Source organism: Lactuca saligna, chromosome 9 (assembly GCF_052625555.1).
Source record: "Lactuca saligna cultivar CGN05327 chromosome 9, ASM5262555v1, whole genome shotgun sequence".
NCBI lineage: Eukaryota > Viridiplantae > Streptophyta > Magnoliopsida > Asterales > Asteraceae > Lactuca > Lactuca saligna.
The window spans coordinates 102,529,158-102,601,246 of NC_136425.1; the positions used below are offsets into that span (position 1 = coordinate 102,529,158).

The 72,089-nt window shown below is 36.5% G+C and overlaps 4 protein-coding genes, 1 long non-coding RNA gene, 2 other non-coding genes and 2 pseudogenes across 9 annotated transcripts; all 9 read left to right on the forward strand.

Annotated features, from left to right (window-relative positions):
- The first annotated feature begins 16,088 nt into the window (after positions 1-16,088).
- LOC145016620 (uncharacterized) lies at positions 16,089-16,532 on the forward strand. The gene has a single exon (XM_078974876.1). It carries the CDS (start codon positions 16,089-16,091, stop codon positions 16,530-16,532), a length of 444 nt encoding a protein of 147 aa, XP_078831002.1.
- Positions 16,533-16,544: 12 nt separating this feature from the next.
- On the forward strand, positions 16,545-17,924 carry LOC145016621 (uncharacterized). Its single transcript, XM_078974877.1, has 2 exons — positions 16,545-16,627; positions 17,426-17,924. Exons 1-2 carry the CDS (start codon positions 16,545-16,547, stop codon positions 17,922-17,924), a joined length of 582 nt encoding a protein of 193 aa, XP_078831003.1.
- Positions 17,925-20,238: 2,314 nt separating this feature from the next.
- On the forward strand, positions 20,239-21,627 carry LOC145015351 (delta(12) fatty acid desaturase DES8.11 pseudogene; annotated as a pseudogene). The gene is made up of 2 exons (XR_013665847.1): positions 20,239-20,257; positions 20,361-21,627. The product of XR_013665847.1 is annotated as a delta(12) fatty acid desaturase DES8.11 pseudogene (transcript).
- A 3,767-nt stretch (positions 21,628-25,394) lies between these two features.
- LOC145019103 (small nucleolar RNA R71) lies at positions 25,395-25,501 on the forward strand. Its single transcript, XR_013667421.1, has one exon. It is a non-coding gene; the product is annotated as a small nucleolar RNA R71 (small nucleolar RNA).
- A 3,056-nt stretch (positions 25,502-28,557) lies between these two features.
- Positions 28,558-29,994, forward strand: LOC145015409 (delta(12) fatty acid desaturase DES8.11). The gene is made up of 2 exons (XM_078973878.1): positions 28,558-28,611; positions 28,707-29,994. The coding sequence occupies exon 2, from the start codon at positions 28,729-28,731 to the stop codon at positions 29,863-29,865; it is 1,137 nt and encodes a 378-aa protein (XP_078830004.1). The 5' UTR covers positions 28,558-28,611; positions 28,707-28,728; the 3' UTR covers positions 29,866-29,994.
- A 21,775-nt stretch (positions 29,995-51,769) lies between these two features.
- On the forward strand, positions 51,770-51,875 carry LOC145018860 (small nucleolar RNA R71). The gene has a single exon (XR_013667220.1). It is a non-coding gene; the product is annotated as a small nucleolar RNA R71 (small nucleolar RNA).
- Positions 51,876-55,037: 3,162 nt separating this feature from the next.
- LOC145014818 (delta(12) fatty acid desaturase DES8.11 pseudogene) lies at positions 55,038-56,384 on the forward strand (annotated as a pseudogene). Its single transcript, XR_013665623.1, has 2 exons — positions 55,038-55,078; positions 55,170-56,384. The product of XR_013665623.1 is annotated as a delta(12) fatty acid desaturase DES8.11 pseudogene (transcript).
- A 9,172-nt stretch (positions 56,385-65,556) lies between these two features.
- LOC145013942 (E3 ubiquitin-protein ligase PRT6-like) lies at positions 65,557-66,340 on the forward strand. Its single transcript, XM_078972297.1, has 2 exons — positions 65,557-66,175; positions 66,258-66,340. Exons 1-2 carry the CDS (start codon positions 65,662-65,664, stop codon positions 66,311-66,313), a joined length of 570 nt encoding a protein of 189 aa, XP_078828423.1. The 5' UTR covers positions 65,557-65,661; the 3' UTR covers positions 66,314-66,340.
- An 820-nt stretch (positions 66,341-67,160) lies between these two features.
- Positions 67,161-68,459, forward strand: LOC145018736 (uncharacterized). The gene is made up of 3 exons (XR_013667141.1): positions 67,161-67,267; positions 67,983-68,058; positions 68,158-68,459. It is a non-coding gene; the product is annotated as an uncharacterized LOC145018736 (long non-coding RNA).
- Positions 68,460-72,089: the final 3,630 nt, after the last annotated feature.

Below are 72,089 nucleotides of genomic sequence, written 5' to 3' on the forward strand. Positions count from 1 at the left end.
AAACTTACCGGTGTTATTCGATAGAATCTCGAAGAACGCAAAAGGAATGGTAATAAGGGAAAAGAGAAAGCCACTAGAGAATCTTCAAAAGGAGAGGTGAAACGTCCCTCGTTCGAAGATTTCAAGAGTAGTGGTGCTACAAAGTTTTCCAGTGTTCTCAATCCGATTATTTTTCTTACTTGGATCCAGAACACAGAAAAAGTTTTTCGTATTTCTCATGTGGATAATGAAGAAAAAGCTAATTATGCTTTCGCAATGCTCATCGGAGAAGCCTTGGTCTGGTGGGAAGCAACATATGAAGCTCTCAACGGGTTTGACCAGGAGAATTTAGCTAAGGAAATGTTTAAAACTCATTTGCTAGAGAAGTATTGTCCTCTAGACATAAGGAGGAGATTGGAAAAGGAAGTCCTCGAGCTTAAACAAGGAGGAATGACTGTGAATGAGTATGAAACTCAGTTTAATCAAAGATCAAGGTTTTCTACGAAGTATATTCCAACTGAAAACGAGAAAATTCAGTTATTCATGGAGGGACTATGATACGAAATCCACGATTTCGTTGCCAATCGATAAGTTCTGTCATTCGATAAAGCCGTTGAATATGCTCGAAGACGTGAGCATGACTTAGAAATACGTGGTGCCACTGTTACTACTCCGAAGCATCCACGTACTGAAAGAACTGTTACTATTCCTTCTTTTCTACCAGCTCAATCCGTTCAGACTAAACCTGGTAATCAATTTCAAACTCAAAATGCCTCTCGTGGATGCGGATGATCACAATCTTTTTCTATGCTATCGCCTTCATGTCGTATTTGTGGAAGGAATCATCTGGGCCAATGCAAAATAGACAAGGAATCCATTGTCTGTTATGGATGTGGAGAAAAGGTTCATATAAATCCAGCTTGCCCAAGAAAGGATGTTACTTGCTATGCATGTGGTATTACTAGCCACAAGAAGCCTTTTTGCCCTACTCTTACTAGTCAGATGATGGGAAGTCAAGCTTCTGTTCTAAAACCGGCGAGAAGCCAAGTCCCTTTTCAACAATCAAAGGGTACTCCAACTAAAAAGGAGGAGGTGCCAAAAGCTAAGGGTCGTGCATTCCAGATTACCTCAGAGGAGGCACGCGAGGACTCGAATGTTGTGACGGGTACATTTCTTGTCAACTCTAGACCTTCTTACATCTTACTTGATTCTGGTGCCTCAGATTCTTTTGTGTCTTACGAATTTGCGCATTCCTTTCAAACTGCTTTCTTTGTACTTGCGCAACCATTTCACGTAGATACTACGGGAAGTATATCATTACTTGCTGATAAAGTCTATAGGGATTGTGTTATAGAAATTGAAGGATATACTTTTCTTACTAACCTAATCCCTATCTCCTTGCCCAACTTTGATATTATTCTCGGCATGGATTGGTTATTACAGAACCACACAGAACTCTTGTGCTATGAAAAGATAGTACGCATTCCTATTGAATGGGAGAATCCTATCTATGGTCTAGTTGTTAACAAATATCCTGATGTTTTCCCCGATGACTTGCCTGGCCTTCCTCCGGATAGGAAAGTAGAATTCCGAATTCACCTTGTACCTGGTGCTGCTCCGATTGCAAAGACTCCTTATCGTCTTGCGTCAGCTGAGATGAAAGAAATGATGATCCAACTGCAGGAACTACTTGACAAGGGTTTCATTTGACCGAGTACCTCTCCTTGGGGTTCTCCGGTACTGTTTGTCAAGAAGAAAAATGGATCGATGCAGATGTGCATTGATTATCGTGAGCTGAATAAGGTGACTATTAAGAACAAGTACCCACTACCTCGCATCGACGATTTATTCGATCAACTTCAGGGTGTTAGCTATTTCTCAAAGATTGATTTAAGATCTGGCTATTATCAGTTGAAAGTTCACGAGCAGGATGTACCGAAGACTGCTTTTCATACTTGATATAGGAATTATGAATTCCTTGTTATGCCGTTTGGTTTAACAAACGCTCCTGCTGTATTCATGGATATGATGAATCGGGTATGCCGCCCAATGCTCAATAAATCAGTCATTGTATTCATTGATGATATTCTAATCTATTCCAAGTGTGAAGTTGATCATGCCATTCATATTCGTGCGGTATTGGAAATTTTTCGAAAGGAGAAACTATATGCTAAATTCTCGAAATGTGAATTTTGGCTTTGCCAAGTTCAATTTCTCGGCCATGTTATTTCTAGTGATGGTGTATCCGTAGATCCTATCAAAATCGAAGCCATTCAAAATTGGGAAGTGCCCCGTAATGCTTCCAAAATTCGCAGTTTCTTGGGTCTCGTAGGATATTACCGGAGATTCATTAAAGACTTTTCTCGTGTAGCCGTACCTCTCACGAGTCTTACACGGAAGGAAGTGAAGTGTGAATGGGGGGAAGCCCAAGAAAGAACTTTCTCAACTCTAAAAGATCTTTGGACTCATGCTCCAATCTTATCACTCCCAGAAGGTGATGATGATTTCTCCGTATATAACGATGCTTCAAGATTGGGACTCGGTTGTGTGTTGATGCAACGTGGCAAAGTGATAGCCTATGCCTCAATATAACTGAAAGATTATGAAAAGAATTATCCAACTCATGATCTCGAACTCGCTGCATTGGTATTTGCCCTAAAACTTTGGAGGCATTATCTTTTTGGTACAAAGTGCCAATTATTTACCGACCACAAAAGTCTCAAGTACATATTCAAACAACAAACTTTGAATATGAGACAACAACGAGCGATGGAGCTGATCAAAGATTATGATTGTGAAATCCTATATCATCTTGGAAAAGCTAATGTGGTTTCTGATGCACTTAGCAGAAAGGTTTATCGCAATAGTATGTGTTATGCTATTATTCATACTACAGTAAAATTCACTATTTTAGATGAATTAGAGAAATGGCAAGAAGATGCCCTAAAGACAGAAAATGTGAAGAAAGAAGGGATGATACATTATAATGATGCTTTACTTGATGATCCGCGAGGATTAAAAGCATTCAAGAATCGGCTGTGGATTCCAAAGATTTGTGGATTGAGATAGAAGATTTTAGATGACGCCCATAAATCTAAATTGTCAATCCATTCTGGTACAAGTAAAATGTACTATGATGTAGGAGCTGATTATAGGTGGCCTGGATTAAAGAAAGACATTGGAAGATATGAACAAGAATGCTTAGTATACTTACAAGTCAAAGCAGAGCACCAAAAGCCTTATGAAAACCTAGAAAGTCTTAGTGTTCCATTATGGAAATGGGAAGAATTGTCCATGGATTTCATTACCAAATTGCCAAAGACTGCTAGACAGCATGATAGCATTTGGGTAATCGTCGACCGTATAACTAAAAGCGCTCGTTTTCTTGCCATGCGTGAAACGACTCCAATGGAGAATTACGCACAAGTATACTTGGATGAAATTGTGGCAAGACATGGTGTGCCACTAAAGATCATTTCCGATCGTGATACTCGGTTCACTTCTCACTTTTGGGAGAGTATGCAACGTGAATTAGGATCTCGAGTTGCTCCCAACACAACTTATCATCCCCAGACAGATGGTCAAACGGAGAGAACAATCCAACCGGTAGAAGATATGCTTCGTGCATGTGTCTTGGAGTTCGGTGGTAACTAGGATAAATAATTACCCTTGTTGAATTCCCATATAATAATAGTTACCACGCTTCAATCAAAATGCCACCATATGAAGCATTATATGGTCGCAAGTGTCGTACTCCATTATGTTGGCGAGACGTAGGACAGAAGATCCTTGGAGGCCCTGAAATGATTCAATACACCACCGACAAAATTCAAATCGTACGAGAAAGAATGAAAGCGGCCCAGGATCGATAGAAGTCCTATTCAGAAAAGTGAATACGACCCATAGAATTCCAAGTGGGTGATTTCGTGATGCTGAAGGTATCCCTATGGAAAGGCCTTATGAGATTTGGGAAGAAAGGAAAGTTAAGTCCTAGATTTGTTGGTCCTTTCAAAATCATCCAGTGAATTGGAAAGCAAGCATACCACTTATAATTTCCTGAAGATTTGGCAGGTATTCATGATGTGTCTCATGTGAGCTATGTGCGCAAATGCTTGAGCATCAATGATGAGACAGTTCCATTATCCGAGGTAAAATTGGATAATAAGTTAAGATATGTAGAAGAGCCGGAAGAGATTGTCAATGAAAGAAAAACTAATCTACGTAATAAAGAAGTGGAGTTGGTGATTGTCAAGTGGAAACACCATCGAGGCCCAAATTATACTTCGGAAAATAAGAATGAGATAAGAGCAAAATATCCCCATTTATTTTAATCGATGTAATTTCGGGGACAAAATCCTCAAAAGGAGGAGGTATTTGTAACATACAAGTTTTTAAATCGTGTTTTAAGTAAATAATATTATGAAATATTATGTGAGTTAGAATTTTGAGTTCTAACAGATAGTTTTTAGTAGAAATGAAGTAAAACTATGTTTAGAATCACTAATAAAATATTGGAAGTCTTATGAGATTCCAATTAAAAGCCAAATAGTGAAATATAGCAAAAATATAAAATTTTAAATCAGTAAAATTTTATTATTGAAAGTAGTAGATAATCTTGTTAGAAACATTTAGGCGAAAACCTCATCGAAATCCGAGTTATAACGAAGAAGTTATGACCAATCAAAGATCCGCGATAAAACCAGCACAGCGCCGAATGATGTAAAAAGTGAGTTTTTGATAAACTACTTTTTAGCCTTAGTAATCTAAATGAAAGTCATAGTATTCGTTAAACCGAAAAGTTCGATAAAAAAGAACGCAAAAATTTGACTTCGTATGAGGAAGTTATGATTTTTCGAAGTTTCAGCTTAGCAGTAGACAACTAAAAACTCGAATTTTAGATCAAGTGATTTTTAGCCAAAACAACCTAAACGAGAATTGAAGGTCTCATCATTTGTAATACAACGGTAAAAAGTTTGACGAAAACAGACATCGGATGAAGAAGTTATGAATTTTTAACGGATTTTCTTGTCCCGGTCTGTTAAAAATAATAATATTAAAATTAAATTCAAAATTAGCCAACAAAGTCAAACGAAAGTTATAGAGCATAATTTTAGCTACACGTGCATATAAAGAACGTCAAAAATGGAGCTCGTATGCAAAAGTTATGAATTTTACAAGATTTGGCACATTTTTGAGAAAATTCGCATGAATAGTATTGCCACATCATCCCTCGCATACAACATCCACATTTCGCCTTCTGATAGGACCGAGGTTGTTGTGTCGCCTTCTGATTGGACCAAGTCTGAGGTCCACTAAGCTTCGGACAACTTCTCATGAGACACCCTCAGATCACCCTCGCACCAATGTGGAGCCTGCCGTCAGCGAGCCTGCTGTTCCGACCCGTGCCATCCGACCGATGCGAGGCGAGAACCTGTCCGTCCGAGCCTCACCCTGCTATCAGCTGGTCTGAGCCTCGCAACCACCTACCTCCCTCGCATGCGCACCATCTGGAGTCCCTCTCTGTTGCCACATGTTTCTCTTGGCTTCGGATCCGAGCTTCTCCTCCCCTATAAATAGAGGGTCTGCGAGACTTCTCGGGTAGTTTGAGAAATTTGGCAATTTTACCCCTCTTTTTGATATTTTTACTATTCTGACTTCCCCCGAAGCCCCAGTACTGATTCCAAAGCCCGAAACACACCCCAAGACTCCCGAGAAGCCCAAAAATTTTATATTCTCGGTTTTGAAGCTCTACCTTCGCAGAGCTCGGTTTTCAAGAAAACTCTCAGTTTTCAATGATGAAAGTCATATTTAGAGCCAAAGTACTATCCAAATTAATATTTTAGCCCCCGGTTATTTCACAATGAGTTTAATATGTGTAAATAATTGTATATTATGTGTTATATGTGCTATGTGCTTTTCAGTGTTATTATTCCGGGTTATTTTCCCATGTTAATTTTATTCACTATTTTTAATAGCAAAGCAATACCTTTGACCATGTGATCAGTGAAAGGAATTAGATTCACGTTGGTACTGATATGTAGCCTCTGGCCATATAGAACATGTCTTCGTAAGAGAATGATTTCTATTTATTGGCAGAAGGTTAGACAAGGCTATAAGCCTGAAATCTACCAAAATGTTAATCCGAAGTTGTATGTCTTCTACGCCGTTTGGGCGAAAGCTTTATTGATGTATATCAAGCATGGAAATTGTTATGTCTCATTGATTGTATATCTTTAAATCAAATCAATGATTGATATGGAATGTTTGTCACATGATTCACATATGTCCTTGTTGTTCCTTGTTCCTCTTTGCTTCTGCCATATTAAAGTATATATATGGCATAATGTTATATTGTATCTACTATTGAACTCACTAAGCGTCACCGCTTACCCTATCAATGTTTAACAAATTGCAGGAGATAAGTATCCAATATAATTATATACTAGTAGAAGATTTTTGAATAGTTTGAAACTATTGTATCGATAGAAGCTTATGAATAGTTTGAAAATGTTGTATTTTGCACTCCCATATGTATAAAACTATAGAATCCTGGGAAGTTATGTAATATATAACACTTTAAAATAGTCGGTTTGTATCCAGTAGTTTGTAACCTCTTTATCAATGTAAAATATTGTTTTTATGAATATGCAAGTAGCATGTTTTGGAGTAACTATATTGCCGAGTATGAAAGTTTGGGTCTTTCATAAATACGAAAGTTAGGGTCTTTCATATAACTTATAATATATTAATAAATTGTAAGTATACAACTCTCATAAAATTATCCATAAATAGTTTGGGGGAAGTGTAACCCAAACTGACCATGTTGGGTTGGGTCAAGTATATATACCAAATAAGTTATGGACTTAGACACCTTATCCAACAATTTTATGTGGAATTAAGGTAGCGTCTATTATTCAGAAGTCTATTAGATCGTGTTCTGTGTATAATTTGCATGCATAAGGTAGCCGGCAGCAAGGGTGGATGTAGATAACATGGGTTGTGGTATATGGGCCGAATGTTTTATGATAGTTTGTGGGTCCGAGACTTCCTTAGAGTAAGCCTAGGATGAGGTTAGCGATAGGTGTTACCCGCTTGCGGGATGCATGTGTGGTTAGATTTTCCTTTTGTCTAAATTCTACTTGCTTTGTGCTTTGTGGGATTCTGAGTGATAGGAGTTACCCATTAGGTGAATGCATCAAGTCACATGTGACCAGGGTTGAATAATCTCAGAGTGTTGCATGTGGCCCTATTGTGAAACTCTTGTCTGAGTCTAACTATTGTAGGGATGAGTCCTTTACTCAAAGGATTATCTGAGCCTCGTCACATGTGATGGTATTCAGGTAGTGGCTAATTGGAATTATAAAGATACCTACAGTAACTGAGGACTCGATGCGGGTTGGAGGTTACCCTAGGGAAAGCCTAGGATGAGAGTAGTGTTGGGAACAATAGTAGTAGAAAAGGACTTAGTGGAGTCAAGGCCATCCTCGAGGAAAGTACGGATAGACGTGGAAGGTAGTAGGGACCCATACTACTGAAAGTAAAGGATTTGTACTTGATTCAAGAAGGGTTGAGATAAAACCAAGGAACTTGTAGTGTGTGTGATCCCTCGGTAGTGATGCTTATTCTGATGATTTTCATGTTATCTTTTCAGCATGGTGAGATTGTGCGAGAGACTAGTGGGCGGATCAGGCGCCGGGGAGGGATCAGGCTCAGGATCAAGAGCCGAGCAGCTCGAGGAGTGGATGAGGGAGTTGATATTAGCTGAGGTTACGTGCAATATTCTAGACCAGAATCCTATGATCTTCGGGTTGGTCAAGGAGGGTATTTTAGATCTTCTAGATGAGAAGCTGGGGGCTTTCCACACTGAGATGATTGCTTTGGTGGGGGGACATACACTAACATTCAGAGAGTTCCGAGCTTATAGAGCTCCATATTACCATGGGGCCAGGGACCCTATTGCTAGCAGTAGGTGGTTGGTTGATATTGCCAATACTTTTCGTACAAGCCGGTGTCCCGATGGGGACAAGGTCCGACTGGCCTCCTATCTTCTGAAGGACAGAGCACAGGACTGGTAGGAGGAGTTTGGACATACTATTGGAGATGATGCCTCGTTGGACGCGATGACATGGGCTGATTTCTCGGCTAGATTCAGGGCCGAGTTTGCACAAGTTATTGATTTGCAGCAGTTAGCACGAGAGTTTCATGATCTGCAGCAGGCTACAGAGACAGTGGCGGAAATCACTGCCAAGTTCAAGGAGAGGGATCTTCTCGTTCTGCAGTATCTTTCGGACAAAGAAATGAAGAAGGCCCGATATCACGAGATGCTTAGGAGTGACATCAGGGAGTTTGTTAGCAGGTCCAACTGCAAGATGCTGGAGGATATGATTGCTCGGGCCAGGGAAAGGAAGATCAATCTGCAGCACATCAGAAAGAGGAAGGCGGGGGAGGTGCAGGTAGCCGCAGGTACAGGAAAGAGACCCAAGGGGTTGGATGTGAGATCGAGGGATTATCAGGGTTGTAGTCGTTGTGGCAAGTGTGGTAGGACGAACAAGGGTGTGTGCAAGAGTGGTAGTGGGGTGATTATGGCTGCTTCAAGTGCGGCCGGACTGGTCATTTCAACAGGGATTGTACTGCTGCTACCATTCAGATATTAGACCTTATATGTTTTCATTGCAGTCAGAGGGGCCACAAGAAGGCCCAGTGTCCGAGTTTGTTTCCAGTAGGACAGGTGATGGCGCCTGCCCCTGCGACCATGAGGAACACCAACGGTCGCCAGGGCCGAGCGGAGGCACCTACAGTGGGGTGCAGGGCTTTTCAGTTGTCTACGGTGGAGGCTCAAGAACCAACGGATGTGTTAGATATCTATCTTTTCCTTTCCTGTTAGTTTTATTTATGATCTTATTGGTATGGTACTGTATCTATGTTAGCAAATGTATGTTAGAAATCTATTTATGTATGCATTCGGATCATATGCCATTTGCATACCATGGGTTTTCGGGCAGTAGTTGATAGCAATACCCCCTTTCTTCTTGGGCTGGTTTCCGGGATGTAGTCGACGTACCGGGTGAGAGTGGGACTCTAGGAGTGTCTTGTTTTTCTGCATGAGTGGTTCGGGTTGGGTATTGTTTAGTTTGGAGCTACAGCGATGGTAAGCGTGGCTGGCAGCAGATCAACTTTGGGATGGAGAAAAGGATTGTGAATCCTTTCCAAGCCGAAACTGGTAGGTATCTTGTAGCACCTAGTTCCTGGTACGTATGACCTCTCTAAGTAATTTACATTTTTAGCCTTGGACTCGGCGAGTTGTAGGCCCGACTCGCCGAGTAGAGTTGGGATTTTGAGCACATTTAAATTGGCGACTCGGCGAGTCCACATTCTAGACTCGGAAAGTCCCCCCTGTCTGAATGAAACCCTAGTTTCAAGGGTTTTCACTCTATTTAAATCAACCTTATGCGCCCCAAGCACGACTCCTTCACCCTCAGAGCTCCTTATATCGGCCTAACCCCCTTTTCTTGTGAGATTGAAGTGTTTTGGTGTGATTTCTTGAAGATTTTGAGAGAAGAAGGAGAGTAGATCAAGAGGAGAAGAAGGAGGCCAAATATCTTGGTGTTATTTCAGAGATTCATTGAGGTATAACTTAGTTTCCTTCTGTTTTTATGTTTAAAGTCCCTTAGAACACCATTAAAGTCCTTCTTGAACCATTTTCCAAGCTTGATTATGGATTAGGGATTGTAATGAGTTGATTAACCTCTAGATTTAGACTTGTTTGAGCTCCAGAAGCTCAGATCCATGGCCTTTATGGGAGTAAATCGCATTAATGTCCTAGATCTACCATTTTAGCCTTTATTAAGCCTTAAATCCCCATCCTATGCATGTATACACGTAAACTTGGAAACCTTACGTGTAAAACCTACCCTAAGAGCCCAGATCTATGTATGGTATGAGCTAGATTCAAGCAGAATCGAGTATATAGTAATTGCATGTGAACGACTCGGCGAGTTGTTCATCGGACTCAGCGAGTCGAGTCGTGAGTCCCCGAGTTTTCCCCTTTTTCATCTTTGCTGAGTGGAGTTGTGATTCATGGGTGGACTCAGTGAGTTGGAAGCCAGACTCATCCATGGAGGGACTCGGCGAGTCAATTCCTTGACTCGGCGAGTCCAAGGCAATCTTCTTACCTTAAGAACAGACTTTGCGAGTTGTTCATACAACTCGGCGAGTCGCAGCTTAGAGTGTTCATCAGACAAAGATGAACTCGACGAGTTGTTCATGCAACTCGGCAAGTAGGATGAAGGACTTTTGGGCTTCAGTTTAGAAGGAGAACTCGTCGAGTCAATGCCTAACTCAACGAGTAGAGACAGGATTAAGGAGAATTGAATGGGTAGGGACTCAACGAGTTGGCAAGCCAAATTGGTGAGTCGGGTCAACTGGAAGTTGACTTTGACTTGGACTTTGACCTGGTCAAGGGTAAAATGGTCATTTTACCCTAAGTACAGCTAGCAGTGTTTGACTGATCGTTTTGTGGGAATTATAGCTGGAGGACTTCCGGAACAGCAGCAACAACAGTAGTCAGTCACTTCCTACCCAAATCAGTAGCTACTTTGAGGTGAGTTACCTTCCAGTAGCGGTGGGTCTATGGCCATAATGCCAACCCACTAGTAGGATACGTATGATAGATGATTGTCTTTATGATATCATCTAGGTTTGCTACTACCTGATATGTTATATGCTAGCATGATATGTTGTATGTGATCGTAGTAGAGTTCGGTTGTTAGGACCGAAGGGTAGTCAGACACCCCAGATACGTCTGATAGTATGTGATGATATGTTTGCATGATGGCTTTTTATGTTATATGCGATAGAGGTAGTAGGAGGGGACCAGTCCCCGAGTTAGGTTGTTAGGATTGAAGGGTAGTTCAGGCACACCAGATATGTCTGATATTATGTTTGTGTTATGTTATATGTGATAGTAGTAGTAGGGGTGAAATAGTCCCCGAGGTTTAGTTGTTAGGACCGAAGGGTAGTCAGCATCCCATAATAGCTCGACATGGGTAGGTCAGCGCCCCAAAATGGCTTGACACGGGAAGGACGACACCCTAGAATGGCTGCATGGGTAGGTCGGCACCCCAGAATGCCCGTACCGGGTAGGTCAGGCACCCCAGATATGCCTGGCAGTATGTGTGTGATATAATTGTATGGTATGTGGTACGATAGGGGACTCACTAAGCATCGTGCTTACAGTTTTCAGTTTTGGTTTCAGGTACCTCTTCAGCGAAGGGGAAGGAGCTGGCGTGGTAGCGGCACATCATACACACACGTTGGTTTTCCATATTATAAGATGTTCTAGGATTGTACTCTAACATTATTATTATTATCATGTTTTGGGTTTTCAGACACGAGATATGTTTTATGAAATCATATGATCAGATGATGTTTTACTACAAATGTTTTACAAACCACTTATTTTAAATGAAATTTTTGGGCGTGAAAATTGGGTCGTTACAGATCTAGTTGAACCGAAGTGGGGGAGAACCCTCCAAGTATTCAGGAGAAATGGCATTCAAAACCTGGAGGAGTTAGTGACCTTCGAGAAGAAAAAAGGAGAGCAGTCTGAGGGGCTGCGTAGGTAAGGGAGTGCATGGATTGGGAGTTTGAGCAACCTCCCATTGATGAGTTTGTATATATTTCTTTGCTGAAGGCTGGTTTGAGAAACCAGGTTGGGGGGATCGATCGCATGACTCGAGTAAGTCGGGATGTAGATCATGTGAATGACCGACACGGGATGCTTTCGGATTTTAGTTAGTGGTAGACTCAGCATTGAGAGTGCGGTAGGACTGAGGGATAGGTGCAACATTCGTTAGTAACCAGTTAGAGGAGTGTGGGAGTTGGCTCATATCTCCTAATTAGCGGAGTTTGGGCGAGGCCTTTATCTTCTAGTTAATATGCCGGAGATCGATAAAGGGTAGTTGTTGAGTTTCAGGAAGGTTTTATACCGCGTAGTTCTAGATGGGTGAGACCCGAGGGCGTGGTCGCTCAGTAGTATGGATTGGGTGGGAGTTGTGGGTGAGGCCTGTATGTTAGTAGTGATACAGGTGGGACCTGGTAGAGACCTTAGGGTCAAGATAAGGGATCGAGAATCCCAGGACTAGTAGAGCCAGTATGGCAGGTTAGATAGAGCAGTTTCCTTCGGAAATCGCTGGGAGCGACTGAGTGTTTGAGCTTAGGTGAAGTAACCGGTGGGAGTCCGATAACCCAGATTATGACAGATTAGTTGGGATAGGGTAGTCTCGATTCGTCTGGAAAGCGGACAGGATATAGTAGGACCTTCGGACGGGGAGCACCAAATGGGGATTGTCGGTAGGGTAAGAGTCGTGTTCTATGGATTTTTTGTGATTAGAAGTGCTTTTGAGGTACATATCTTTTTGGATTATTTTTGGGAGGTCAAGGGAAGAGGTGCTTTGGGGATCGGACCCGACAGGTGATGTGTGCATAGGACAGGAATGCTGTAAGCAGATTGAAGGATAGTTGGTCATAGCAGACTTCGAGGATAAAGTCTAGTTTAAGTGGGGAGAGTTGTAACACTCTGTTATGAAAGTATTCATTTATGGATTTCAAAGGCCAAGGCTAGGGGAATTTTGTACTTTCAAGAGTTCGGAGTTTCATTCGAGAAGTTTTGGGTCGGGGTGTGTCGCTAGAAGCGTAGGGCATCTCGCCACCTTTTCGTGGATATAAAGTTTGTTAGAACGAACTCAGAATGAAGGAGTTATAGCACTTTAAAGTTGTTGATAGAAATGGCCCCTAATGGAAATAAATTACTAGAGGAACCATGCATGCAAGGTGGTAAACACACGTGTACGCCCAACGTAAGGCTGGGGTACGCCCAACATTTAAGGGTAAAAGGATCGCGGGTGCTTAAGGCATACACCCAGCATACAGGAAGTACGCCCACTGTCCAGAAACCCTAATTTTAGGGCCAAGCCACTATATAAAGAACATAACACCCAGGTTGATAGCCTCCATCTCATTTTTAGGCAGTCTCCACGAAACCCTCACCCTTCTTGAGTGTTTTTGAAGCTTTGGTGGCCGTTAAGTGAGTATTTGGGTGTTGTAAAGCCATTCCAAAACAAGAGAAGAGATTAGCAAGGTGGTGGATTGAAAGGGAAGCTGTGGATATGAGATTCTGGTTCCATTTCGGACCATTGTGAGGTATAAAGTCTGAAACTTTCCTTAAGTATGCTTAGATCAATGTTAATGGAAGTTTTGGGTCTTTTTGGTTCCAAAATTTGACCTTTATGTCACAACTCGCCTTCTAGGTCCAGGGTTTCCACCCTTAGTGTCATATGAGTCCCATAAGTAGTAAAGTTTCAACCTTTAGGAATCATTGTGTCCTAGCATGAGATCTAGCCCTTGGAATGAAAGCATGTTATCACCTTTTGAGTTTGGGCTTGTTTGGAGGATTGCAAGTCACCAAGTTAGTGAATTTATGGTTTAAGACATCAGTAAGGACATGGATCTGAGTTGGTAGCCTTTAGAGTGGAGTATCAAGCACTTAATGAAAAAGTGTCTTAACAGGAGGATTACGATGAGCGTACGAGCAGGTACGCCTAGTGTACTTACTATCAGGCTAGTACACTTAGAATACATTGGAGTATGCCCAGCGTACTCCGCAGAGTTGGGCTTTATGCATATTGGGCCTTGGTGTGGGTTGTGTTTTGGATTTTGGTCCTTTGTGCCATGGTGGGTCATCAGGAATCAGTTATATGCGCCAAGGAATATATAATTAGGCTTAGGGTAAGGCTCATTAAGGGATTGGGCCCAATGTAGCAAATTGGGCCATTAGTGGGTCACTAGTGGGCTTGGGAAGCTTACCTAGTGTTGGACTTTGAATATGTATCAAGTTGAACTAGGAGGGGTAGAATGGTCATTCTACCCTATGAAGAATTATTGTATTGGGCTAAGTATTATTGTGGTGTTTATAGTTAGGGGAGCTACAGGAGCAGCATTGCGGGGATTGGCAGATAGCAGCTTGAGGGATATCAACAAGGTTTCAGCAGTGCAAGGTGAGTTTCCTCACTGTGTGAATAGGTCTACAGCCACAATGCCAACCCATGTAGTCTATAAGTAGGAAGACTCGTGGGTTAGCCTTAGGCACTGTATGCTAGAATATGATTCCAAATCAAGGTCCGATGTCGGGCGGGTGCCTGAGGAATGTTTGCATGATAGTTTATACTTGTTGTATGTGTGATACTTATATGTGCCTGGTAGGGAGGTGAGTGTGGGCGAGGTCTCGTATCTCACCATTAGCCGAGCATGGACGGGGTTCCGTTTCTCCTTAGTAGTAGAGCATGGGCATGAACCGAGATAGAAGAGAGGTGAGTGTGGGCGGGGGCCCTTATCTCACTAACAGTACGAGTGTGGACGGGGTTCCATGAATCGTTAGTAGCAGGCCAGGGGTGAGGCCTTAGTTAGACGATGCCTTAGATCAGGAGTATTGTAGAGTGTGATAGTTTCTGGTTGTGTGTTATTTTATATTTTGTATGTATTCAGTGGGCGAGGCCCAGAGACAGGCGGGGCCTAAGAGAAACGGATCTGTGTACCGAGCGGGGATCGACGCCGGGCGGGGATGTCTACTCTGATAAAATAAAATAATGTCTACTCTGATAAAATAAAATAATGTTTTAGACATGATACTCTGATGTGATATGTTTTGAATGAATGATTGACACTTGCAGTTTATTTATTAAATTAAAAACAAAATTTTTGGTCATGATTTTTTGGTCGTTACAGATTCACTAGTGTTTGGTTCGAGTTAAATTAGATTTACAACTGATTGATTAATTTGGTTTATTAAATAAATCCAATATATGATTGCAGGGGCGAAGTATATAAAGGGCCAAGAGGGATTGTTCCCCCCCTCCCCCCTCCCTGATTTTTTTATTAGAAGTGCAAATAGCCCATATATGTTTTATCCATATTAGGCCTAGAAATTAAAAAATTGGTCTTTGACCCCTCCTATGCTTTCGAATTGTCCAAATCAAACAAAAAAACTGATCGTCATTCACATTCATTCGTCCTTACCCTCTTCTGAAGTCTGAACCCTGCATTCACTGCTGTTGTTGCTTGCTGTCACGTTGTTGTTGTCTTGTTGATCAGAAGATCAGTGATAATTAAATAAAACCGATCACGACTGCCTTGTTCAGTAATTCTCCATGTATGAAGTTCTAAAATCTTGCTGGAAGCCTGGAAATCAATTGATGATCACGTTTGTTTTTTTTTTTTTTTTTTTTTTTTTTTTTTTTTTTTTTTTTTTTCAGAATGCAAAAATAAAAATCTCAGTTATCCATTTTTCTTAGAAATCAGAATTAGAAACTCATTCAATGCTTAACTATTTACAATGGTTATTCATTATTTTTTTAGTTAATTGATTAAGATTTCTGGTTGTTATTAGTATTGTTAGAGTATTAGTTGAATGATTTCTTAGATATAAGATTTGTAGAATTTGGAGAATTGTTAATTAACTGATTTTAGAATTTTGCAAAATTTTGCAGAAACAATATTTTTTTGCAGAATTTGGGCTGTTGGTTTATGAGCTTATGATTTCAATTTTTATTATTACAGATACAATCATACAAATCTTACAATTTCATAGGAAAGATGAAAACCATTGATTCTTTTTTTAAAATAAAGAATGATGATGGAGAATCTCATAATGGAAATCAACAAAGTAAACGCCACGAAGCTTCAACAAGTGAGATGCAACCGCATTAACATGAAAACCAACAAGAGAATGATACTGCTGAAGCTATACAATCAAATCCTAATGAAGTGGATCTAAAGCATTTAGAAAGAGATCCCGCTAAGCGAAAACAAATATTGGAATATTCGGTTAATTTAAGGTAACAAGTAAGACGAGCTTATATGACTTTAGGACCTTTCCAAATATGTCTTCAAGAATATCAAGCTAATGGTTCAAGGAAATGTCCTCGTAGATTCCAATGTTCTTGGTTCAACATTTTCCCTAATTGGTTAGAGTATTCTCCAACAACACATGCTTCTAATTGTTTTATTTGTTATATATTTAATGATAAACCAATTGTGTGTCATGGTTATTTATGATGCGAACTTGGAAAAAAGTTAATGATGGGAAAAAATGTGCATTCTTGAAGCACATTGGTTGTTCACAACATAGAAATGGTATTACATTTGAAGAAAACTTGATAAACCAAGCAAGACACATTGAAAATATCATATTGAAGCAAAATAAAGCACAAATATTAAAGAACCATTTGCAATTACAAGCTTCAATTGACACAGTCCGTTGGTTGACATTTCAAGCTTGTGCTTTACAAGGACATGATGAAACGCCTAACTCCAAAAATCGAGGTAATTTTCTTCAACTACTTAAACTTCTAGCATCTTATAATGATGAAGATGCAAATGTTATATTAGAGAATGCTCTTTATAATTCAAAGTATACTTCTGGAGATATTCAAAAAGAAATTCTTAGTATTATTGCAAATAAAGTTAGGAAGCATATTCGTAGTGAAGTCGGGGATTGATACTTCTGTGTCATGGTTGATGAGTCACGAGATGAGTCTAAAAAAGAGCAAATGGCCATAGTTTTGAGATTTTTTGATGCAGAAGGGATCATACGGTAAAGGTTTTGGGATTTGGTTCATGTTAGGGATACGTTATCATTAACCTTGAAAACAAATATGTGGAGACAACTTGTGCACTATCAATTTGATGTTAGTAAAATTCGTGGCCAAGGTTATGATGGTGCTAGCAATATGAGAGGGGAATGGAATGAATTACAGACACTTGTTATTAAGGATTGTCCTTATGCGTAGGGGTGAGAATTATTTGGTCCATAACCAAAAAGCCTGAAAACCAAATCGAACTGAAATCGATTTCAGACCGAACCATATTCAAATTTGGTTTTCGGTTTGGTTTGAGACCAAACCGAAGTGTGAATTTGGTTTTTGGTTCAATTTTCAATCTCATGAAGTTTAAACCAAACCGAACTGAAAAAACTGAATTTAATAAATAATTTAATTAAAAAAAAATTATATTTTATATTTTATATTAAATAAAAACATTAATTATAAAGTAAAAATCATTTTAACTCACTTACTCTTTGGATCATTTTGTATGAAACTTTAGATATTTCTCTTTGTAATTTCCGGTTTCTATGGTAAACACATTTTAATTTATGTTTGAATTTTTTTTAAGTTTATATTTGGTTTCCTCGGTTTTCAAATTGAACCAAACCGAATTAGAATTCGGTTTTCAGTTTGGTCTAGAGAATTTTAATTCGATTTGGTTCGGTTTTCGAATTGGACCACAAAAATTTTCAAACCGAGGAAACCGATTCGAGGAAACCGAAAAACCAAAACAACGAACCGATTTTCACCCCTACTTATGCATATTATGTTCATTGCTTTGCTCATAGATTACAACCAGCACTGGTGGCTGCTTCAATAAATGTAGTTTGTGCTTCTAGTAAGCGTCATGATGAGTTACAAAAAGCAAAGACAATTGAGATTGAACATTTATTGGAACTTAGTGAAATCGAATCAGGTAAAGGATTGAATCAAGTTGGGACCTTAAGAAGAGCTGGTGATACACGTTGGAGTTCTCATTTTCATTTTGTTTGCAGTTTGCTTAACATGTTTGATTGTAATCGTGTTGTTCTCCAAGGAATAAATGATAATGTATCTGCTACTTATTCTCAATGCGGAGATGCTGATGCAGCTTACTGTTACCTGAAATTATTTGAGTTTGTGTTAATTCTTCACTTGATGAAAGAAGTAATGAGAAAAATTGATATACTTTCTCAAGCTCTACAAAAGAAATCCCAAGATATTCTTAATGTCATGGAGTTAGTTTCAGCAACAAAGGAGAGTCTAAATGATTTCAGGAACAACATATGGGATTCTTTACTTGAATAGTTAAAAAAAATTGTGATAAACATCAAGTAGATACGCCGGATATGAAAGCTCCATATACTTCTTCTCGATATCGGCCTCGAAAAAACGATAATCAGTTTACTTTTGAACATTTTTATCGAGTAGATTTGTTTACATCCACATTGGACAAATAGTTACATATGTTAAATAGTAGATTCAATGATCATACGATTGAGTTGTTAAGTCTTAGTTCTAGTTTAGTTTCTAAAGAACACCCTAAAGTGATTAACGCTGATCAGATTTGTCTTCTTGTTGAGAAGTATTATCTTGAAGATTTTATGGAGCAAGAGAGAACTCAATTACGTTATCAGTTGGATATTTTTAATATGGATATGACAAAGAATCCTAGGCTAAGTCGTGTATTAACTATTGCTGACCTATGAAAGGGTCTTGTGGAAACTTATAACATGAGACATATTATTTGCTTGATAGGGTGGTTCGGTTAATCTTGACACTTCTAGTTTCTACTGCAACAACAGAGAGGGGATTTTCAGCAATGAAAATATTCAAGAACCGCATTCGCAATAAGATGTCAGATGACTTTCTCGCAAACAACTTGGTGGTTTACATAGAAAGAGAAATTGTTGAAAATATTGATACGAAGTCGGTAATTGATGAATTTAAAGACCTTAAAGGTCGTCAGGATGAATTGTAATTCTTCTTCTAGGTATTTTTGGTGTATAATTGTTGAAAAAAATGGTTTCTTTTTATGTGTAAGAACAGAAATTTTAGGTATTTTTGGGAAGTAATTTTAGGTATTTTTGGTTTTTAATTGCTAATTTTTCTTTTGGTTTTTTCATGTATAAAAACGTAAATTTTAGTTTCTAATACTTTCGGCCCCCCAAAATCAATTGTTCAAGCTCCGCCCCTATATTCTTGGTTGTAATATATTTGCTCCTACAATTATTTTTTCACTTTTCTGTTTAACCCTAGTTTTTTTTGTCAAAACTATAGTCCTATTCACAAAGATAATAAGATTCAAGTTCAATAAGAATGATGGTCATGCAAACTCAATTAAACTCAACAATAAACAGAAAAGTAGTTCTCATAAGCATAGAAGGTTCTTTAAGAAGCTAATGTAACAAATAAACAACTAGACATCATCCAAACTATAAATCAAACCATAAAAAGTCAAGTAATCTAAAATAAATGAAAGTCATAGGTTTTTAGCCCATGATTTAAGCAAGTAAACAAAGAAAAACAAAATTCAGCTTAGCCTTCATTATTAAACTAAAGAAGAAAAACGAAATCGGAAGTTGTATAGCTTCAAATCTCACGAATCAAAGATATGATCGACCTTCTGCAACTCCAAGCTTCAAAGGTTGTTTTTGGCCTTCAAAGGACGATAATAGCTCCAAAAAAATTGAGTTTTCGGAGAGTAATGACTTCTATATATAGTTTCCTGAATCTTGATCACCACGACGTGGTAAGTCCACCACGCCGTGGCCTTTGTGTTTATCATGTATTCAACAAGTCATCTAGATCCATCCGGGAAATCCAAAACACCACGTCGTGGTAAGTACATAGGTTTTCAGAAGATCACAAAAAAAATCACCGTTCCTGCTGAATCTGTCGCGATGAATATTCATGTCGTCGGCACAAATTTTCAAGTCAAACAATCATAGTCAATGTTGGCAAAAGTTATGACGACGACATGTCGTCGGCATAGCCTTTCCTTAAGCGATGACAATAGTAATGAGGATAGGTGTCTCCGCCATAGATTTTTATTGTTGTTTTCAAACTAAACGGTCAAGACCCAAAAAAAAAAAAAAATCATATATATGAATATTGTTTTGAAAAGGTTATTTTTACGATCCAAAAAGAATTAACACTGATCTATATAAAACATTTATGTTTTAATTCAAAAGCGCGATACATTTTATTTACCTAGATGCATGTTACTTATATTCTTTGCATTCAAGTCTATATGAATGCTTTTCGACGGTATAAAATTAAATAGTTAATATTTCTTCAACTAACAATCTTTTGGATTATCTATAAATAAATAATAATTTGTTTTGGATATATAAGTTTTTACACATGCATAATGCGTGTGGTATATACATGTACTGTCACATAACCTCTAAGAATCTACATATTTAAATATTTACACATTAATGCGTCTAGTATTTAAAGCCGCCAAATTGGAATGGTCGTCTCCTAAACCGTAAAAGTTACTAAAACCTTAAAATAATGGTAAATAGACAGTAGGTCAAGTGAGGTGATAATTTTTTTTAATTAATCCTGACTATAAATAAGTAGCAGCCCGACCCCAAGACAGTATCAGTGTATTACCAGGTGAAGAGATCTCAAACGTAAGATATAGGTTTTTTTTTTTCCCACGAGCTTTAGGTTTTTGTAATTAACTCTTTCTATGTTTAGCTTACATAAATCTCACAATACTCTTTACATTTGCAGGTTAATCATATCTATCAACAGTATGGGTGCAGGTGGTAGGATGTCAAACGATCCATTTGATGGTAAAAAGATTCTGGAACGTGTGCCGGTTGATCCGCTGTTTTCATTAAGTGATTTAAAGAAAGCGATCCCTGCCCATTGCTTCAAGCGATCCGTCATCCGTTCATCTTACTATGTTGTTCACGATCTGATAGTTGCCTACGTTTTCTACTTCCTTGCGAATACATATATTCCTTTTCTTCCAGCTCCTTTGGCTTACTTAGCTTGGCCGGTCTATTGGTTCTGTCAAGCAAGCATCCTCACGGGCTTATGGGTCATCGGCCATGAATGCGGTCACCATGCCTTTAGCGAATACCAATGGATTGATGACACTGTCGGCTTCATCCTCCACTCAACTCTCATGACACCCTATTTCTCATGGAAATATAGCCATCGAAATCACCATGCCAACACAAATTCTCTTGATAATGATGAAGTTTACATTCCTAAACGCAAGTCTAAAGTCAGGTGGTACTCAAAACTTCTTAACAACCCACCTGGTCGAGTGTTCACTTTGGTTTTTAGGTTCACCCTAGGATTTCCTTTATACCTCTTAACTAATATTTCTGGCAAGAAATATGGAAGGTTTGCCAACCACTTTGATCCCATGAGTCCAATTTTCACTGAGCGTGAGCGAATCCAGGTGCTGTTATCAGATCTTGGTCTTCTTGCGGTCTTTTATGCAATCAAGATTGCTGTAACAACAAAAGGAGTTGCTTGGGTAACTTGCATGTATGGAGTTCCGGTGGTAGGAGTGCATGTATTTTTCGTTATCATAACGTATTTGCACCACACCCATCTATCGCTGCCTCATTATGATTCAACGGAATGGAACTGGATCAAAGGGGCCCTATCAACAATTGACAGGGACTTTGGATTCCTTAATAGGGTTTTCCATGACGTTACACACACTCACGTATTGCATCATTTGATTTCATACATTCCACATTATCATGCAAAGGAGGCAAGGGATGCAATCATTCCAGTTTTGGGTGAGTATTATAAGATCGATAGGACTCCAATATTTAAAGCAATGTGGAGAGAGGCTAAAGAATGCATCTATATCGAGCCTGATGAAGATAGCCACCACAAAGGTGTATTTTGGTACCATAAAATGTGATCATTTGCTATATCATTTCCCTTTTAAATTATTATATTTAGCGTATGATTTTGGACCATTATAAAAAAATGTAATAAAATAATTCAGAGGTTTTCTAAATGAGAAATTAATATTGTTATCCAGATGATAAGTTTTATCTTGTGTATCATTTTATTTAATTGAAATGCGTATCCAATTAAATGAGAAATTGTTTTATGTGACCATTAATTATCAATATGCTCTTGTTTCAAAGTCATTATTTATCAATTTATACAATTGGTTCATGTTTAAGAACGGTGATTCTATTTTTTTTTTTCTATCCTATCTGAATGCAATGTTCTTGATCAAGTGGTTGAAATCATGTTTTTGGTTATATAGAAAACTGTATTATATAATTAATAATTTTTTTTGAACGACAAATCTAATCTATTCCTACACTACTCCTAATTCTCCACCTATACCCTTCATGGGACTTGAACCCTCAACTTCAAGAAGGGAGGGCAATATCGGATACCGCTGAACCAGAAACCCTTTGGTATATAAACAATAAATACAACTCATTTACTCATTAAAAGCACTTTATTATCATTACTCTATTAATAGCACTTTATTATATATCAGGCATTGTGTATTTGTTTATTGGTTTCGATAGCAATTTTGTTCTTGCTTCAGTTAGGTGGGAATGAAGTAATTAACCCGCTATTTTCAATTCTTTTCATCTTACCAATTTCTAGGTCATCTACTGCTATTTCCATATCGTCTTCCCAACACATTCATGCGAGCAACACATGAAAATCAATTACTCTATCGGCGACACTTCATTTTCCCAAAGTCACGATTTGCTTAGATCCTAACGACAACACTAACTTCATCCCTTCAAACGAATCGAGTTTCTCTGTTTTATCATTTCTCTGATTTGTTACTCCTTTGATGATTAGCAAATGTTTGAAACGTCACAAACGCCTTTTGTGCTTGAAACGGTAACTTTCACTTGTTCATCAGCACTTTACTTATATTCATAACATATTCATATTAGTGCTAGATACAGAGAAATCTATGAATTTTTTGTAAGATTGATCACAGATTGGTTAAAATTGAACTTATGCATTTTATTAACCTAATGTTTCAACATATACACGAACTAATTGTACTGATAATCCTTTATATTCCTTAGTTGGTAGTTGCTACTGAGGGACGATATATTTCGATCAATAGAGTTCTAGGGATTGAGGACTCTTTTTATCGTCTATGTCGACTGATCTATGGATTTGAAACTTCAGGATTAAATCGTCACATATGTGGTCATTTGAAAGCTTGCTATTTTATGCATATTTCTTGTATGTTTGTGTGTGTATATGCATCATTAACTTATATTTGTGGTTGTGTTTGCATATCTGTATCTTCATTGAACTCTTTCATCTTTTGGAAACTAAATATTGCTAGTAGATGGAGGAGTATTCCTTTTATGCAAGAGCTTTTTGCTAATCATGATCCCCTTTCAAGTCAATCTAGATCAGTTAATTACGCCTTTGATGTTGCATTAACATCCCTACTCTTGGTATATTTTGTTTAATGGTATTATATGTAGGGCTTACTACATGTAAATAATGATATAGATTCTAAGATATGTGGTATAGACCATAATGCTACTTAGAAAAATTTAATTTTCGGAAACTACCATAATAGTATTAGTAATATATTATAAGGTCTTGTGCTCTTGATAGAAATTTTAGACAATCTAAGATAACAATGGAAATTTAACAAGTTTTGTCACTATCTTTCTTAGGATTACTAAGAAATGGTGTCACTATCACAATATCAACATCAATCTCGACTGTGAAGACTCTCAATATAAGGATTATGGTTTGATATCACTTGTCAGGTACTCTTTTATAAACTTAAAGAAAGAGTTCATATTTAGTTCATCTATTTGCAGTCTGATTGTCCTTCACACGATGAAATCAGACAACTCCAAATTTACACATTTCTTTAACCTTTAACCATATATATATATATATATATATATATATATATATATATATATATATATATATATATATATATATATATATTTGATTCAAAAGAATATTTTCAAGTTATCTTTTGTATTTGTTACATTTTATTTATTTTGTTATAATTACAACTAATGCTGGGAGTTCACAATAATAACGAAGGCATCAACATATAATTTTGTGAGTACCATAATTTGTAGCCTTCTATAATGCCAAGTAAATTTGTAAAAAATTAAACTTTGAGGTTCATCAGTGCAAAATGAGTGCATATTAAGTCTGGAATGGGGAAACTGAAGTTTTTGTTCTATCTACACTACAACAAATCGAGCCTGTTGCAGGTCAAGTTGTTGCACTTGTCATCTGCCACACCTGAGAACTAGCTTATCAGGTCAGATTTTTATTTGTAACCTCCAACAATTAGATAATGTTAATTTTCATCCATGTCTCACTTTTTGTGTTTTTGGTTATATAGGTCTGTCATGAGTTCGAAAGGTTCAGTAGATACTTGCCTGATCTCAAAGTTGTTGTCTTTTGTGGAGGAGTCAACATAAGGACACATAAGGAGCTGCTAAAGAATAAATATCCCCATACTATTGTCGGAACACATGGGAACACCTAGGAGAGTGCTAGGGCTTTCTAGAGATAAGGATCTTGGATTGAAGTTGTAATAGAAATTCAATGGCCCCTTCCTTATGTCGTGAGACTTTATGTCTCATGTCGTGAGCATGGTCTGAGCCAAAACCACTATTTTAATGGTCTTAATCCATTTAGCCCCTAACCTCACCCTTTCCAGAAGCTAGAGGGGACCCTAATGGTCTATAAAAGTCCTTGCTTTATAGGCATGCATGCAACTTGCATTTCCCTTCATCATTTGTGGTCAAAATATCTAAATGTGGCCACAAATTCTCATTTAAACTCTATTACTCTACCAAAACCTAGATTTGAAGGATATAAGACTCCAAAGGCCACTTAAATCCATAATATTGCTAACATTATGGATTTACTCCACTCTAACCAAGCCAAATCATCATAAAATTGACCAAAAGCCTAGATCTAGCCATGAAATGCAATAAATCATGAGTCTTGATACTTAAAATGGTCCAAGTAAGATGAAAGTTGATGGTGATGATGATCCCAAGCAACTTCTTTCCCAAGATACTTCTTCTTTTTTCTTTTTCCTTCCTTTCTACAAGCCAAATGCTCAACAACTCAAGGTGATATGAAAAATTGGGTTTCTAGAGGCTTAGAGGGTGAGAGCGGCTGAGGATGGGAAAATCTAGCCTCTCATTCCCTTAAATACCTAAAAATTAGGGTTGGGGGTCATTAAGTGATGCTCCCATCGTGAGACCTTACGTCTCACTTTGTAAGACTCCAAAACACGGGTCAACGGCCAGTCACGACGTGGCCTTAAGATCTCAAGTCAAGTAGTTCTCTTCCTTGGATTTCTTGTACTCATCATAAGGTAACCACTTCTTTTTCAGATTTCTCCAGTCTTCATCATAACCATTACCGCTCGAATAGCAAGCTTGAGCCTTTTGGTTTCCATTTTCATCAAGATCACAATCTTTAGTTAAAAGTGGCTCGTTACAGTTTTCACACCCCACTTGTATCGCATCCCTTGTTTGATCCATTTTAGTCATCCTCCTATCCATGTTATGCAATATTGCTAAGACCACCGCCATGTCATCCGAAGTAGAATTCATGATTCCTCTAGTCATATCTTGTCGAGGGTTATGATATTCTATAGAATGTTTGGAGAATTCCTCGATTAGCTCCTTGATCAAGGTCGGTTCTTTCTTTGTGAGTCGACTTTGAGAATCAAGGAGTTGCCTGGTAGTGATGTTTTCTCCATCATAGAAAATTGAGTTCACTTGTTGCACATTTAGATCATTTTGAGGACAATTTCTAAGCAATCCTTTATAACGCTCTCATGCCTCGTCCAGTAACTCTCCCGATTGTTGCTCAAAATTTGCAATATTGTTCTTCAACTTGGAAACTATACAAGGTGGGCAAAACTATTGTATGAACTATTTACAGATTTGTGAACATTTTGTTATCGTGCCTGGAGGTAGTGCCTTTAGCAAATCTTTTACCGCACCCTTAAGAGTAATGGGGAGCATTCTTAGCAAAACTGTTTCATGTGGTATGTTTGCTATGTTGAAGTAGTCGGCGATGTCGTTGACCTCAGTTCAAAGCTGGCTGTTTTGGAAATATGTATTTTAGTGGAGCAGGTATGTGTCCTTTCAGTTCAAAGCTGGATGTGTTGGAAATTGTGGGTTGCACAAGTCCCGGTTCGTTGTCTTCACGCATCCGTCTCTTGTATGTCTTCGACGTTATGTTGGCAATGCCTGTCATGTTGGCTTTTGGTTCGCTTCCGGGTTCGCTTACTTTGTCAGATTCTATTTCGCTTTCTAGCTCGTAAGCTGACTCCTTTTTTAGGAGTCTTCTGAAAACTTTCGAATTCGCTTTATAGAGTTCTTCTGCTTCATTTTCCGAGCTTGGTTGTCTTCTTCTTATGGAATTTTGACTCATGATCGTCAAACGGTGGTATGATTGCTATCTTTGATCATCAGGCCATAAATCACTGAAACAGAAACAAATGAAACACGTAAAAAGAACAAAAAAAAAGACTAAAACTATTACGCCACCATGATGTGGTGCTTATGACCACGACGTGGTAAGTCAAACATAAAAAAACTAAATGAAAATTTAAAAGAAAATAGATAGAAAAATTCCTAATAAAATAGCATATTTAAATTAACTAGAAATGGACCGTTCCTCGACGACAACGCCAAAAACTTGATGCGTAAATAATTATGCACTAGCTAAATCCTACTAGTGTAACTAATTATTACTTCCGAAGACAATGTACCTTGTTGAAAATAGAATAGGACAACAGTTGGGCATCGAACACAGAAAACGAAATGTTTAGCTAATTTTATCTACTAAATACCTAAATTACTATTTGATTAATTAAAAGTGGTTTTCTGTAGTTTTGCAAGACTATAAACTTAATTAACCAAACTATCTATTATCAACTAATGAAATAAAAACTAAATTAAAAACAAGAATCACAAAAGATGATTTTAACCAAGGTGATTGAGAGACTTTCGTTTAGGTTCGATATACTTTCATTTGTGATTGATTTATGGAAGTGCAATGGATTAATGCTTCGTTGGTAACCAATTCCTAAGATGACCAAGTTAATGTTCACTAACTTAATCATTTAGCAAATAAGCTCATTCATACGGTGATCAGACGGATAAACTAACAAATTCACTAGTGTTCGGTTCGAGTTAGATTAGGCTTATACCTGATTGATTAATTTGGTTTATTAAATCAATTCATTATATGATTGGTTGTCATATATTAGCCCCCACAATTATTTACCCACTTTTCTATTTAACCAAAGGTTTTTGTCAAAACTCTAGTCTTTTAATTTTGAGATTCACAAAGATCATAAGATTTAACTTCAATTAAGAATGATGGTCATGCAAACACAATTAAACTCAATAATAAACAATTAAGAATGATGGTCATGCAAACACAATTAAACTCAATAATAAACAGAAAAGCAGTTCTCATAAGCATAGAAGGTTCTTTAATAAGCGAAAGTAACAAATACCCAACCAAACATCATCCAAACCATAAAAAGTCAAGCAATCTAAACTAGCTAAACGAAAGTCATAGGTTTTTAGCCCATGATTTCAGCAAGTAAACATAGAAAAACGAAATTCCACTTAGCATTCATGATTAAACTAAAGAAGAAAAATGAAATCCGAAGTTGTATTGCCTCAAATCTATGGAATCCAAGCTATGATCAACCTTCTGTAACTCCAAGCTTCAAAGGGTGCACTTGGCCTTCAAAGGGCGATAATAGCTCCAACAAAAGTTGAGTTTTCCGAGGATAATGACTTCAATATATAGTTTTCCAGAAACCTGATCACCACGATGTGGTAAGTCCACCATGCTGTGGCTTTTGTGTTTATCCCGTATTCAACAAGTCTTCTACATCCATCGGTGAAATCCAAAATGCCACTTTGTGGTGGTGTCACCACGACAAGTTAAGTGTATTTTTCTTCATTTTAACCTTGATCCAAATTCCTAGCTTGCAGCTTCTAGCTTCTTTTTCGCTCCGAGCATGCCCTTTACCCCTACAACACAATATACAATAGATTAAACATCTTTTGTTCTATAATAGGCATGAAAATAGCTAGAAATATTAAGATATAATGTAAAATATATGTATCGATATGCACATATCAGTAATCTGTACCGACGACATGTCGTTGGCATAGGTTTTCAGAAGACTGCGAAAAAAATCATCGTTCCCGCCGAGTCTCGCGTCAACCATTCACGTCGTCGGCACATGACTTTCCAAGTCTGACAATCATGGTCAATGTTGGCAAAAACTATGTCGACGACATGTCATCGACGTAGCCCTTCTTTCAGCGACAACAATAGGAGTTGGTATAGGTGTTTTTGCGATACATTGTTATCGTTGTTTTCAAACTAAACGGCTAAGACTCAAAAAAAAAAAAAATCATATATATAAATATTGTTTTGAAAAGTTATTTTTACGATCAAAAAAAATTAACACTGATCTATATAAAACTTTTATGTTTTAACACCTAAGCACAATACATTTTATTTACCTAGGTGCATGTTACTTTTATTCTTTGCATTCAAGTCCATATGAATGCTTTTCGACGATATAAAATTAAATAGTTAATATTTCTACAACTAACAATCATTTGGATTATCTATAAATAAATAATAATTTGTTTTAGATATATAAATTTTTACACATGCATAATACGTGTGGTATTTATATGGAGTGTCACATAACTTCTCAGAATCTACGTATTTAAATACTTACACATTAATTAATGCGTCTAGTATTTAAAGCCGCCAAATTGGAATGGTCGTCTCCTATACCGTAAAAGTTACTAAAACAATGAAATAATGGTAAATAGACAGTAGGCCAAGTGAGGCGATAATCTTTTATTCTTGGCTATAAATAAGTAGCAAGTCCAACCCCAAAACAGTATCAGTGTATTACCCGCTGACGAGATCTCAAACGTAACTTGTCTCTATACAGGTCCTTTTTCTCCCACGAGCTTTAGTTTATTGTAATTAATTCTTTCTATGTTTAATTAGTTTACATAAATCTCACAATAATCTTTACATTTGCAGGTTAATCATATCTATCAACAACATGGGTGCAGGTGGTCGGATATCTAACGACCCATTTGATGGTAAAAAGATTCTGGAACGTGTCCCAGTTGATCCGCCGTTTTCATTAAGTGATTTAAAGAAAGCGATCCCTGCCCATTGCTTCAAGCGATCCGTCATCCGTTCATCTTACTATGTTGTTCACGATCTGATTGTTGCCTACGTTTTCTACTTCCTTGCGAATACATATATTCCTTTTCTTCCAGCTCCTTTGGCTTACTTAGCTTGGCCGGTCTATTGGTTCTGTCAAGCAAGCATCCTCACGGGCTTATGGGTCATCGGCCATGAATGCGGTCACCATGCCTTTAGCGAATACCAATTAATTGATGACATTGTTGGCTTCATCCTCCACTCAGCTCTCATGACACCTTATTTCTCATGGAAATATAGCCATCGAAATCACCATGCCAACACAAATTCGCTCGATAATGATGAAGTTTACATTCCTAAACGCAAGTCTAAAGTCAGGTGGTACTCAAAACTTCTTAACAACCCACCTGGTCGAGTGTTCACTTTGGTTTTTAGGTTCACCCTAGGATTTCCTTTATACCTCTTAACTAATATTTCTGGCAAGAAATATGGAAGGTTTGCCAACCACTTTGATCCCATGAGTCCAATTTTCACCGAGCGTGAGCGAATCCAGGTGCTGTTATCAGATCTTGGTCTTCTTGCGGTCTTTTATGCAATCAAGATTGCTGTAACAACAAAAGGAGTCGCTTGGGTAACTTGCATGTATGGAGTTCCGGTGGTAGGAGTGCATGTATTTTTCGTTATCATAACGTATTTGCACCACACCCATCTATCATTGCCTCATTATGATTCAACGGAATGGAACTGGATCAAAGGGGCCCTATCAACAATTGACAGGGACTTTGGATTCCTTAATAGGGTTTTCCATGACGTTACACACACTCACGTATTGCATCATTTGATTTCATACATTCCACATTATCATGCAAAGGAGGCAAGGGATGCAATCATTCCAGTTTTGGGTGAGTATTATAAGATCGATAGGACTCCAATATTCAAAGCAATGTGGAGAGAGGCTAAAGAATGCATCTATATCGAGCCTGATGAAGATAGCCACCACAAAGGTGTATTTTGGTACCATAAAATGTGACCATTTGCTGATATCATTTCCCTTTTAAATTATTATATTTACTGTTGTTGGACCATTATGTAATAAAATAATTCATAGGTTTTGTAAATGAGAAATTAACATGGTTATCTAAACTATAAATTTTTATCTTGTTTATCACTTTATTTAACTGAAATAGTATTGAACTAAATAAGAAATTGTTTTCTAAATGTTCTTGATCACGTGGTGGAAATCGTGTCTCTTGATTGCTAACTGTTAATCCATATTAGAAAACATAACTCCGTTTGGTGGATAAGAATCTTTCTTTTATTCCATATCAGAAAACATAACTCTGTTTGGTGGATAAGAATCTTTCTTTTATTTACCATGGGTGTATTTATTGTGAAAATCAAATAAAAAAAATATATGTTATATTTGAATCAAGACAAAACTGTAAGATTGGTACCTGTGGTATTTAAAAAATATTTGAGAAATGTCAAAATTAAGGTTTTTCTGGGTTTAGGTCCCTAATACACTTAAAAAGTTGATTTTACCATTTTTATTTCTTTTTTCTATTTTCTTTTTTTATTTTGGTATTAAAATAATTGAAAATAAAAATAATAACTAAAATCTCTCTCTCTCTCTCTCTCTCTCTCTCTCTCTCTCTCTCTCTCTCTCTCTCTCTCTCTCTCTCTCTCTCTCTCTCTCTCTCTCTCTCTCTCTCTCTCTCTCTCTCTCTCTCTCTCTCTCTCTCTGGAACCAAGATTCATACTCAAGAGCAAACTAAGTTGGAGTTTTAAGATTTGTAAATCCACACAAGAATCAAAATAAATCTCCACACATAAAGAAATTATAACTGCAACATCAGATTACATAGATTTTGGTTTTGGTGAATTTAGAAAAAAAAAAAAAAAACCATTGAAACCCGATCTCTTCATCTCCGACCCTTTTTCATGTTCATCATCGTTTCATCTTAAATCATCACCATTCTCACCATCCTGACACTCCAGCTTCCACCGTCGCTTCCATATCCACCACTAGATTTTCTTCCTCGTTATCATCCCTCACAGAAGAGAAGGGTAAGGTAGTTGTTCGGAGCGTGGCTTTGAAACACTAGCTTGAAAATAATCAGATGCCTCCAACATCTGAACATTAAGCAATGGGTGTCAAATATGATTTTTCGGTGACAAAAGAATATTGATGGGTCTCGAATTTGATTTCCGACGAGAAAAAATTACAAGTGGGTGAGTGGGTCTCAAACTCCTGTTTTAGGATAATTATTTGCAGGTGGGATAAACATGTACTCAACAGTGGTGGTTTGAGGATCAAGGTGTGGCGATGATGATAATGGTGTGAGGTTCTTTATATCCGTAATGAGAGCTAAAGAGATGGGGTAGATTACAACAGGGGAAGATATAAGACGAGGGTGGGGATGTGGGTGTTTTTATCTCTGATGTGTAGAGAGAGAGAGAGAGAGAGAGAGAGAGAGAGATTTTAGTATTTTATTTTTATTATTAATTATTTAAATACCAAAATAAATAAAGAAATTCGAAAAATAAATGAAAAGCGTAAAATCAACTTTTCAAGTGTATCATGGACCAAAACCTCAGAAAAACCTTCACATTAGACCTTTCATGCAAGTTGGAAACGTTTTTGACCCTATCCAAAGTTTTTTTAATATCACAGGGACCAATCTTGCAGTTTTGTCTGGAATCGATGATTGTTTTGAACTAGGTGTTGAGTTGATGCAGTTATATACATATATATATATATATATATATATATATGTGTGTGTGTGTGTGTGTGTGTGTGTGTTTGTGTTTATATGCGTGTGTGTGTGTACATAGAGGTAAAAGATCAAATAAGAACAAGAAAAGATTAAGAACTTTTAAGAACTATTTTTTTAACAAATAATTGAGGATATATTTATGTGTGTGTGTGTGTCTATATATATATACATATATATATATATATAGATATATATATATATATATATATATATATATATATATATATATATATATAGGTAAAATATCACATGAGAACTAAAAAAGATTAAAAACGATTTATTTTAGCTTATAATTAAAGATGTATTTATTAGTTTTCAAAGAAACAATGACATGATGATAAATAACAGTAGATCTAATCCTAAATTCATTAACAAAAATCTTGAAAACCATATCTATAAAGCAGATCTGATTCATTGACTCATAATTTTCAAAAACATCAATCTCTCCCTTCCTTTCCTCTTTTCTTCTATCATCGGTAGCTTCCTCCCACCGCCGCTGCCACTGGTGTCTGCCTTATCACCGAATCGATGTAATCTAAGTCAGCATTGATGTAGCCATTCAGATATGTTAGGTTTGCTCTGTATGCACCAGATCAACCACTAGCATCATTCTCCTGCATCTTAATATATGTGGACTATTGTCACTAACCACCACCATGGACGATGGCCGCAACACCACCGATGACATGCTAGGCCATGTCCTGAGCTACGACGAGCTTTGTGGAAAGATCTACGAGAGATGATGAGTAGTGAGGCTAGATCTACGAGCTCCAGAGAGTGGCGAGGTCAAATCTACGAGCTTCGGTGAGTGGCAACGCCTAGTCTACCGACTCCAGCGAGCAACGATGATCCACTACTATCATCTCCTTTCAGACATACTTAGTCTTTAATACCTCCATCCACCTTGTTTGTTTGCAACCATCACCCTTGTCGCTCGCTACTCACTGTTCACTAACCAACTACATTTGCTTTAATTGAGGAAGGCATTTCAGTGTGGTTTATTGATGCTCTTATTACTAAGAATCCATGACAACTTCTATGTTAGAGAGAGAGAGAGGTAATATTTAGAGCTTTCTTTTAATTTTTGTGAGTGTTATCATGTATAGATACTAGCCAAGTTATAACTTGATACGTGTTTGCCTTTTGCTTTCTATTACTTCAATATACGACTAGTGTAGGTAGAAGATTAAAGGATTGTTAATCAAGTACATGACATATAAATCTGACATTTTATTTACTTTTGTTTCTTATATGTTTTATTTTTATTTTTGTTTAATGATTTGATTTTTTCATTAAAATTATAACTATTTTAAATCTTAAAATTTTTGAATTATTAATTATACATTTATTGAGTTTGATTTTTCAAGAAGATATTATACTATAAGCCAATTTATCCTAAAAGTTTTGCTCCGCCTTTGATCCATGTGATAGAAAATGGTTTTATTTTGATCGTTTTTTCTTTTGTTAAGGTGTGAATTTAATGTTTAAATCTCTAATTTGTTGTTTGATTTTGTTAATCTTATTTTTAACTGCTATTAAGTTGTGAATCCAATTTTGTTTTCTTATTTGTTATAATATTTGCATAAAATATTAAGTTGTTAATCCATTTCTATTAAGTTATGAATCTATATTTGTTTTCTTACTTGTTATAGTATTTTCGTAAAATTGATATTAATAGCTTATGCTTTATGGTTTATTTAACTGTGAATTAAGTTTAGAATATGTGTATTGTGTTGGTGTTTTCTAAAGAAAATATGAATTTATGTTTTTTAAGTTGTGATTTTTATGTTTTAATGTTTCAATTCATGTCTTATGTTGTGAATTTAGTACATTAAGTTGTGGTTTTTCTGTTTTAAACTATAAATTGATTACATTAAACTGTGAATTTTATGTTTAAACTCTAAATTGACTATATTAAATTGTGAATTTTGTGTATTAAACTGTGAATGTGTTAAGTTGTCAATTTTATGTATTTCACTATGAGTAGACAGGATTAAAAATATTTAAGTTGATAATATTATTGTAAATTTATACTTTTTGTGTATTAAATTGTGTTTTTTTTTTGTATTTAATTGTATTTTGGTGTTTTAAACTTTGAATTACCTGCATTAAATTGTGAATTTTCTATTTAAACTGTGAATTAACTATTTTAAGTTGTGAATTTTTTGTATTAAATTGTGATTTTGTATTTTAAATTGTGAATTGACTGCATTAAGCTGTGAATTTTCTGTTTAAACTGTGAATCGACTATATTAAGTTATAAATTTTTAATGACTTTTGTATTAAAATATGAATGATTTATTTATGAATGTTTGTATTAATTTTCTTGTAAATATATTTATTTTTTGTGTTGTACAAATATGTAAGAATAAATTAGGCTTTATAATTATTTTGCATTAAACTCTAAATAAGTGAACTAATTGTTTATTGAATTGTAAATATAGTATTTAAGCTGTCAATTAATGACTATATATACATATCTTATTTAGAATGAATGATAATTGTGACGATGACACATGTAGTTGATAGTGGTTGTGGTAGAGTTTGGGTTTGACTTCTTTAAATATATAATATAATATATAATTTGTGGGGCTACTCGTATATGTAGTAGAAGACGAATGCAGGGTGTTAATAGTTTATTTTCAAGGAATAAATTTCATTCTGATGATTATTCTCTTTATCAAGGGTGTCTTATAGTTTCTTGATGAAAATGGAGAATAGTATCCTTTAGACATCCGACAAACAATTTAATTGCACCAAAAAAAGGGAATCACATTTCACAATATAGCCACACATTTTGTAATGGCACACCAGGACGATAAATGATCGAAAAACAATGATTACACCTCTTAGTTTCCTTTTTATCGAGTGGGGGGGGGGGGGGGGTGGGGGGAGCAATCTGATAATAATAGGATTAATAATATTAGTATAAAGTAAAAGTAAATTGATAATAATTGGTCATTGTTTAAGATGTTTGTAACACCCTGTTTTGAATCGTTTCCCATGTTGGAGTAATGACTAGGAATTGGGTATTAGCAGGCTTAGGACCCTTGAAGAATTGAGATTTGGACTCATTTGGGGTTGGATAATGTAATTTGGATGATTCGGGTATTCGGTTTGTGTTTTGGAGTCAAAGGGTATTTCGGTAATTTGTTAGCTTTGGCTCTTGTGGAAAATGGATGCTCATTCAGGATTTGGTAAGGTATGAGTTGATGGAAGTTTAGAGCTTCATGTTACCTTTTTATGGATATAAGGATCGTCGGAATCGGACTTATAACGAAAAAGCTATGGTCTTCGGATATGTTAGGGTTTGTGGGGAAACCTAATATGCGGGGCGTAGTCATGCGAAGGGAATTACATTGCGCATAATGTTGAGTACGCTTAGCATATTGTGAGGGTCGGATTGGGTTTGCAAGACCTCGTACACTGAGCATACAAGGAGTACGCGGGGGCGTACGAAGGAAAAGTGAAAACCCTAATTCTTGGAGTTGTACCCTATATACCAGCCTCCAAGTTCCCAAAACCCAAGAAATCATCTCTAATCCTCCATGGTTGTAATTTTGAACTCATGATCTGCATTTTGGTGTTTTGGGATCATTTCCAAGAAGATGGAGTTTGATGCAAGGTTGTGAATCAAGGATGAGCTTATGGATCTGGATTATGTGCTTCATTTCAAGCTTGTTTGAGGTAAAAAGATTTGGTCTTGTTCATTGTTGGCTTAGATCTAGTTTGTATGACTTTTTGGTTCAGTTTGGTCCCAAGAATGAGATCTAGTGGTTTGGTACCACTCCAGGAGCCATGATGTAACATCCTGTTTATTAAATAAATAAATAGATAAAACTGATGAACGAATAGTCGCCCTAAATCTATATTATTTAGTGGAGTGTTGGTTTTGGGGAGCCGAATCTTATAATTTGGATTATTAGGGGGTTAAAGCATAATTATGGCACTTATTTTGTAAAGATTTTTAGAAGACATGTGATGTTTAGTAATTATTGGGCTTGCATGGAAAGGATTTTGGAAGGTTGAGGGTTAAATGGTAACTTTTGGGACTTGAATTGTAAGGAATAATTATTGTTGGGGGTTAATCGGTAAATTGTTGATTTAATTTGAAAAGAATTTGGAAGGAGGGGCTGGATGTGTAAATATGGGCTAAGGTTTAAAATTGATGGGCACAATCTGTCACCCTGCAAGTGCCTCCATGTGACATCCTCAAAATCACGACCAGAAAAGACCGGTTTCATTTACGCTTTTAAAATAGTTTCAGAGTAAATCCATTGATTTAAAGGAGTTGCGGAATTTGTTCCCAAAAAAAATATGATAAAATAAAGTTTATCAAAGCATTTCATTAAGAGATGCATTTTCATTATATAACAATATTCGGGATGTCATGTTCCGATAAACAGACCAAAAGCATAAACAACAAAAGATAGACCATACAACAGTTACATATAACAAATGGTCTAATACCAAAAGATCTTGATAAGTCATCCAACTTATGCTCTCGCACCACTACCTATAATACAACAAAACTTAGTGGGTTAGGCTTGGGAGCTTGGTGAGCATATAGGCTTTTCAACCCATAATAAATAATTATATTTAACCAACCAACAATAACCTGATTACCCATTCCCGTTATCCTCACTTTTCGTCCCTAAAACAACATCTATCTCAAGGGACCTAATCTAGGATTTTCATCGGGACGGACATTACTGCAAAGGGTTTTCCTCAACAGTAGATGTCATAAAGACAACCATGAGGGGGATAGAGTACACTGGTGAACACATCATTCACAACACCTACAGGTTATGAGCCTGCTAGCGTTCCACATGACTGTCTAGAAATAGTTTGTGGACATTATCCATACTCTGTTGAATAATGATGTGCACGAAAGTACCCATTAATTTTAATATTTATAACCTAACAAACTTAGACTTACTATGCACTTATAGGCAGTGTACCTAGTCAGATTACAGTATAGCTTAGGTAAGTCAGGTGTCGATCACAGGGAACGGTGGATTAATTTAATATATTTGATTATAGGTTACAGGTCACACAAAAAGAATAAAAGAAATAATTTAATAAATCTCAAACTAATAATTAATTAACCATTCTCGATAAACTAACAGGAAAACAAATCTCTTCAGGTACTTTGGTTTAGACACATTCCACCTTAAAAACATAGACAATTGCATACACAAATTCATTTATTCATGTTCACCGATTCCTAAAATGATTAGATTCGCGTTCACTATAACTAATCCTTTAGCAAACAAGTTAATTCAAACAGTGATCAATTGATTAAACTAACATGCTTCCTAGTGTTCAGTTCGTATCAAGCAAGACTTGTAAATTTAGTTAATTTAAACATTTAATTAACCTCTTGTTGATGGTCATCAAACAAGGCTCGCACATTAACTTATTTATTCCCATGTTAATCCTAGTTTCACATTCGTTATTTCTAGTCTTATAATCTCACTGGTCATCAAAAATCATAAGAGACAAGTAAATCAAGCAGGTTTTCATACAACTTAATTCACTTAACAATTAACAGCAAATAATCATCATTAACACATGAGGATCTTTGAACAAGCTTGGCAAGATAAATTAAACACAAATAAATTATTTAACATAACAATTAGTCGAAGAATCAAAACTTCATTCAATCATAAACACAAAGTAAAAGGTTTTTACACCCAAATCAGAAACTAAATACAAAAAGTACCATAAGGAAGTGCTAAACATGGTCACGTTAGCAATCCATATGATTACCGACATGTATCCGCTCTCCAATCCTTCAGATCTCTGCTCCCGTTAGTTTAACGGCCTTCCGGCCGCCTTCTAGACCCTCAAAACGGCTTAACAGAAGTTAATTGTCGACTAAATTAGGTTAGAAGTCGAATCCCCCTTTCTGGTTAGCTAAAAATCGACATTTATAATCTTTGTGGCCGACCTAAGTACGCTGGGCGTACTTAGGATTACGCAGCGCGTACTCTGGATAATCACGCGATCAAGTATATCCGATGCAAGCAGGTACGCGGGGCGTACTCGCTACCTCAGCACTCTTTTCTTTCTTTTAGCTTCTAAGCCCGGTTTCCGCTTCAGTCTCTTCTTTTGTGCTTTATCACCAACAAATAGCTGCAAAACATAATTCAAAGTATTATGAGTACTCTTTAGTTCTAAAATAGAATAAATAAGGCCAAAATATTAAGATAAAGTGCATAAAAATATATATAAAAATACACATATCAAAATACCCCACACTTAGCCTTTGCTTGCCCCCAAGCAAATTTACTTTTATTTTACCAATATCGCACTAAACAATCCATTTAAAACTCAGCCATTATGCCAAGACCTCAACGCATGCATTTATGTCTAAAATTTTCCTAAGTACCCCCCCATACTTTAAATACTCACAATCTTCATAAACACTTGCCCACTTTTTCCGAACAATGCTCATTTTATGCAACCCTCCGAATCCATCCGCAGAAAACCTCCTAACCTCAAGGTATTTTTAGTTGAGCAACCTAAGCATACATAATCTAGAATTACAATTTATGATACCACTATGGAGCTTTTTAGGAATTCTTCACTTTCTTAACAATTTGATCTTTGATTTCTTTGAATTCACCACCTTATTTGATTTGATTTATTGGTATCTTCAACTTTTTGAATTTCTTGGAATTTTGATCTTTTGATCTTCACTTTATTTGCTCCAAAATTCTTCAAACTTTTTCGTAATTCTCTCTTCTTTTTTTTTACATGTACCTCTCTTTTTTCACTCAAAACCTACATGCTTAAGCAGAGGCGCTCAACCTCAACCTTTATTGGTTAATGATAATAATTTTCCTGGATACATTTCAGGTTTAGGCTGCTAAACATATTGCATCCTTCAAACCGAGCGGGGTTATGTTTTTGTTCCATGATTTCACTAAAATAAGGGAAGCCACAAATGCACTATAACGTATATTGGCTCAACTAAACATTTGAGTTCTCATCGGATCATCTCATACAATATTAGAAAAATTTTAAATTATCACTAGATTTTTCTAAATTAAACTATTATTTCAAGTTTTCTTTTAAATTTTTAAATTTCCTTAAATCTAGCAATTTCCAACTATTATTTCATTTTTATAATTTACTTTTACCGACCCCCTACCCCACACTTATTTCATACAATGCCCTCATTGTATGATAAAAAAATTAAGAACATAAAAAGGGAGAAAAAGGAACAGACTCCCCTGGGTAGTTGTGGCGAGATCGAATGGGGCTGCTACAGGTTGCTTCAAATATTGCTGAAAAACTAAAAACTGGAACTGCTACTTCTGAATGTGCCAGAAAATAAAATTAAGACCGCCATCTTCGAAAATGTGGTGCAAAATATTGCAATTAGATGCAATGTATAATAACCATGACGTGGGAAAGTGTCGACCACGTCATCTCGTTGAGAACGACATCCTCTACTTGCGATGAAAAATCCCCCATAACATAGGAAAGTGTCAACCATGTCGTGGCATCCGGGACAATACTTCTTCCTCGCGTCGAAATAAAACTCTATAGTATGGGAACCCACACTTATGACAAATCGTGGGTCTCGATTATAATCTTCAACTCTCATACCGCTCTCTCTAGCAACAGTCGGACCTAGCTGCTGAACTTACTGCCAGCTTCCTAAGGGCGAAAATTCTGCAGAAATCTAAACAACCAAAGAGCATCAACATGGAAAACAAACTAAATCAAACTAAATCAAAGTTTAATTACATACCAAATACTAAAAACTAAACTTAAACTAAAAATAACACAAAACAAACAAATAAACAAAATAAAAAGGATCACTCGTCATCTCCATCATCATGTGGCTGTGTCCCAGAAGTACCGGCCCCATCAAATCGTGACTGGAATGGTGGTGGAAAGGGAACCGAATACTGAAACCCCTGATGGGCAAAGAATGCATTCAATGCATTCCCTTGCCACCGCTGTTGCGCGTCCACATGTGCAACATACTCGCTAAGGTTCTGGACCCTCATGTCAAGACGATTAATGCCCTGAGCTAAGTAGCGCATATCGATCTCCGACTCAGGTCCCTGCTGTGCTCCCCGAGGAGCAGGTCTACGCCGCGGGACCCGTCTCGGCTGTGGCTCGGCGGCACCCTCCTCATCCGCCACATCATCTGCTCGAACCCTCAAAACACCATCTCCACCCCGCTCTAATACACGCATCGACTCCAATAGCTGAAGACTCATCGGCCTCATGTCGTGAAACACCATCGATCTCGTGATCTCACGCGTCAGCAACTGATATGACCGAGCTAACCGCGTGATAAACTGCCCTCCGCATATCGGGCTATCTCCCCGAAGTCCCCTGGCCCTCCGTCCCAATTATGCAGCTAAAGCAACTGGAAGGTTCAGGTGCCTCCCTGGAGTAACTAATGCCCATAGGAAATACAGGTCCGTCGAAGGCACTCTCTCACTATTCTTGTGATGCGTGGGAGATATAGAAATCAACCGGTGCAACATTCGGTATGTAGTCGACCGAATCATCCCCCCTCGAGCGGTAGATGGTGTATAAACTCCTCCCGTAATCTCGGCCCAAAAGGTGTTCTCATTATAGTCCTCCGACCGGTCCGTGAGACAGTCAGCAAGAAATGTCGGGAAGTGGACACTCCTCGTCTCGTCGGCTGTGTAAATACCCACCCGAGTCGCAAGCTCTATCACGCTGCATTCCCGGCTCACTCCCAGTCTGAAAGCAAAGGTTCTCCTGTCATTGAGTGGCTTCCTAGGATCATAGGAAACTGTAGCATAGAACTCCAGCAAAAACTCCCGATATACCGGCTCCTGGATCCTGAACAAACGCGCCCATCCCTGACACACAAACAATTCCACACCACTCGTATCCGAGTGTGTGTATTGCAAAAATTCCTGGATCAATGCAGCAAGTCCAGTCCTGTTATCCAACTCCCAGTCGAAAGAGGGTGCAATATCAATCTCCTTTGTGAGAAGCAGGCTCAAGTTGGTGCTATAACGCGCCCTGGTAGCATCGCTCAGTGTTTGCGGAAATTGTAAAAAATGATGATCGGTCACATCCTCGGGAGGGTTGGTTCTTTGTGCCCTTCGAGCCATAATCTGCACATATTAACACAAAAACATAAAACCAACAAAATATGGCAGCATTAATAGATTTTTAAACCAAAAAAAATGGGGGTGGATATGGCATTACGCTGGGCGTACATCCAGCGTACGCGGGGCATACGTCCAGGCTTGTGATTCTATGTCCTGGTCCCAGTCCCTTTCTTGTGCTAAATTCATAATCCGTGTCCAAATAAACACAGTAGGGGCATCAACACAATTAATTTTTAAACATCGCGTGGTCCAAAGGTATTAGGAGAAAAATCGGGACCTCCCTAAAAATATTAATCAATCTCTGTAAATTCTTTGTCTATTAGAAAAATCGGGACCTCCCTAAAAATATTAATTTTATGAAGTCAGTCAAGAACTCGAAATCACAGGGGGTACGGTCAAACACATGGGGAACCAACCTTGAGGTTCAAGGCAGTAGAAAACAAACAAAAAAAATCGAAGCCACCCTTTACACTTATGACCAAAAAAGATAACTCAATCCCCTATTAGTTCCTGATTTATTCAAGATTGGCAAACAATTAACATAAAAACTTCACAGGGCATTCAATCGATTTTTTTTTTCTTTTCGGGCGTACGCTTGGCGTGCGACCCCAAGCTTAAATCGATGAACATGGGACGGAATTAAGACGAAATTAGGTTCGAGGGTTTAATGTATTAACCGAAATCGGTCCATTCAAGCCCTAATCAACACATACATTTGCGAAATCGGCCCTAATTCGAAAAATATATAAACCCTAGATTTCAAGCAAAAGCTAAATGCAGCTTATTCCTTTGAATTAAACACAAATCCATAACATAGAGTGACCGAAAAAGCTTACTTGAGTGTCGAATTCAACAAGAACGAAGCACAATCGACAGTTCTTTGAGAGAATCGCCGTCACAGCTTATGCGAGAAAGAAATTGGTTTTGAAAATAACAGCGAAGTCAAAGGGTCAAGATGTATACCTGGTCGCCGATATACGCGGGGCGTAACCCCAACACCCTGAGATGTTCATCCGCGATTCGGGTCTTATTACGCATGGCGTAATGAAATTTTCCTTTCTTCTTTTAATTGAATTTCCTTTTCTTTTTAATCATTTCATCTAGGGACTTAAAACTTATTTAATTTTTCCTTTTTAATTTCTTAAGCTAATGATGACTTCACGATGAGTGATAAAAAAATTGAGATGTCATAATCACTTATCTTTGTCAAGATCAAACAACAATGGTTGATCAAAAACCTTTGCATGCAAGAATTGGTTTGCGAAAACACCCACTTTCGGGACCCGTTAGAATATTTCCTTTGTTTTCCTTGCACCTTTAACTAAAAGCGGAACAAGAAGTGACCTAACTAGTCAAGAACAACAAGAGCTCGGTCTTCCACTTAACCACCACAATACGCCTTGCTATACTACGCCTCATGGATTGAGTTGGACAAATCAACAAAGTAGTAGGCTAAGCAGGTCAAGCCTAGTCGCTTTCATTCCCGAAACCCATGCAAAAAGTAAAGTCAAGCAATGTGTACAATCCCAAATTCCTGCAACATAAAAACAAGAACCTTCCCGACAAGTGAAATGATATCATCGAAAATCAAACTAAAAAAAATGAAAACTAACTAAAAACAAATAACGAATAATCAAATAAAATAAATTAATGACAAGCCGTTCCCCGGCAACGGCGCCAAAAACTTGATGTGCACGAAAGTACCCATTAATTTTAATATTTATAACCTAACAAACTTAGACTTACTATGCACTTATAGGCAGTGTACCTAGTCAGATTACAGTATAGCTTAGGTAAGTCGGGTGTCGATCACAGGGAACGGTGGATTAATTTAATATATTTGATTATAGGTTACAGGTCACACGAAAAGAATAAAAGAAATAATTTAATAAATCTCAAACTAATAATTAATTAACCATTCTCGATAAACTAACAGGAAAACAAATCTCTTCAGGTACTTTGGTTTAGACACATTCCACCTTAAAAACATAGACAATTGCATACACAAATTCATTTATTCATGTTCACCGATTCCTAAAATGATTAGATTCGCGTTCACTATAACTAATCCTTTAGCAAACAAGTTAATTCAAACAGTGATCAATTGATTAAACTAACATGCTTCCTAGTGTTCAGTTCGTATCAAGCAAGACTTGTAAATTTAGTTAATTTAAACATTTAATTAACCTCTTGTTGATGGTCATCAAACAAGGCTCGCACATTAACTTATTTATTCCCATGTTAATCCTAGTTTCACATTCGTTATTTCTAGTCTTATAATCTCACTGGTCATCAAAAATCATAAGAGACAAGCAAATCAAGCAGGTTTTCATACAACTTAATTCACTTAACAATTAACAGCAAATAATCATCATTAACACATGAGGATCTTTGAACAAGCTTGGCAAGATAAATTAAACACAAATAAATTATTTAACATAACAATTAGTCTAAGAATCAAAACTTCATTCAATCATAAACACAAAGTAAAAGGTTTTTACACCCAAATCAGAAACTAAATACAAAAAGTACCATAAGGAAGTGCTAAACATGGTCACGTTAGCAATCCATATGATTACCGACATGTATCCGCTCTCCAATCCTTCAAATCTCTACTCCCGTTAGCTTAACGGCCTTCCGGCCGCCTTCTAGACCCTCAAAACGGCTTAACAGAAGTTAATTGTCGACTAAATTAGGTTAGAAGTCGAATCCCCCTTTCTGGTTAGCTAAAAATCAACATTTATAATCTTTGTGGCCGACCTAAGTACGCTGGGCGTACTTAGGATTACGCAACGCGTACTCTGGATAATCACGCGATCAAGTATATCCGATGCAAGCAGGTACGCGGGGCGTAACTTTAAGGTACGCGGGGCGTACTCGCTACCTCAACACTCTTTTCTTTCTTTTAGCTTCTAAGCCCGATTTCCGCTTCAGTCTCTTCTTTTGTGCTTTATCACCAACAAATAGCTGCAAAACATAATTCAAAGTATTATGAGTACTCTTTAGTTCTAAAATAGAATAAATAAGGCCAAAATATTAAGATAAAGTGCGTAAAAATATATATAAAAATACACATATCAAATAACTAGATCAATAACAACAACAATGAGGCCTCTCATCTATTTATCACACATCAACTGTCTACCCGTGTTCTACCCAACATATTAGCAGATAAATGTATATATATATTTATACATAGTTTAAAACCTATATAGCATTCTCATTCAATACATATTCCAAACAACACATGCGACACATACACATAACATGTATTTCATAGAGAATAAACCATATCTATGAGATTGAAGAAAGGGAATATACATTCACACATATAACAACCAAATATGCACATAACACATATTTCGTAGAAAACGATGCATTAGGCCCAACGTAATGCGAGGCTTCAGCCTCTATAAATAGCATGCGAGGGCAGCCGACCTTCTTGTTCAATTTCTCTTCTCTCTCTCTCTCTCTCTCTCCTATTTTGCATCGTTTTATATGCAAGAAATATCTCGAAGCCCCGATATCAATCCTGAGCCACGAAGCAATTTCTTGATTATACTAGTCACCGATTACAATTTTAAATTGCTTTAACCCAAAGTAAACACACACACAACACAGTAAACACACATAACCACCATTGTGGTGCCCGGCAGCGGTACATGGTGGTAGGCACCACCTCACGATGGTGGTGGTGGCTTTTCGAAGAATTTCAGCCAAATAAAGCTCACACACATGCTCCTTGGTTGCAATATAAATCTAGTCACCCACCTGGTGGCGTACTGCGGCGGCGTTGGCACTAGGTGACGGTAGTAGCGACGTTTTGCAATGATAGAGCTTCGACTTAGGAATTTCACTTCTCAGGATCTTTGGGGCTTTGGGACTTGCTTCGGGGCGCGGGATTGATTCCAGGGTTTCAAGATATTTCTTTCACGTAAAACGATGCAAAACGGGAGAGAGACAGAAGAGAAATTGAACAAGAAGGCCGGCTGCCCTCGCATGCTATTTATAGAGGCTAAAGCCTCGCATTACGCTGGGCGTAATACTCTACGCGGGGCATAGTGCGAAATGTTATTGCATGCGTTATCGGAGCACTCGAGTGTGAGGCGGGTCACGGTTTGGTGTACGCTGGGCGTACTCAACTACGCTAGGCGTAGTGTGGATCAGATCGGTGACTCCTTCGGATATACATCCGAATTAAAGATTAATTAATAAATATTAATCATTTAAAAACTTCGGAAATTCATATCTTCTTAAAACAAACTCCATTTTCTACGTTCTTTAAATCCAAGCGTTTATGAGACTACGCTCTACAACTTTTGTTTACACTCCGTCGGGTGATTTTGAATTTATTTTTTATTATTTATTTTTAGTAGGCCGGGATTGGAAAACTCCGTTATAAATTCATAACTTCTTCATCTGACGTCCGTTTTCATCTGTCTTTTCGCCATTGCACTACTATCAACGAGATCTTCGATTCTTATTTAGATTGTTTTGACCAATAATCACTCGATCTCGAATTCGAGTTTCGGGCTGCATACTGCTAAGCTGAAACTTAGAAAAATCATAGCATCCTAATACGAAGTCAGATTTGGGCATTCTTTTTATGGACACTCTTAGTTTAACGAACTCTACGATCACTAGGGCTAAATATATTTCTATCTTAATTTCGTATTTTACGTCATTCAGCATCGTGCCGCAACTGTCGCGAAACTTCGACATGTATAACTTCTTCGTTATAACTCGGATTTTGGCATTCTTTATATATTCGGAAACCTCGTTTCAACTACTAAAACATTAACCATAGATATCGGCTTTATCTGATATTTCCTTTTGATGCTTATTTTTATTCTTAATTCAACTAAGCACAAGACACATAATACTCAAATAATACACTTCTATTATTTCAAAACGGGTTACAAAGGTTAACCTAGACTATTACATCGCTATTAATGACAAGCCCAGAAACACAGGTGTTACAATTCTCTCCACCTTAGAATGATTCCGTCCCCGGAATCACACATCAACAAACAAATGCGAGTAGCGACTCGTCATGTCACTCTCCGTCTTCCAGGTGAGATTCAGCCCATTCGTGTGTTTCCATCGGACAAGCACTAACTCGACCATCTTGCGTCACAACCTCTTAGTCTTTCGGTCAATGATTTCCTCTGGTTCATCAAATAACCTCTTGTTTTCATCAATTCTCAACTCCGAAAGTGGAATCATGTCGGGAACATCTCCCGTGAACTTCCTCAAATAACACACATGAAAAGTGTTATGAATACCATTAAGTTCTTCGAGTAATTCGAGCGTATAAGCTTGGTTACCAACCCTCTGAAGAACTTTAAACAGTCCAATAAACCTTGGACTCAACTTCTCCTTTTACCAAATCTTATAAGTCCCTTCCACGGCGAGACTTTAAGCAAAAGAAAATCTCCAACTTCAAAAGTCACCAGTCTTCTTTTCTTGTCAGCATAGCTCTTTTGATGATCATGAGCTGCTAACATTCTTTCCTTGATTATTTTCATCTTTTCAGCAGTCTGATGGACCATTTCGGGTCCTGTAAACTGCTTTTCTCCAACCTCAATCCAACAAGATGGCGTACGACACTTCTGTCCATACAAAGCTTGATAAGGTGCCATCTTTATGCTCGAATGGAAACTATTATTATAGGAAAATTCTACCAAAGGTAAATGTTCATCCTAATTACCTTGGAACTCAATGGTACATGCTCTCAGCATATCTTCAAGTGTTTGTATCATCCGTTCTCTCTGATCACCAGTCTGTGGATGGTAAGTTGTACTCAAACACAACTTGGTACCCAATTCCTCTTGTAGACTTCTCCAAAATCACGAGGTGAAACGGCTGTCACGATCTGACACAAGCGTTAACGGAACACCGTGAAGCCTCACAATTTCCTTCACGTAAGAATTCGCAAGATTTTCCATAGTAGATTTCAAAGGATTTATTAATATCATTAGAGTAAGAATTTGTCATAATTGCGTTCTCAAATTTGAGTATGATTACGACATCCCTTTTCATAGTTTGAATTGTGAGAAATAACAAATAGTTTGAACATTCGGGACTTATTTTTATAAGTTCTGAAAGAGACTAGATACACACATAAGCTATCTAATGAAAGGTGTATAAGCTTGAGAAGTCAAGATAAAGACTTATCGAAGCAGCACATATCAGAAATCTAAACTTTGGTAAGAAAGACAACAGGTATTGATTTCTAGAAGTCCAATTGATTTCTAGGTACATGTCAAAGCTAATGGGATCATAATTATTATGCTAGTAAGATTGTAGTTGTTATTCTAGTGGGGGAATAATTGTTATACTAAGTGTTTCAAGTAGGTAATGTTGGTTGTAGGAAACAAAGGTTACAAATTTACAAAGTTGCAGAATTTGGAAATTGTTTCGCTACAGTAAGGCTTAAGGGAGAGGACATTTATACCTCATTTCAAATCTAAAAGATTAGATTGATGTTTTTAATAGAACTTAGTCGTTAGTATATATGAATATCATGTTGAAGTGATTATACATAGGAAGATTCGATACATGGAAATATTATAGAAAGAGAATGTCAGGTCTTTATGTAAGACATTGTGTATCGAATCCTATATGCTTCGGATATAGGATCGATTACATTTGCTATAACATTCACTCGTTCTAATTTTCCAAATGCCTAGTGCATTAAGAGGGAAAAGGACTAGAACCGGATATGAATTAAGTTGTTAAACAACTGTCAAGGACAATCTGAGGTTTACCAAATATTGGTTGCTTGTGGACAGTTGGAAGTTTAGTATATTTTTGGAATGACCATATTGACATGTTCTGAATAGAGGTAACTCTTGTTCAAAATTGATAGTTATATGACAATATGAAAATGTTTCCACAACGGGAGTTGGATATTGAGATCTATATGTGAGTTAGTAGCTTTAATGCAAAAAGGATTTTTAAGGAATGCTCTTTGAATGTGAGACTTCATTTTCACGGAATTTTTTTGTAATGAATCTCCAACGGAATGTTTTGTAATATCATTGGCCAAGTCTTTATGACTTTGGTGCCTAGACACTACAAAAGGATCATTGAATGTAAGTTTAGACTCTAACACATTCTAGTAGGGGCAAGAATTTGGTATTCTTACACTTGTAATAAGGATTTGGAATTGTGAAATGAGCATCATTGGAAATGTGTTCATTTGATCTATTTCACAAAGAAAGGACCATAGATAAACATAGTGTGCGTGTTTTGTGCATGACATGATTAATGTTTTAATTCAAGTATTTAGTTGATTGGTCGAAACATTATACAATGAATAAGGTCTAATTAATATGGTGATTAAATAATAAGTGTTTTATTTATATTCAAAAGTTTTGAGACCATATTGGATTAGGTTATTTTTGTGTTTCACTTCGCATGTTTTACTTCCCGGATAACTAGGTTATTCAAATATCCACAATCGATCATACTTTGGATGTAAGTAGTGAATTAAGACTATCATGAATCCAACTGTAGATTGTCTAAGTGCTTAGACATAATAAATGTTTGTTGTAGTGTTCATGAGTACTCCTGAAATAAGAATTTGTGTATTGGATAAACCCACACTCAAGAATTACTTCATGGATTTTATCACGAGTAATTTTGAGACGATAATATCTTATATTCTTAAAACGAGACATATAAGTTGTTGTTTACGAGTCAGTTATGCATTGATAATACGTAAATGCATAAGTAACTTGATGTTATAAAACATATTGTTGTGCATGATTTGATGAGTAAATATTGCAAGCATATGTGTCGAAGTTTATCCATTCCTTTACCCTAAATGGGATAAAAGCGATATTTGTGGGCCCCTCGATGGTTTAGTGATGACACCCTAAGCGCTTGGCCAAGCCTAGACTGATTTGATTTGTTCAATTAGTTATTCGTCATAAATTGGAAAATCAAGAAACAAACCTTGGATAGAGAGAATGATTATAATCCACGTCTCATGTCCATACGATATCTTGTAGAAAGGTGGGATATTTGATCACTTATCTAAAGGACACGTCATTGACTAGTTCAGAGTTCGATAGTGGCTGTTGAAACCTACGATTGTTGATCAAATTTGGAAGTCATACTTGCAATAATAGTTATTAGACTTATCCAAGTGGGATACACCCTTGGTATGTACTTGAATTGACTGGAGCGTGGTCCTTTTAGGTCGCCTTCACTTATGCAACTTGACAGGGTGACTAGTGCAGAGAGAGTAGGATTTATTATTTGAAATAATAAATTGGTACACAAAATGATTTTATTAATATATTTTAAGATTAATATATTATTTGGAAATCATATTATCAATTAGTATTTAATCATAAATTAATTGGATATTAATTTTGGTATTAAAGGAAATGATTAGTAATGGAGGGGTTGTTTTGCAAATCATTGATACTTGCAAAACTGGGCTATTGGACTCTTTTGGCATGGAGTGGACGAATCTATAGGGAGGCCTTATAGAATTCGTCCAAGGGCTTATAGAAGGAGGGTGCATCGGTTTTTTAAGCCCTAAGCAAGGAATTAGGGTTTCCACCTGAAAACCCTAGTAGCCACAAGTATATAAACCCCTTCATGCACTAGGAATTTCGGCCCTATGTTTCTTTGAAGAACCCTATCCAATTTCTAGTGTCTCTCAATCCATCTTGTTGCATTGGGTGTTTGTGACTCCATTAGAGGTGCAACACTTGGGGTGACCTTTCAAAGGTCAAGGATCTTCAAGGATTATTCTTATTATTGCTACATAACAAGTGAGGCAATATCCTAACCTTAATTTCATATGGATTTCGAAATTGTATGCTAGTTATAGGGTTATTGCGTTGGTATTCAATTTTCATGTTCAATTTGCGAAAAACTTATACTCAAAGCAATTAGTGTTGCATGATCATAGATGAATGTAGATATACTCATAACCTATTAGTTCTGTCACCTCTGTTGGGGGTGTGACACCGCTCGTCATTGGGCCCCACCCTACATCGAGCCCTGATAGGTATACAGATCTGTCAGTCATTAGGCTCCGCTTGGTACACATATAAGCATATAAACATAAAATCATACAAACCCATGCGATAATCACAAAGATAATAGCATAAAGAATAGTCATCGGGCCCATAATCAAGAAACCCTGCCTGGTAAACATATACACATAACACATGCCTGGTAAACATACACATAACACATATAAGCATATAAACATAAAATCATACAAACCCTGCCTGGTAAACATATACACATAACACATGCAAGAGTCACGCAGATAACTAGCATACTAACATATCAAACCATGGGTCGGCTTTGGTGCCTTCGACCCTCTAAACACATTGAGGAAACTCACTTCAGCTTTAGAACCACACAGAGAAAATCTCAAATTTATGGTCCGGAAACTCCTCACGCTGACATCATTAAATAAATATCTAATTAACAATTGGATCTTAACCCATAATCAAGAATCTAAGTTACTGGCCTAATGCTAAGGGTAAAAGACCCTTTTATCCTCTTCCTCACTTGGTCCAAATCTAAGGCCCAATCCAATAACACAAAAATCCCACTATCAACCCATCTTCCGAAATAGCCTGAAACCCATCATCGGCCTAATGCCAAAAAAGGCATAGTTTCCTTAATGACACACAAGGCTCCAAATGGGCCCAAACATGATAAGGCCCTAAGTTTGAAACTAGTGGCCCAATAAGGCCCAAAAGAACAAAACAACACCTCACGTCATGGCCAATCCTTGGTCACATCGTGAGACGTGTCCGATCCAAATCTGTGCCTCACTCCTAACCCAGATGACTCAGTGGGGACGGTGACCCTTCCTTATGTCGTGAGACCTTATGTCTCATGTCGTGAGCCCAGTCTGAGCCAAAACCACTATTTTAATGGTCTTAATCCATTTAGAACCTAACCTCACCCTTTCTAGAAGCTAGAGGGGACCCTAATGGTCTATAAAAGTCCTTGCTTTATAGGCATGCATGCAACTTGCATTTCCCTTCACCATTTGTGGTCAAAATAGGCAAATGTGGCTGCAAATTCTCTTTCAAACTCTATTACTCTACCAAAACCTAGATTTGAACGATATAAGACTCCAAAGGCTACTTAAATCCATAATATTCCTAACATTATGGATTTACTCCACTCTAACCAAGCTAAATCATAAGAAAATGGACCAAAAGCCTAGATCTAGCCATGAAATGCAATCAATCTTGAGCCTTGATACTTAAAATGGTTCAAGTAAGATGAAAGTTGATGGTGATGATGATCCCAAGCAACTTATTTCCCAAGATACTTCTTCCTTTTTCTTTTTCCTTCTTTTCTACAAGCAAAATGCTCAACAACTCAGGGTGATATGAAAAATAGGGTTTCTAGAGGCTTAGAGGGTGAGAGCGGCTGAGGGTGGGAAACTCTAGCCTCTCATTCCCTTAAATACCTGAAAATTAGGGTTGGGGTCATTAATCTACGTTCCCATCGTGAGACCTTACGTCTCACTTCGTGAGACTCCAAAACACGGGTCAACAGCCACTCACAACATGACCTTAAGATCTCACGTCAAGTAGTTCGCTTCCTTGGATTTCTTGTACTTATCATAAGGTAACTACTTCTTTTTTAGATTTCTCTAGTCTTCATCATAACCATTACTGCTCGAATAGCAAGCTTGATCATTTCGGTTTCCATTTTCATCAAGACCACAATCTTTAATTAAAAGTGGCTCGTTACAGTTTTCACACCCCACTCGTATCGCATGGATTGTTTGATCCATTTTAGTCATCCTCCTATCCATGTTATGCAATATTTCTAATACCACCGCCATGTCATCCGAAGCAGAATTCATGATTCCTCTAGTCATATCTTGTCGAGGGTTATGATATTCTATAGAATGTCATCCGAAGCAGAATTCATGATTCTTCTAGTCATATTTGTGAGTCGACTTTGAGAATCAAGGAGTTACCTAGTAGTGACGTTTTCTCCATCATAGAAAATTGAGACCACTTGTTGCACGTTTAGATCATTTGAGGATAGTTTCTAAGAAATCCTTTATAACGCTCTCATGCCTCATCCAGTAACTCTCCCGCTTGTTGCTCAAAATTTGCAATATCGTTCTTCAACTTGGAAACTATACGAGGTGGGCAAAACTATTGTATAAACTATTTACGCATTTTGAACATTTTGTTATTGTGCCTAGAGGGAGTGCCTTTAGCAAATATTTTGTTGCACCCTTAAGAGTAATGGGGAGCATTCTTAGCAAAACTGTTTCGCGTAGTATGTTTGCTATGTTGAAGTATTCGACGATGTCGTTGACCTCAGTTCAAAGCTGGCTGTGTTGGAAATATGTCTTTTAGTTGAGCAGGTATGTTTCCTTTCAGTTCAAAGTTGGTTGTGTTGGAAATTGTGGGTTGCACAAGTCCTGGTTCATTGTCTTCACGCATTCGTCTCTTGTATGTCTCCATCGTTATGTTGGCAATGTCTGTCATGCTGGCTTTGGGTTCGTTTTTGTTGCATTCTGGTTCGCTTTCTAGCTCGTAACCTGACTCCTTTTTTAGGAGTCTTCTGAAAACTTTTGAATTCGCTTTGTAGAGTTCTTTTGCTTCATTCTCTGAGCTTGGTTGTCTTCTTCTTATGGAATTTTGACTCATGATCGTCAAACGGTGGTATGATTGTTGTCTTTGATCATCAAGTCATAAATCACTGAAACAAAAACAAATGAAACATTTAAAAAGAACAAAAAAAGACTAAAACTATTACACCACCACGATGTGGTGCTTATGACCACGACGTGAATGAAAATTTAAAAGAAAATAGACAGAAAAATTCCTAATAAAATAGCATCTTTAAATTAACTAGAAATGGACCGTTCCTCGACGACAGCGCCAACAGCTTGATGTGTAAATAATTATGCACTAGTTAAACCTACTAATGTAACTAATTATTAATTCCTAAGACAATGTACCTTGTTGAAAATAGAATAGCATAATAGTTGGGTATCGAACACAGATAACCAAATGTTTAGCTAATTTTATCTACTAAATACCTAAATTACTATTTGATTAATAAAAAGTGGTTTTCTCTAGTTTTGCAGGACTATAAACTTAATTAACCAAAGTAGATATGATCAACTAATGAAATAAAAACTAAATTAAAAACAAGAATCACAAAAGATGATTTTAACCAAGGTGATTAAGAGACTTTTGTTTAGCTTCGATATACTTGCTATTATGATTGATTTATAGAAGTTCAATGGATTAACGCTTCGTTGGTAACCAATTCCTAGACCAAGTTAATGTTCACTAACTTAATCATTTAGCAAATAAGCTCATTCATACGGTGATCAGACGGATAAACTAACAAATTAACTAGTGTTCGGTTCGAGTTAGATTAGACTTATACCTGATTGATTAATTTGGTTTATTAAATCAATTCAATATATGATTGGTTGTCATATATTAGCTCCCACAATTATTTACCCACTTTTCTATTTAACCAAAGGTTTTTGTCAAAATTCTATTCTTATAATTTTGCAATTCATAAAGATCATAAGATTCAAGTTCAATTAAGAAAGATGGTCATGCAAACACAATTAAACTCAATAATAAACAGAAAAGCAGTTCTCATAAGCATATAATGTTCTTTAATAAGCTAAAGTAACAAATACCCAACTAAACATCATCCAAACCATAAAAAGTCAAGCAATCTAATCTAGCTAAACGAAAGCCATAGGTTTTTAGCCCATGATTTCAACAAGTAAACACTGAAAAACGAAATTCAACTTAGCATTCATGATTAAACTAAAGAAGAAAATTGAAGTCGGAAGTTGTATAGCCTCAAATCTATGGAATCCAAGCTATGATCGACCTTCTGTAACTCCAAGCTTCAAAGGGTTCTCTTGGTCTTCAAAGGGCGATAATAGCTCCAGCAAAAGTTGAGTTTTCAGAGGATAATGACTTATATATATAGTTTTCCAGAAACCCGATCACCACGATGTGGTAAGTCCACCACGCTGTGGCTTTCGTGTTTATCATTCAACAAGTCTTCTACATCCATCAGGGAAATCCAAAATGCCACTTTGTGGTGGTGTCACCACGTCAAGTTAAGTGTATTTTTCTTCATTTTAGCCTTGATCCAAATTCCTAGCTTCCAGCTTCCAGCTTCTTTTTCGCTTCGAGCGTTTTTTTTACCCCTACAACACAACATACAATAGATTACGCATCTTTTGTTCTATAATGGGCATGATATTATGATATAATGTTAAATGTATGTATAGATACGCACATATTAGTAATCTGTACCGACGACATGTCGTTGACATAGGTTTTCAGAAGATTGCAAAAAATATCGTCGTTCCCGCCGAGTCTGTCATGTCAACCATTCATGTCGTCAGCACATGACTTTCCAAGTCAAACAATCATGGTCAATGTTGGCAAAAGCTATGGCGACGACATGTCGTTGGCGTAGCCCTTCTTTCAGCGACAACAATAGTAGTTGGTTTAGGTGTTGTTGCGATACATTGTTATTGTTGTTTTCAAACTAAACGGCTAAGACTCAAAATAAATCATATATATATAAATATTGTTTTGAAAAGTTGTTTTTACGATCCAAAAAGAATTAACATTGATCTATGTAAAACTTTTATGTTTTAACACAGATGCACAATACATTTTATTTACCTAGACTGTCTGTGGGTAAACTGTCTGTGGTAAATCTATGGGTAAATTTGTTCGTGGATAATTTGTGAGTGATTCTGAGGGTAATCCATAGGAAAACATTACCCACGAGCTTTTTTCCACGAATCTTGTTTCGTGGACAATTCGTGGATAAAGACCATTACCCACTAATTACCCACAAATAGGGTCGTGGGTGAAGGTCTGTTTTGTTGTAGTGATATGAATGCTTTTAGACGATATAAAATTAAATAGTAATTTGTTTTAGATATAAAATTAAATAGTTAATATTTCTACAACTAACAATCATTTGGATTATTTATAAATAAATAATAATTTGTTTTAGATATATAAATTTTACACATGCATAATGCGTGTGGTATTTATATGGAGTGTCTCATAACTTCTCAAAATCTATGTATTTAAATATTTACACATTAATTAATGTGTCTAGTATCTAAAGCCGCCAAATTGGAATGGTCGTCTCCTAAACTGTAAAACTTACTAAAACAATGAAATAATGGTAAATAGACAGTAGGTCAAGTGAGGCGATAATTTTTTATTCTTGACTATAAATAAGTAGCAAGGCCAACCCCAAAACAGTATCAGTGTATTACCCGCTGAAGAGATCTCAAACGTAACTTGTCTCTATACAGGTCCTTTTTCTCCCACGAGCTTTAGGTTTTTGTAATTAATTCTTTCTATGTTTAGTTTACATAAATCTCACAATAATCTTTACATTTGCAGGTTAATCATATCTATCAACAACATGGGTGCTGGTGGTCAGATGTCTAACGACCCATTTGATGGTAAAAAGATTCTGGAACGTGTCCCAGTTGATCCGCCATTTTCATTAAGTGATTTAAAGAAAGCGATCCCTACCCATTGCTTCAAGCGATCCGTCATCCGTTCATCTTACTATGTTGTTCACGATCTGATTGTTGCCTACGTTTTCTACTTCCTTGCGAATACATATATTCCTTTTCTTCCAGCTCCTTTGGCTTACTTAGCTTGGCCGGTCTATTGGTTCTGTCAAGCAAGCGTCCTCACGGCCTTATGGGTCATCGGCCATGAATGCGGTCACCATGCCTTTAGCGAATACCAATGGATTGATGACACTGTCGGCTTCATCCTCCACTCAGCTCTCATGACACCTTATTTCTCATGGAAATATAGCCATTGAAATCACCATGCCAACACAAATTCGCTCGATAATGATGAAGTTTACATTCCTAAACGCAAGTCTAAAGTCAGGTGGTACTCAAAACTTCTTAACAACCCACCTGATCGAGTGTTCACTTTGGTTTTTAGGTTCACCCTAGGATTTCCTTTATACCTCTTAACTAATATTTCTGGCAAGAAATATGGAAGGTTTGCCAACCACTTTGATCCCATGAGTCCAATTTTCACCGAGCGTGAGCGAATCCAAGTCCTGTTATCAGATCTTGGTCTTCTTGCAGTCTTTTATGCAATCAAGATTGCTGTAACAACAAAAGGAGCCGCTTGGGTAACTTGCATGTATGGAGTTCCGGTGGTAGGAGTGCATGTATTTTTCGTTATCATAACGTATTTGCACCACACCCATCTATCGCTGCCTCATTATGATTCAACGGAATGGAACTGGATCAAAGGGGCCCTATCAACAATTGACAGGGACTTTGGATTCCTTAATAGGGTTTTCCATGACGTTTCACACACTCACGTATTGCATCATTTGATTTCATACATTCCACATTATCAAGCAAAGGAGGCAAGGGATGCAACATTCCAGTTTTGAGTGAGTATTATAATATCGATAGTACTCCAATATTTAAAGCAATGTGGAGAGAGGCTAAAGAATGCATCTATATCGAGCCTGATGAAGATAGCCACCACAAAGGTGTATTTTGGAAACATAAAATGTGATCATTTGCTGATATCATTTCCCTTTTAAATATTCCATTTAGCGTACGTATGATTTTGGACCATTATAAAAAAATGTAATAAAATAATTCATAGGTTTTCTAAATGAGAAATTAACATTGTTATCCAGATGATAAGTTTTATCTTGTGTATCATTTTATTTAATTGAAATGCGTATCGAATTAAATGAGAAATTGTTTTATGTGACCATTAATTGTCAATATGCTATAGGTCATTATTTTTCAATTTATACAATTGTTTCATGTTTAAGAACGGTGATTCTATTTTTTTAATTTCTATCCTATCTGAATGCAATGTTCTTGATCAAGTGGTTGAAATCATGTTTTTGGTTATATAGAAAACCGTATTATATAAATAATAATTTTTTTAACGACAAATCTAATCTAATCCTACACTACTCTTAATTCTCCACCTATGTCATTCACGGGACTTGAACCCTCAACCTCAAGAAGTGAGGGCAACATCGGATACCGCTGGACGAGAAACCCTTTGGTATATAAACAATAAATACAGCTCATTTACTCAATAAAAGCACTTTATAATCATTTACTCTATTAATAGCACTTTATTATCAGACATTGTGTATTTGTTTATTGGTTTCCATAGCAATTTTGTTCTTGCTTAAGTTAGGCGGGAATGAAGTAATTAACCCGCTATTTTCAATTCTTTTCATCTTACCAATTTCTAGGTCATCCACTGCTATTTCCATATCATCTTCCCAACACATTCATGTGAGTAACACATGAAAATCAATTACTCTATCGACGACACTTCATTTTCCCAAAGTCACGATTTGCTTAGATCCTAACGACAACACTAACTTCATCCCTTCAAACAAATCGAGTTTCTCTGTTTTATCGCTTCTCTGATTTGTTACTACTTTGTTGATTAGCTAATGTTTGAAACGTCACAAACGCCTTTTGTGCTTGAAACGGTAACTTTCACTTGTTCATCAACACTTTACTTATATTTATAACAGATTCGTATTAGTGCTAGATATAGAGAAATCTATGAATTTTTTGTAAGAAATCTTTGAATTTTTTGTAAGATTGATCACAGATTGGTTAAAATTGAACTTATGCATTTTATTAACCTAGTGATTCAACATATACACGAACTAATTGTACTGATGATCCTTTATATTCCTTAGTTGGTAGTTGCTACTGAGGGACGATATATTTCGATCAATAGAGTTATAGGGATTGAGGACTCTTTTTATCGTCTACGTCGACTAATCTATGGATTTGACATTTCATGATTAAATCGTCACATATGAGGTGATCTGAAAGCTTGCTATTTTATGCATATTTCTTGTATATTTGTGTGTGTATATGCATCATTAACTTATATTTGTGGTTGTGTTTGCATATCTGTATCTTCATTGAACTCTTTCATCTTTTGGAAACTAAATATTGCTAGTAGATGGAGGAGTGTTCCTTTTATGCAAGAGGTTTTTGCTAATCATGATCCCCTTTCAAGTCAATCTAGATCAGTTAATTACGACTTTGATGTTGCATTACCATCCCTCCTCTTGGTATATTCTGTTTAATGGTATTATATGTAGGGTCTAGTACATGTAAATAATGATATGGATTCTAAGATATGTGATATAGTCCATAATACTACTTAGAAAATTTTAACTTTCGGAAACTACCATGATGGTAATAGTAATATATTATAAGATCTTGTGCTCTTGATAGAAATTTTAGAAAATGTAAGATAACGATGGAAATTTAACAAGTTTTGTCACTATCTTTCTTAGGATTACTAAGAAATGGTGTCACTATCACAATATCAACATAATTTGTAGCGTTGTATAATGCCAAGTAAATTTGTAAAAAAAAATAAACTTTGAGGTTCATCAGTGCAAAATGAGTGCATATTAAGTTTGGAACGGGGAAACTGAAGCTTTTGTTCTATCTACACTACAACAAATCGAGCCTGTTGCAGGTCAAGTTGTTGCACTTGTCATCTGCCACACCTGAGAACTAGCTTATCAAGTTAGATTTTTATTTGTAACCTCCAACAATTAGATAATGTTAATTTTCATCCATGTCTCACTTTTTGCGTTTTTGGTCATATAGATCTGCCATGAGTTTGAAAGGTTCAGTAGATACTTGCCTGATCTTAAAGTTGTTGTCTTTTGTGGAGGAGTCAACATAAGGACACATAAGGAGCTGCTAAAGAATAAATATCCCCATATTGTTGTTGGACCACATGGGAACACCTATAAGAATGCTAGGGCTTGCTAGAGATAAGGATCTTGCATTGAAGTTGTAATAGAAATTTAATGGCCCCAAGATTCAATTACTCTTAGTAAGGTACTTTTATATCTAATCACATGCATCAGTGACTATTATTTTCATTTATATTTAATGTCTCACACAAGTGGAGCTTTTCTATACTTATAAAGTTAATGGCATGAAAGTTCTATAATTTGAGTTTTCTTCATATTGGTCCTATTAAAAAAAAATTAGGATATTAAATCCTAAGTTTTCTTGTTTTTGCAGGCATACAATGAATCAGCCACAAATGAGGAAAGAGAGGTCAGATGTGTGACATTCAACAAATTTAAGAATGTTTTTATGTTTAATCTACTAGGTATACAAATGATAGTCTGTTAAATTGTATATACCAGATAAGTATGAAAGAATATTAATGTTTTTATGTTTAATGAACTAAGTGGTTCATTGTTTGTTTTTCTTTGTTTCTGAAAATGAAAACAAGATCAATGCTGTCCCACTTTAATTTTCTTTTGGTTGGAATGGAATCATATTTAGTAGGGAGGAAATGAAATCATATAGTAGGTTTGGTTGGCAGGGATTATGGCTGGAATGGGCTAGGGAATCAATCATATATAGCGTAATTATATTAGATCTTAGTTATGTATGTGTAATATAGTACGGTTGTATTTGTAATATAGTACTGTTGTATGTGTAATATAGTACGGTTATATGCATATGTGATTGTATTAGATTGTAGTTATGTATTTGTAATATAGTACGGTTATATGCATGTATTGTATTGATTTATGACCGTATTAGATTGTGGTTTTGATGTTTTGATTTATGGCTGGAATGGAATATAGATTACGGTTAAATGACCGTACTCTATTTGGTTGTTTAATCTAATTCTCCCCTCTATAAATACGGTTCATCATCTGTATTATATGTATATATTCAACCGTATTAGATCACTATTTTTCTAGTAGTGCTCGATGGCTAATTTCTAATCGTATAGTTTTTAGGAGCCAAATTAGGCACCACTACAAATACAATGTCTCAATAGATTTTTTGATAAATTATTAACCGCATGAAACCAACCAATTGATTGGCCACTAATATTTTCTACAACACTATTATTGTGTCATGATATTTATATCAAAAACCATAAATGAGTTTGGTGGATAAGAATCTTCGTTTAATTTAAGGCAAATGTAACTGTAGTACAATCAACTATTGTGATTTATCCTATTTAGTCACTAATGTATTTTTTTTTTGCGTAATACGTCATTAAACTTACAACTTACCGATTTATTAAGTCACTTCTGTTAGTATTTAATAGATCTATCATTAACTAGTTATCCAAAATTACGATAATGGTCCCTATGATTTCAATTTCTTTTGTATTTGATCCTCACCAACATTGTTCATCACCGACACCACCACCACTGTTCACTTCCGGTAGCCTCCACCTTTCTCCTCCGACCAAAATCGAAAATCTCCACCATTTTTGAAAATCGATATAATTTAGTTTCATCTTAAAATCCTTTTCAAAACATCATTGATCTGTTTATAACAAAAATACACATAAAAACATAGCATTATAGTATGGTCAATTTTTTTTATTCCATGTGATTTCTAATCCGGTTTGAAAGATTGTTTTTTAAATGTCTTATTTTTCAATTGTAATATTGATCGATTTCTAAAATGAGATGTTAAAGAATGTAAATAATTCTACGTTTGATACCGTGTTAAATAACGTTAGTGTCATTTTAGCAAGGCTATTTATGGACTAAATTACTTGCTGGCTAGTTAAAGCATCCTTTATGTAACATCCTCAAATTCACGGTTATTATAAAAATTTTATTTATGCTTATTTGAAAATCAGAGTATTCATTTTAAAGAATAATATTGAGGAATTTGTTCCTAAAAAACATGATAATATATTACCAAAGCATTTCCGAAGAAATGTATTTTGTTTATATTAAAACTTTAGGATGTCATCGTGAATACAGAAACATAAGCATCAACAGACCTTACATTCATTTAAACTAGCGATTTACATCTCCTTTAATCTCTCTGTGTTATGTAGCTTCGTATCGATACTTGTGATAAAATAAACTGAGTGGATCAGGTGTGGAAACCTGGTGAATACATAGGGATTTCAATTCCACAATGTTATATATATATATATATATATATATATATATATATATATATATATATATACTAGTTGTGTACCCGCGCAATGCTGCGGGACACAAATCGTTGTTGAAAACCAAAATTGAACTTGGTGCATTAGACTGAATGGAGAATATGTACATTGCTATTAGTAAGTAAATTCATCTCTTGTCTATGCATATACAATTGTATTGGAAGTTTAATATACATTGGGAAGTTAATAGTTGATTTTACAATACAAAAGTTACAACAATCACCAATCATACAATTTTGTTCATTTAGAACATGTACACATAAAAGTTGATGCATCGATATACTGGTAGCCCTACATTAAATATCAAATAATTATACAATTATAATAAATAGCATACAAAATCATAATAAAGATCATGAAAAGTTTGAAAAAAAATGGAAGTTTAGCATGGGGTCAATTATATAAAAACATGGACTAATTGATAAATCTTTATTATTGTTTTACTTATATATTAACTATAAAAATAAAACACGGTTTTATTATGCTTATTAAAGGTTATAATAGTAATTAAAGAAACATTTACATTACATATTCTTTTTGAAAAAAGAATAAATCCAAAATTGACCCATTTTAAAAGATATTTGAGAATATGAATGTTGCAATTGGCAAAAATTACTTTTTTGTATAAAGTTGTTCCTTTTCGTATTTATATGCCAAGTAATCTAAATTGATTAAATGCTTGAAATATCAACACAGTTTCATTTACTTTAGGTAAATATGATTGATAAATAACCATATTACAATATTATAATGATTAAATCCAAGCCTTATGAGATTTTTCATATTATAATTTATAACCGTTACCTCCATCATGCTTTTGGACATACCACCACAAAATCTAGTCAACGCATCCTGCTCGAACAATATTTATGTTATTTTTTTATCATATGAATGATTATTAAAAAAACAATCAACAACAAGAAACCACCTGTTACCTCGCATGTCTTTCAACTTGATCTTCAACCCAATTATGCCATCAAAATTGTGTATGTGCAAAAAAAAAAAAAAGTCATAAATTTATGTAGCTACTTCATAAAAACTATTAAAAAGAGGCTTTATTCCTATTTTAGATTAGGGGTTTTGTGCATATGCATAATGGAATTAACACAATGCGGTGTTATAGTTTCCTTTACAAACATAAATAAATAAATACAATTTTTTGAACCAAAATCAATGTTTTTAATATCTTGCAATGATTATTAAACACAAATTACACAATTTAACTTACTTTTGCAACTGTAGGACCAATTAGGCATGGACGTGGTGATTTTGTAGCAAAGAACCCCTTTTTTCACCTTTCAATCTTGGTACTCTTACCTGCAACATTTGATGTGGATGCAGATTATAAAAAGATAATAAAGATTAAGAGAATTAGAACAAGAGATACACATTACACACCTTTGCTTTCAACTTTGACATAGATGGATGTTTCCATAACTTATTAAGATCAATATCAAAGATGAAAAACATATGTGATCTAGAAAAGAGAATACTCCTCAAGACCTTCAAGAGAAGATGGTGGGACACACGATGTATCAAATGTGAAAAGTGCCCTTGCAAGATTTGCAATTAAAGGTTGCCTTGGTGTTCCATTTCTAAACATTTGAAAAAAGTTGATGAATTTATAAGTGCAAAATCATTAGGTGTAACTATAAACATGTGAATTCATGGACACATTTATATGAGATTCTTTTGGGAGTTTTTCTATTTAAAGAGACTTGAAATTTGTAATAATTACCTTGTAGAGAAATAAGATTTGATGATAGCAATAAAAGCCATAGGATAAATCGTCTCCAAGTTGTATATTTTAGCTTGGAGCATTGTTTTTTTAATCCTGTTTATATAATTATTCAAAGTTAAAACAAATGAGTTGTGAATTGCCAAACAATGGACACATTTACAAAATCAAAAAACAGTTTGTTTTGTAACCATTTGAGCTCTAATTTAGCCTTGCCTCTCAGCAACACACTTTTCTAATGATTCCTTCAGAGATTTTTGAATTTCCTTTAAAAGCTAATCATCAGGATCTTGTTTTTGTCTCTTACTCCAATAATAAATTAAAAGATATCAGATTGAATGATATATTGTTTACGGCCAACGCGAGTTGATGAAGACAAGAGAATATGTTTACCCAAGACGACAATGGATGTAGAAACGGTGCCGAGAGAGAGTGACGGATAAAGAAAGCTATTTTGAGGTTTCAATAGAGCTCACCATTGACACCATGAATACATACCTACATGTATTTGTGTGTGTATGTGTGTTTTTTAGGGGGGTACAATGTAAAAGATTAGAAATTGACATACATTAGCCCTAACTTCAATGAGCTTTTGTGCATAATAAATGAGAGTCACATGTTTAATTTGGTTTACCATGTGCTGAAGACCAAGTCTAATCAACTAACAAAAGTAGTGTACCTACTATAGCTGTATATTAAGGTTTCTGTCTCTGTATATATACTTCATGTATCTCTTTGTATCGATCACAGTGTCGTCAATATTTTATCACTATATACCTCTGTGCTTATAGTCTACAAGAGATCTTCCCATGCATTGCAGCCAATATCAATGGAGCCTATCTCGTTGTTACCATCAACCAAATTACACAAAATCTGTAGAAAAAGAAGAATGTGATAATTAAGAAAATCACCCAATTTTCATATGATCATGAACCATATATGCACTCGATTCATGAAATTGACATAAAAAAATAAGTAAAATTCAAATAGACTACCAAAACACACCTGTTTATAATGAGTCACGAAATCAGAATTGACAAAATGATCGTCCAAAAGCATTATAATAATCTGAACAAAATCCACATATTGTATAAAGAATTCAACAAATTCATCAAGGCAAAACAAAAAATAAAGTAAGAACATAAAGAAACTCTAAAATAACCCACCTTGATCTCTTGAATAACCCACCTCGATCAGCTTTATACAATGAGATGTTTTGTGGCGATGGTGGAGCCACTTTAGGGTTAGGATTTCTAGTGTGTGATGGTGGCGTTGATCGTGGAAGCGAGACAGAGTTAGGGTTTCTCATCTCGATAGAAGGTAGAAGCGGGCGGAAGACCCAGTGAAGGTAATGGCAACGTCAAGAGGTTGGTGGTAACCGAGGCTACCGGAGATTGAAGAGAATAAGGAGGGAGACGAAAGAGATCCGGAAGAAATAACGGCCAATGGAAGATATTAGGTTTTTCCAACATCTAGACATATAACACCGTAAGTTACGGTACGATGATATCGTGTGTGTGTATATATTCTAAGCCTAATAGGATTGTACATGGTGTTATAAGAGTTATACCTCTTAATTTTCAAGAAATATGCAATATGTTTAATAATATAGTAAAGATATATATATATATATATATATATATATATATATATATATATATATATAAACATATATATTAGAACTCACAAAGTATACATTTTCACCATATATAAGCAACTTTTACCCCACATCATCGATCCTCATAACGACACTATCCATACTCTCGGACCTTAAAACTTATCTCTTTATTTAATCCATATTCCCGGATCTAATCTATGCTCTCGGATCAAGGTCAATGAGTCAACTTGGTCAACTCAACTAGTGTTATATGTTAAGGATCACTACTAGAAAAACAGCCTTTAATGACGCGCAAACAATGACACACAGTGATTTACGAGACGCAAAAGCATGCGTCCAAAAATTAATGTTATCTCTTATAAAATTTGAAGGATAGAAGACACGCATTTGTGCGTGCCCTGAAATTAGTGTTAGAAAAGAAAAAAAAGAAATACGGAGGACGCCTATTATAAAATGTGTGTCAAGTAAGTGTGTCGCTTTATATTTTTTTAATGAAACACGCGTTTTGAGAGGGAAATGAAATCCCCAAAAATTAAAACCCCGCCTTTGTGAAAAAATAACCCCCCTCCCAATCAGCAAGAAAGAAGCCTAGGTCTTCGTCTTCCTTTCTCTCTCTCTAACCTAAAACTCATCTTCTTCGTTGTAGCCTTTCTCGCCGTTACATCCATTGGCGCCATTGCCACCACCATGCCGCTCTATCTCCCTCCGTTTCTCACCCGCCTATTGGATCCCCAAAATTAAAACCCCCGCCTCTTCCAATTAGCAAGAAAAAGCCCTAGGCCTTCGTCTTCATAGCATAATTGCTCTTGATTTTATGATCAAATGCATCGAGACTGAAAGTTGATAACGATCTGCATAAAGAATCCACATATGTGAAATAGAGGCAAGGGACGATTCTACTTCTTTTTTCAAGAACCCTATTCAGCATATGCCGACTCTCACACACGCATAGACTTATCACTATCTTTATCTCTTTCTCTCTCTCTCTCTCTCTCTCTCTCTCTCTCTCAAACACACACACACACAAAATTGAACGGATGATTCTAGGGCTTTTTTTCAAGAACCATTCAAAATGTAAAGGAGTGCTCTCTACAATAGTTTGGCGACTTCATCTCACCTCACCTCGTCAGCGACTGTGACTCCTCGAACCCGCCGACGTTCGCCATCCTCAACTTCCATTTGTTCCTGAGGGATAAACTGAAAACAGGGATGCCTTGTTACAGTTTTTCATGTCAACCATCGTATTTAGCTTTAATGGCTCAAGATGATTTTGACTTCAATCTCTGCATATATGATGGTAACCCCCATCTCTTCTTCTTCCTCAAAATAGTCTGAAATCTGATCAACATGCTTCTATTTGAGCCCGCTTTTCTTTTACTCTCCCCTTTAAGGTATATCTTACTTGTCCATAGCACAAGAATCAGCAGCAAAAATTCAAATCGAGGATATGATGTTTGGTGATTGTTCTGTGATGGAGAAATAAGGAGAGTGTAGCATCTTCCAAAATTCCAAATCTGTCCCCCATGGATGCTGCTAACTACGAATCATCTGAGCATCTCCTTCTTCTTAAACAATCCCTTTCTCTTTTACAAGCTTCTGCGGATGTTTCTAGAAGGAACGAATTCCTCAAATCTTTTCCCGTAAAACACAAAGGAGGAACAGGCGCGAATCTTGAATCTGTGGTTCATTTACTATACGAAATGTATTTTCCAGGAAATGATAAAATCTTAGGATCAAGTCAATTAAGCGACTCAATGATCATGTGGGACACACTCAAGTATTCCCTTGTGTCTACAGAAATTGCTGCAAGATCTGAAAAAACTTCACATGCCACCAATTATAGCATTAGTTCATTGTATGAGGAATTAAGATCTTCTAGTGGCTTCATTTTGTCATTGTTGCTGAAAATTGTCCACAACATTCATGCCCAAAATTCTCTTGATGTTCTTTTAAGATTAAGGTGTATTCAACAGTTTGCTAAGTCTATACACGCTAATACTCTAAATGAACTACCTGGTCATACAAACAGAGTTGAAGGTATGTTATTTCTTTTACTTTAATGAGTTTGCATGTTTTTTGTGAAATTGATTTTGTTGATATTGTTTTCTTTTGTTTTCAGATAATATGATGAGCATATTGGAAAATGCTGACATGGGCATACGATTCTCAGCTTAACATATGCAAATCATCTAAAGTCTAAATGATGTAAGCATATTACATATGCTATCTCTTTAAACATAATACATATTCATATTCATATACATACACATATATGGATACTTATTTGTGAGTGCTTTCACAGGTTGTTCCTTATCTGTTGAAGTTCATTGACAATTTGACCAATATATACGTAAGATTTAATCGTAAGAGACTTAAAGGTCGCACTGGAGAAGATGACCGCAGAACTGCACTTTCAGCTCTATACCATGTATGCTTTCATTTTAACATTCTTTTTTTTTTTTTAATTTTTAATTGGGTTTCTTAATTGGTTTATATTACATTCTTTTTAGGTGCTTTTAACTTGTTGTAAAGCAATGGCTCCATTTACACCCTTCTTCACTGAGATTCTTTATCATAACTTGCGAAAAGTATCGAATGGATCAGAGGAAAGCATTCACTTTTGCAGTTTCCCTCAAGTAGAAGGAAAGGTACTTTTTTTTTGCTTATGATAGCATCTTACATTCTTACTTTCAAATCATTTTATTACAACATTGTACTTTTAAACTTTTTCTTGATAAGCCATTGTACTTTGAAGTTTGAAAATTCTACCTTATTATAACAGTCTACTTTTTTCAAAGTATAGGAAGAAATGAAAACAGATTCATGCTATAATAAACAAAAATAAAGGAAAACAGATTCATCTGATTCAAGATATTGCCACCTGTCATGAAGAGATTGTTGAGCAAGCAGTCGAGCATAATCACCATAAGTATTCTCATTTCTCTCTAAACTCTTCTTCCCAAACGTTGTTAATATAATATTAATAGTCAATATATTAAATGAAAAAACAATTATTTGCAGTGAAGTTATATTGACCTTAGGAAGTTCAAGAACTGTCATTGAATTTCTTTGTGCTGCAAAGGAGAAGAAGAGATCATTTCGTGTTTTTGTAGCAGAGGGTGCTCCAAGGTCGGTGCTACTTTCTTTTTTAGAGTATAGAAAACTTACATTTTTGGTCCCTGAATTTAGCTAATTTTTTCGCTTTTGGTCCCTAAAGGAATCTGTTTTCAAATATTGTCCTTAATTTGATGTTTCATAACAGTTTTGGCCCCTGAATCGTTAATCCTACCTACCCAGCTGTTAATATCTTTAAAATGACCATTTTGGTCCATGTGGTACACTATTCTTTTTGGTTTTGGATCAAGGGCAAAATGGTCTTTTAAGGATTAAGGGACCAAAATCATTATGAAACATTAACCAAAACTGCAAACTGATTCCTTTAGGAACCAAAAACGAAAAAAACTGCTAAACTCAGGGACTAAAAATGCAATATATTCTAGAGTCTAGACTAAGTTAAAACTTTCGTCCCTGTGCTCTTTCAAAAGTTACGTGTTCAGTCCCGGTGTTACATTTTTTTGCATGGTTGGTCCCTAAAGTGTAGTTCCATTGCACTTTAGCTGGTTTTAGAAAAATTGGAGAACCACTTTCAGATAATATCACTTTGAAGACATCATCGATACTCTTCCCAAGACCGTATTACACTCTTACTTATTAATTTTTATCCTTTTTTATTTGAACATATTCATATTTAATACTTTTTATTTTTTTTCTCAAAAGGTATTTGAAATTGATAACATGAAAGCATGGAAATCTGTTTTGATATTTGCCACTTCATATGCATTAGGGCTTTTCATGATTGCTAAATCCCATGGTATTTTCTTCCATTAGCTTGGGCATGGACAGAAACTGCAGTTACAGGGGTAAAATTGTAAATAAAGTTACTTTGTTTTTTTCTCTTCATTAAATAATCCTTCAAATACATATTTTTAATATTTTTTTGTTGTATTTGTGCTTTCAAGGTCTTTTAGTTGTTTTTCTGGACAAAATGAAGAAGATATAGAGAGATTGGTGCTGATTTGATGCTATTTAAATATGATTAGGCCGTTCAGATATTTTTTTGGATAGACTTGCCCCTGTTGCTGGTGGGTTTACCAAAATACCCTCCATAAGATAGTTTTATAAGTGCTTTAAGTCCCTAGTACAATCTACTGCATGTAGATGGACAAATTACCCCTGTTGCTGGTGGGTTACCCAAAAGAAACTGCTTTGCATTATCCTTGATTTAGTATGTTAGTTCAATGTTTTGATGGATTTTAGGTTAAACAGGGATGTATCTTTGACTTACCATTTTATTGAAAATGGAATTATGGGTTTGGTTAAAAGAAAAAATAAATAATAATAACTACATGAAATAATGAACTTTTCAAAATGTCTCATTCCATTATAATATCTTTGTGACTTAATGTTTTAATTTGGAACTTGATTGCTTACTGATAGTTGTTTGTCCCTTTTTCTGGATCAGGTTTAATTTGGATTTCAAGCTCACCAGCATCTCCAAGTAATGAGGGATCCGTTACACTTAAGAATATCAGCTTATCAAGTGCATCACTTGCATTACTAAAAGAAGGTTTCTTGTTAGAACTTTTGTTTTTAAAAACGATAAAAGATGGAAATCAAGCATGAAACATGTAGACTGTAGAGATGTTTTTACATGTAAATTTATATATTGTAAGAAATAGAATTGTAAGACATTAAATTTTATGAAATGGATTATATTTTTTGTATATGATATTTTATTTTATATTGTGAGGCATTAAATGCAAATTTAATTTGAAAATTAGTAAATCTATAAAAAATAAATTTTTTTTTAACATTTAAAATTATGATACGCAAACATGCGTGTCATCTTCATTTATGACATGGCCTTTCTTGACAGAGGCTTTCTTGATACGCATTGCGTGTCATTAACACGTGCGTCGTAAGGTTACGACACGCGAATGCGTATCGTCTTCCTTTATGACAGGGCCTTCCTTGATACGCATTGCGTGTCGTAACCGAGCGTCATAAATGCGCGTCATAAATGCGCGTCGTCTATAGACGACGCGCAAAAGCGCGTCGTCTCTCTTTATGACAGGACCTTCCTTGACATGCATTTGCGCGTTGTCTGAGCGTTTTACAATGCGCAATGAGCGTCGTAAAAGGTCTTTTTTCTAGTAGTGGATTTCTTATGTTTACTAACATACAACTATAATTCCTAATGCAAAGTAACACTTGAAAGTCCCAAATATTCGAAATCTAAAACCCTAATCTGATTTAGGGAAGTAGCAACTCTATAAAGTACTATTAAGCACCCTTCGAGGATGTATACCACTCAAAATGGGATTTAACTAAGTCTAAAGTCCTTACTCAACGAAGAAAAACATTACTAAGGACTCCCGGAAAAGTCTGTCTCAATCTCTCCCAATATATCTATCTCTCTCCTAAATCTCTCCAAGTTTGTGAAATTCCTCCCAAATCTCTCCAAGTATGAAAAATCTCTCCCAAATCTCTCCAAGTATGTGAAATCTCTCCCAAATTTCTCCAAGTACGTGAAATCTATCGTAAATCTCTCCAAGTATGTGAAATCTCTCCCAAATCTCTCCAAGTATGTGAAATATCTCCCAAATCTCTCTGTGTATCTTCCTAAGTCGAAATCAGCCCAAAACCGAAGGAGAAAACCCGAAAGGACCCTCTTGGTCCGGAACCTTCTTAGTCTTGAACCTCTCGTCTGGAACCCTCTTGGTCCTGAACCTCTTGTCTGGAATCCTCTTGGTCCTGAACGACTCAACCTTGACCCTCTTGGTTCTGAATCCCTTGTCTATAATGCCTTCTAAGGAGCCAAGAGGAAGCATCTTCGGAACCTTCTCCCCCCCCCCCCCCCTCGGAACCTCTAAAGTGACTTCGGAAGACCTAAGACTAGCTCTGGAAGGCCCTGGTACCAGAAGGTCTCGCATCTCAGAATGCCTTGGTCCAAACAATCTCACAGCTCCGGATGCTCCTTGCTTCGCCTCACTTCGGAAAACCCTGGTCGGACCAGGCTTCGCCTCCGGACTGCACATCTGACTCCGGAATTTTAAGGAGAGCCTCAAAATTTGGTTATTGACTTCGGAACTTTGAGGATGACTCTGGAAGATGTAAATGACCTTCAGAACTCCTAAAATGGCTCCGGAACTCATTTCTTGACTTCGGATATTAGAACATTTCGCAACATTTCATCATTTTAAGGCATTTTGATGCCGGAAATCACACCAAACTTGTATTTTTCATGTCCTAAGCCCCTTAAACCCTTATTTTAAGAAAAAAATTATTATTTTAAACATACTTATATTAAATAATACACAATATTTTTAAAGAGATTTTAGAGGATAAAGGGGTTTAATGTTATGATGTGATGAAAATTCCTCATTTCCTAAGAAAATCCCAGTTAAACACAAAAATACCTATGGATAATAAGCTTTACCCACCAGCTTTCCATGCAAATGTCAGGTCAACCTTATCTTTCCCTTTAGATACGTGAACTCCTTTCCTTTCCAAGTCCCACTTCTCTTATTCACATTCATTAAACTCCTAAGAACACTCTCAACACCTTCAAGATTCAAGTTCATCTGTAACGTACCAAAAATTATGGACCAAAGATTTCATTTTTTAATTAAGTGAATTGCAAAACATTAGTAACAAAATATCATTCAACCATAGCATTTAATAAAATATGTCTCGCGTTTGTAAACCAGAACGTATATCGTAATAATATCAGAGTACAAATCCCAGATTGTATCATAGTGCGGAAAAACAAGAGCATGTGTGTGATATTCCGCTACCGCGCCAGCTCCTTCCCCTTAGCTGAGGAGGTACCTGAAACAACAACTAAAAACCGTAAGCACGAAGCTTAGTGAGTTCCCCCATCGTACCGCATACCAAATAACCATATAACATACAAATATTGTCAGTCATATTTGGGTGCCCAACCTACCCCTTTGGTCCTCTCGACCGGATACTGACTAGCATATCTGGGTGCTGGTCTCCCCTTCGGTCCTTTCGACTGGATACTGACTAGCATATCTGGGTGCTGGTCTCCCCTTCGGTCATTTCGACCGGATACTGACTAGCATATCTGGGTGTTGGTTTCCCCTTCGGTCCTTTCGACCGGATACTTTCTAGCATATCTGGGTGCTGGTCTCCCCTTCGGTTCTTTCAACCGGATACTAAGGACTATTTCACCCCTACCACTACCACATAACACGTATCACATAATATGTTTAGCATGGCTGGGCATGACTTCCCCTTCGGCCCTATCGACTGGTAACCTGGGGACTATCTCCCCTACTATCGCTAGCACATAGCATCATATCATAAAAACACATAAACATAACACATGTAGTGGCAACCCTCGATGAATATCACAAAGACAATCATCTAAACATACAATTCGTACTAGTGGGCCAGCATTGTGGCCTTAGACCCACTGCTACTAGAAGGTAACTCACCTCGAAGTAGTTGCTGAAAGTCTGCTTGCTGAGCGCCTAACTGCTGAACCGGAACTCCCCGGCTACAATTTCCATAAACACTAAGTCAAATACTGATAACTAATCTCAGGTTAAAATGACTATTTTACCCCCCCCCCCCCCCGGTCAAAGTCAACATCCTGGTCAAAGTCAACTTCATGGTTGACCGGACTCGCCGAGTTGGCTCGCCAACTCGCCGAGTCCCTTCCATCTGCTTTAGTTTTATACCGGTTCTACTCGTCGAGCATAGAGAAGACTCGACGCGTTCTTCTTCGATACACACATACTAAGTCCAAGTTCATCCGACTCGCCGAGTTGAAGAACAACTCGTCGAGTCGATGGTATCTTCATCGGACTCGCCAAGTTGCTCATCCAACTCGCCGGGTCCACGACTATCTTCAAAGGGCTCG

Excerpts from the sequence above, each read along its gene's own strand:
- LOC145016620 (XM_078974876.1), top strand. The coding sequence starts at position 16,089 with ATGCGAACTTGGAAAAAAGTTAATGATGGGAAAAAATGTGCATTCTTG.
- LOC145016621 (XM_078974877.1), top strand. The coding sequence starts at position 16,545 with ATGGTTGATGAGTCACGAGATGAGTCTAAAAAAGAGCAAATGGCCATA. Across the intron at positions 16,628-17,425 it reads GATGCAGAAGGGATCATACG|ATTACAACCAGCACTGGTGG; the intron begins GTAAAGGTTTTG and ends CTTTGCTCATAG.
- LOC145015409 (XM_078973878.1), top strand. The coding sequence starts at position 28,729 with ATGGGTGCAGGTGGTCGGATATCTAACGACCCATTTGATGGTAAAAAG.
- LOC145013942 (XM_078972297.1), top strand. The coding sequence starts at position 65,662 with ATGGATGCTGCTAACTACGAATCATCTGAGCATCTCCTTCTTCTTAAA. Across the intron at positions 66,176-66,257 it reads TCATACAAACAGAGTTGAAG|ATAATATGATGAGCATATTG; the intron begins GTATGTTATTTC and ends TTTTGTTTTCAG.